The 72,089-nt window shown below is 41.5% G+C and overlaps 1 pseudogene; it reads right to left on the minus strand.

Moving 5' to 3' along the window:
• On the minus strand, positions 23,721-39,686 carry LOC109226357 (annotated as a pseudogene).

Below are 72,089 nucleotides of genomic sequence, written 5' to 3' on the forward strand. Positions count from 1 at the left end.
TTGATATGTCCTGCAATTATGTCCATGGGTTTGGAAAATTTGAGGAATTGGACAGGTCTGTCACTCTGACCCCTCTTAAGCCATCTATTGAAGAAGCTCCAAAGCTAGAACTTAAGCCCCTACCAGCGCATTTGCGCTATGCTTATTTGGGGAACTATGAGACATTACCCGTGATTATCTCATCCAGCTTGACTAACAGTCAAGAAGAAAAATTGCTCAGAGTACTCCGTGAGCATAAAAAGGCTATTGGGTGGACAATTGCTGACATCAAGGTAATCATCCCATCATTTTGCATGCATAAGATCTTATTGGAAGATGGACACCGCCCAAGTTTTGAGCAGCAAATGAGGTTAAATCCCATTATGAAAGAGGTCGTAAAGAAGGAAGTAATCAAGTTGCTCGATGCAGGCATCATCTTTCCTATTTCTGATAGCAACTGGGTAAGCCCAGTTCAATGTGTGCCCAAAAAGGGGGGGGGGGGATGACTGTGATGGAGAATGAGAAAAATGAGCTACTTCCTACTCGCACTGTGACGGGGTGGAGAGTCTGCATTGATTTTAGAAGGCTCAACAAATCAACCCGCAAGGACCACTTTTCACTTCCATTCATTAACCAAATATTGGACATATTAGCGGGGCATGAATATTATTGCTTCCTTGATGGTTATTCGGGATAAAATTAGATTGTCATATGCCCAGAGGACCAGGAGAAGACCATTTTTACCTGTCCTTATGGTACTTTCGCCTTCAAGAGAATGCCGTTTGGTCTTTGTAATGCACCGGCTACTTTTCAGAGATGCATGATGGCTATTTTCGTTGATATGGTGGAAAAATTTGAGGAAGTTTTTATGGATGATTTTTCAGTCTTTGGGTCTTCTTATGATGATTGTTTGAATAATTTGAGCAATGTGTTAGCCCGTTGTGAAGAAATAAATCTTGTATTGAATTGGGAAAAGTGTCACTTTATGGTGCAGGAAGGCATCGTTTTGGGTCACAGAGTGTCGAGGAGCAGCATTGAAGTTGATAAGGCAGAGGTGGAGGAAGTTGAAAAATTACCTCCACCTATTTCTGCGAAGGGTGTCCGGAGTTTCTTGGGACACGCGGGATTCTATCGGCGCTTTATTAAAGATTTTTCTAAAGTTGCTACTCCTTTGTGCAGGTTGCTTGAAAAAGATGGAACTTTCAATTTTGATGACGCCTGCCCCAAGGCATTTGAAGAACTCAAAAAGAAGTTGGTGGTTGCTCCCATTATTGTGGCACCAGATTGGTCCTTGCCATTTGAACTTATGTGTGATGCGAGTGACCACGCTATTAGGGAAGTGCTAGGCCAGAGGAAAGACAAGGTGTTTTATTCCATCTACTATGCGAGTAAGACTCTTGATGATGCACAACTGAATTACACCACCACTGAAAAGGAGTTGTTAGCTGTTGTGTGGGCCTTTGAGAAATTCCGGACATATTTGGTGGGAACAAAAGTCATAGTCCATATCGATCATGCAACAATCAGGTATTTGTTTACAAAAAAAAAAGATTCTAAGGTTAGATTGATGCGCTGGTTTTTGTTGTTGCAGGAATTTGATGTAGAAATACGAGATCGAAAAGGCACAGTGAACCAAGTAGTTGACCATCTATCAAGGCTAGAAAATCACGACCACGTGGAGGAGGATGGCCAAATTAAAGAAGTATTTCCTGATGAGCAACTTTTTCCTATCACCCAAGACCCTCCCCCATGGTACGCAGACTATGTGAATTGTCTTGTGAGTGGGGTACTTCCTCCTGAAATTGAATCTAAATCTAGAAAGAGGTTTCTACATGATGTGAACCTCTACTATTGGGATGAGCATAATTTGTACAAGCAATTTGCTGATAAGTTGATGAGGAGATGCATTCCAGAAAAGGAGGTAGAATTAGTGTTGTATGATTTTCATGCATCATTTTATGGGGGCCATCACGGAGGAGATAGAATAGCTGGAAAGGTATTAAAATCCGGTCTCTTTTGGCCAACTTTATTCAAGGATGCCCATGCATTTGTTAAGAAGTGTGACCAATGTCAGAGAACAGGAACAATCACAAGGAGGCATGAGATGCCTTTGAATAACATCCTGGAAGTTGAGATTTTTGATGTGTGGGGGACAGAATTTATGGGACCATTCCCATCATCCAGAGGAAACAAATACATTTTGCTAGCAGTTGACTATGTGTCAAAATGGGTAGAGGCAATTGCATTGCCAACAAATGATGCCATGGTGGCAGCTGCGTTTGTGAAAAAGAACATATTTTCGAGGTTTGGGACTCCACGTGCCTTAATTAGTGATGAGGGGACTCATTTTTGCAATCGGTTGTTGAATAATCTTCTAGCTAAATATGCAGTCCGCCATAGAGTTACTACAACATATCATCCTCAAACAAGTGGGCAAGTTGAGGTGTCGAACAGAGAAATAAAGCAAATCTTAGAGAAAACGGTGAGTGTGAATAGATAGGATTGGGCTGCAAAGTTAGATGATGCCTTGTGGGCATATAGAACTGCATACAAAACGCCAATTTGGACGTCACCTTATAAGTTTTTTTATGGGAAGGCATGTCACTTGCCTGGAACTTGAACACAAAGTGTATTGAGCCTTTAAGAAGTTGAATATGGACCTTGACGCCGCGGGTGAGAAAAGACTCTTGCAGTTGAATGAATTAGATGAGTTCAGGTTGCACTCTTATGAAACTGCTAAGCTATACAAAGAGAAGACGAAATGATGGCATGACAAGCGTATCAAGCCACATCACTTCGAGCCAGGAAAACAGGTATTATTGTTGAATTCTAGGCTAAAGTTATTTCCTTGGAAGTTAAAATCGAGATGGTCAGGCCCTTTTGAGGTGGTGAGAGCCACTCCTTATGGTGCAATTGAGCTGCGGGCTTTAAATGGTGAAAGAAAATTCTTGGTGAATGAACACAGAGTTAAGCACTATTGGGGATGAATAATTGATCGTGAGAAGACCAAAGTTGCACTAGCTAATGAGTAAGCGAGGCCCTGCGTCGTGCCGCGACGTTAAATCATAGCTTGTTGGGAGGCAACCCAATTTTTATTGCTTTCATAGTTTAGCTTCTTATTTTTTTTTAGTTAGAGTAGAATAAAGTTTGTATTTTCTTTGTAGGCATAGAAATTATAGGTAGAATAGTGTAGGACATGTAAATTGGGTATATAAAAGGCTCAGAGGATCAGGATGTATAAAAAAACATTATTGAAATCAGCGCCCAGGCCAGCGCCTAGCGCTGCCTGGGGTGCTGAAGGCAGTACGCAAAAAATCCCCCAGCGCCGACATAGCGCTGAGCTCTGGGCAGGGGTGGCCAGGTATTAATTAATTAATTAATTAATTTTTGTTTATTTAGTACGTTAATAACCCATACCCATTAACCCAACCCATCTACCCATTTACTCTCACATTAAAACCCATCTTATTACCCATACCCACCCACAACTTGAATTAACTCAAACACCTCCCTCCCAAAAATACCCAAACGCACTCTCTCTCTCCTTTGCTTCTGCTTCTGCCTAGTTTCTTCTTCTTCTCCTCTCTCAAATTTTCTCAAGTTTTCTCTTGCTCTCATCCTAAACTCTACAGGTATGTTCTTCTTTCTCTTCTTCTTCTTCTTCTTCTTCTTCTTCTTCTTCTTCTCTCTCTCTCTCTCTCTCTCTCTCTCTTTCTTCTTCTTCTTCTTCTTCTTCTTCTTCTTCTTCTTCTTCTTCTTCTTCTTCTTCTTCTTCTTCTTCTTCTTCTTCTTCTTCTTCTTCTTCTTCTTCTTCTTCTTCTTCTTCTTCTTCTTCTTCTTCTTCTTCTTCTTTTTAATTAGTAGATAACAATGTACCCATCTCCCAAGTGCCCTAATCCTCAAATTTTTCCCTATGTTGTTTCTTAAGAAATTTTTATGGTGGGTGGTCCACATTGGTCGAAAATTGTGTGGTTATTATGTATACGGAGTAGTAAACTAGAATTTCCTCTACTTCTTTGAAATTTGGGAGGGCCACCATGTTCCACCATTGATAAACTAGAATGCACACACTTTATGCCCACAAGGTGTTTGTTAAAATGCTTGAATGAAGATTTTCGTGTACCGGTGAAGTCTGAGTAACCGAGTATATTTGTGTATGAATTTGGGCTAAGTGTGGGGTATGTGGGGATGAGTTTACATGCTAGGGAGCTTGGCTTCGATGCAAACATGTTCCTACACCATCTATCTTATATAATGTATGTTGTAGATTATTGTAAATTTAGCTAATTTAGTGTAGTGTAGTAGTTGTAGAAAGGTGAGTAACATATGCCTCTTGCTTACGTTAAGGTGAATTCACTAAGCCATGATCACTCACTTGTGTGTGTGGCATTGATTGGTTCCTTTTAACTATTGTATGGCATGGGGAAGTCTTGAGTACCCATAGCTTCGGAGTGCAACACTTGAGCATTTTAGATCAAAGTTGTGAAGTATTGTACATTGTGCCTTCGGTTTTAAGTGTGGGGTCGTTTTTGACTTGCGCGACAACCTTAGGCATATTTCTTGATTAGTTATCACATTCATGCTTATTTGTGTTGCAGGATATTATGGCTTGTGATAGTTCTAGCAAAGGCAAGGGCATTGGAAACTCCTCCACCACTTCCCCCGTGCCCAAAAAGCGAAAGCAAGGAGAAGGATTCTTACGGCAAGCTAAAGGCAAACAAATTGCCGAGGGATCACAGCACGCGCCATTTAGACCGAGGCCTCGCTTGGATTTGGTCAATGATACGGCTATTTTATAGCACAAGGACTTCGTGCCATATGGACGGTACGTCTCCGAGATGGAAATTAATACCAAGGCTTTAGAAAGAAACTTCCCGGAGGTACTTGGCCGACTACGCTCACTAAATATGAACATGTTCCTAGAATGCCCCAGGCATGCAAATCTGAGCATGGTTCGGGAACTACATGCCAACTGGGATGCAGGATGGGGCACTGCATGTGTACAGGGGAAGAACGTGCCAATTGATAGAGAGTCCTTATGTGCATATTTGGGGGTTGAGAATGCTGACCAGAGGAGGCTCCAGAAATTTTTTCAGAAGCCCAAAATACACATTGATACGTCACACTCTTTGTGGCGTGGATTCAAATGCTAAGTGGACCAGGAAGCAAGGCGATATTCACCTTTCCATGGTTCGCTCTGATTTCAACAAGACTGCAAAAGTGTGGCATAATTTTGTGCAAGCCAGACTCATGCCAGTGGAGCACAGCAACGACTGCACTCGAGCTAGAGTGTGTGTCATATTCTTTTTGATGACTGGCAGACCCATTAATGTGGGTGAGATTATGCTCGGTGAGATGGACCGCACGAGATTTAGGCGGTAGATTAAAAAGTTCTTTTTCGGCAAGTTACTCACACAATATATGCTATTCTGAGGAGTGCCGGAGTACCCAAGATATGATGAGGTGGTGGAGGCTCCATCAGGGATTTTTGACATCACATCTCTGTTGGAGACGTCGTCAAAGCTCACTCCAGCCGCAAGGAACGAACGAGACGAGAACTTCAATAGGTACCTCTATAACTCTTTGAATTTACTCACGAGCAGGGCTGGTATTTCAGACGAGGAGCATATGCATTTACGCAGTGACTTGTCGAGCATGTCCAAGGAGATCTTGGGGATTGCACCTGGCAGCCTCGTTCACTCATCCGAGGATGCAAACTCTGTCAAGGGCTCAGACACGGAGGACGAGGTTGGTGAGATGTTACGGGGCCCATGGCTTTGGTGCCTCTAGGACCGGATGATGATGTGCCCAGAGTTGTTGATGGAGGGAACGCTGTGGAGGAGGACTCCGACTGACAGGGAGTTTTCTTTTCACCCTACTCTATTTTACATTTTTATATTCATCGAGGACTATGCATAGACTAAGTGTGGGGTGGGAGGTATACTACCTGTGATGTAGTTGTATATCTTGTATCATTTTGTTTCTGTCATTAGTTTTAAGATGTTTCTTTTATTATTTTTATTTAGTCTAGTTTAGTTTAGTTGCTTTAGAGAAGAGAAAAAAACAAATGAAAAAATATATAAAAACACAAAAAAGAAAAAAAAATTGAAAAAGCTCGGACTTTTGCCGACGATGGATCTTTTGAACAATTTTCTTGAGGGATAAAGTCCAATTAAAAATACCAAATTTTTTTTAGGATAGTTAGGTAGTATTCCTTGGTTTTTCTTTGGGTGCCGATTCTATTCCAAGGATGTAGCTCGAACCGGGTACTTTATTTTTGGTTTAGGAGTAGTTAAGGAAGAAACTGAGTTGCTCTGAGATACTGACATGGTTGACGCTGGCACATTAGGCTATGACATACATTCTATCTTCCCGTGTATTTGGTTTGAATTGTGACGTCTAAGTAAAGTAAATAGCCTATTTTGTGACGCTTTTTCTCAGTTGTTCGACTTGTATGCCACATAGTGCAATATTGCTTAATTTTTCTCAAATATGTGTGCTTGCTTGACTTGAGAGTTGAACAGAACCGTCGTGATTGAGTCATGTGCAATGTGTGTGGAAGGATTTGTGATCTTCTGTGCTATCATGTGTAGTCTAGAACTTGCCCTTTTTGTTAATCGAAGCGAATTGTAAGTTGTGCTAATATAGGAGATGACATAGGCGTTTATTGCTTGGTCATAGATGTGCTTGTCACATAAAAATAAAATTTTCCGTTGCTAGCCCCTTTGAGCCTATAGACCTTTCTTTTGGAACCCACATTACAAGCCATACCCCTGTTTTGTTCTTAATTTGATATTGTTGAACCTTTACCTCCTAAGGCACTTAATCACTAAAAGAAGTAAAGTGAGAGGTTTGGGGAGTAGTTTTTGAGTGGAACCATGGAAGGGCCCGTTGGTGCACTAAAGTTGAAATCAAAAGTCACTAGCCGATGAACTCTAATATAGGGAGTGTGTGAAGAAAAAAAAAAGAAAAAGAGAGAGAGATAAAGAAAAAAGAAAAATTGCAGGAAAGAAGAAGAAAAGAAAAAAATGATAGTGAAAGTACGTAGAAAAATACACACCTCCAATTCTTAATAATTTGTGCTAGTGGGAGTATAGAAGTGCTTAATGAAAGTAAGGGCTATGTTGCATATGGTTTGTGGCAAGTGAATTGGTTGAGAAGAATATGTGCTTGAATTGCGAGTGTAGTGTATTAAAGTGCTTAGGAGGGTTAGTCACTATTTCTGAATGTATCATACCCGTCCCTTAGCCTACATTACAACCTTAAAGTCCTTATTGATCCTAGATTTGGCTAGCTCAAATTAGTAGAGATATACACTACGGGAAAGCTTATGGTACGACCACGGGATGCATATAGATTCTTTGTGAGAGTGAGCCTATTTTTGTTTAATTGTGTGATGTCCTTAATTTATATTCAAAAGCATATTTGAGTGTGTGGACTAGTCTATATTCACTCTTTTGTTTGTTGGTGAGGGCACATGATCTCATGAATGATTGGTAATGTTGTAAACTTTCTTGTTGGGCGAGTACGTGAGTTAAGGGTACTTAGTGCTTAAAAGTCAGCTTTTATGGTTGGTTGGTGACAAATAGGTTATTGGAATTGATTGAATTGAAATGTTATACTTGGGCATGCTTAAACGAGAAGAATGTGAAATTTTGTATGTTCATGCTTGTGTGCCGGTATTGATCATAGTCAAGGGTAGAGGGTATGGTTAAAAGTTGAATTGTTCCTCTATAGTTGAGACTTGTATGTAGTTGGGCGTTTATTGGATAGTCCCATTGCCCGAGGACGAGCAAGAGTCTAAGTGTGGGATGTTGATGTTTAACTTAAAGTTTATATATTTACATGTATATCGCCTCATGTTTTACTTTTGTTTCGTGGATTTAGGATGTAAAATGTGTTGATTTATATTAATTTGAGGTGTTTTTATGTGTAGGAATGATCCGGGAGCGATTGGGGGCGAAAAGTGCGAGATTAGAGCCAAAACGGACGAAAAAGCAAAAAAGGGAATTTCCAGCGCCTAGCGCTACCTGTGGCGCCAGAAACAGTATGCTTCAATTAATAGCGCCAGGGACAGCGCCTGGCGCCGGGCTGGGCGCTGGTGGCGTGAATCCTGTCCAATTTTGCCCGGGACAAGGTTATTTCGGCTTTAGACCTACCCAACACGTATAAAAGCAAGACTACTTATTTTTAGAGGGGAGACGCCACTTTGAAGGGAGAATACACACGAGAAACGTTCGGGAGCGAAGAGATCTCAGTTTTGTTCATCTTTTCTTAGTATTTTCAATTATCCAACACTTATGAATTTGTTTGATACTATCATGAGTGGCTAAAACCCATAGTTCTGGGGTTGTGATTTAGCCATGAATATTGTTGTTTAACGTTGACTTAACCTTGATTACAATTCACTAATATATGGCTGTTTCTTCAATTCTGTGATTAATTGCTATATTGTCTGGCCAGTAGTTAGGTTCTATTTACTATCTATGCTATGCTTGGGAAAGTCATGTTTAGATTAGAGAAGAATTGAAGAGAGCATGATCTTAACTCTTAGGGTGGGGGGAGCGAATTTGTTGTTAGGATAGGAATATACCTAGTCACCGTGCTTAATAAAATATCGTAATCTTAATGCGTTCTTAATAGATTGATTTCATATGAATATATGCGTTAAGCTATTTTGAATAGGTGAGTAGTACCTCGGGAGAAGGCTATGAGAGAAATTATCGATTGATTAGCAACCATGAGTGAATTGTATGAAAGGGAGAGTTAACTAGAACACAATAGGATTGGTGAATCGATCACAACCCTGGAATATTTTTCTCTATTGAATACACAACAATCAATTTACTGCTTGATAAATTAGTTATTAATTAAAATTATTGTTAGTATAATCACATTCTTGAACTCGAATTTGGCTTAAATGAATAACAATCTTGGTGATTTTAGTGAGTAGTTGATACAATTCTTTGTGGGTTCCACACTTGACTTATCATTTTATTACTTGTATGACCACGTATACTTGCGTGTGCGTTTTGGAGCAACACCTATACTCCCCTTTTAGGATTCTTACAACGAGGACCTTAAAGGGTGGAAGCATCCGGCTCGCATTTTCATGATTTATTTCCTCAAGTTTTTACTCCTTGTTGTAACAGAAGTCACAACTCTGGAAATGGAACTACTTCGACTTACTTTTCATACTTATAGCACCAGCTTTATTGGCGTCTCTGGCACAACTCAGGGGCGGATATATGTTAACTGAAGCGGTGTCCGATGACACCGTTTCGTTGACAAATTTTAAGTTTATATATGGGACAATATGCAAAACGTAGAGTAAATAATAAAGACATGACGCTTCTTGACGCTATGGCTTCATTGGCGTGCTGGTAAAGCGCTGCAGTATATCCCTTTGGAAGTCGAAAGTTCGATTCCCTCTTAGTTGATGTATGTTCTAAAATTTTGAGTTTTTTTTTTAGAAAAATGTAGAAGCTATCAAGGCTTGATCCTTCGACTCCTTACATAGAAATGGAGTTACTGAACCTACATCCATTGGGGCACATATTGCTGCCAATAAAAATTCAAGTATTTTGGAACCTCTGTTTCCTTACCTTCTTTTAAGTCCAACTCATTACCTAATGAGTCTATTATAAATTAAAAAAGAAGTATTTAGTGTAATTTTTTTTGAGTCTATTATGGATAAATTTCAAAAACTGAAAACGTGTCGATGGAGATTTATAACAGTATACTTGAATTGTGTATAACTTTGTTAGAATAATTTATTCATTCGTTGCTTCTTTAAATATCGACATCGCTTACTAAAAATCTTGCGTATGCCCCTGGGCACAACTTAGGATCAAATTTTTTGTTATGGGCAGATAGTCTGCATATACTGTGACTTTTTTAGCATATAATTCATCTATGAGAAACTAGTAATGTAATTACTTTTGTCAAAAGGATAGCACCAAGCTTGTAGTAAAATATGAAAGACATTGAGATATATGCCAAATTTCTTGTTAATCCCTGAAATTAGAATTCTGAATGGGAGATAAGTTTGAAGGATGAGATTCGATCGGAAAGCCAGGACATGAGCTTTTCTAGTTAGTAGTGACTTAATTTACCTGATCATGTCCAACTCCAGCCCTAAAAATGATAAGTGGTTGCTACAAATATAATCCGGTCTAAACTGCAATGTCGAATCCCACAGAGAACTAAGATTTAGCTATAACTGTTCAATATCACTTAGAAAATAAGCTCGAACAATTCCTAAGTTATAAAGATTGCGATTCTTGTTTTAAACTAATTAACTAACAACTATTAAATACAATAAAAATTATTAACTAAGGAAACTAAAGATTGGAGATAAAATTAAGGAGGCCGAGGGTTACGATTTTCAATTGTCGGAATCCTTCTGCTACATTAGCTATAACTTTGCTGATTTATTATATACTGATTATGAGCATTCAACTTAGCACAATTCTCTCTCGAGCAATCACAATAATTTACTAGACATGTTCTCTCGAACTGCGCTAGATGACAATTTCTCATAGCGCACTACAACCACGCCAAAGTTTCGTTATCTCAAATTCCTCTTTTAAACCCGTACTGTTGATATCTCATATACCTAGGGAGTGATGTTGTTCAACAATTACCTAAATGCATATTCTCTTTCTAGAAATACATAATAAATAGGCACTGGTAATTGAGAGCTCTTCAATGAACTAAAATAAGCACGTAATTGAATAAATAGATAAATCTAAAGGCTCAATATAACAAAACATATCAAGAATTCATCCTACAAAAGATTTTATCAAAACCCACAAAAGAAATTTAGCTACTCAATAATGTATATAACATTATAATACTAAGAGTCATGACCAACATCAAAAATAGGAAGAAGAGAGTGAAAACCCGTAGAAGAATTCTCCGCCTTGCTTTTTGTGTGTTGTTGCCTCCAAAAGTATTATCTAACCCCGTCCATAATGAGTTTATAGATTTAAAGAGTAAGGTAGGAATGTCCAAGTCCAAAACTAATAGAAACTAAGAGTCCACCAAATAGTATAGAGAACCAGGTTCTCTATCGGTTCTCACAGTAAACAACCAGTATGTAAAGAACACGCGATATTTACGTAAAAAACTCACTGCTCAAGGGATTAAAAACTACGACCTACCCCAATAGGATTTCAACTCTACTAAACTTAGCGCAGATTACAACCTATTACTATCTAGGAATTAAACTATTAATCTCTCACCCTTACAATAACTCTATAGTAAGCCCTTTGCAATAATTTCCTTACAAAGAAACACTCTTGACTAACTATAGTCAAACAACCAAAACAATAATGGTTAAATAATTTCCTATAAAATACTTCTTGAAAGTCGTGTGGTTTTATAAGTAATGAACAAAATACAAAGACTCAACAAACATAAGGACTCAAGACATCTTTAGTGTTGGGACAAGGTCCTTGCTTTGTTACAACTTTGTTCTTGAGTGCACCTGGAGAAAATAATGGCAGCTAGCACTTGAGATGATAGACTTTTCAGATTATCAAGTGTTAGGTCAAACCTTGTATAATGTTGTTTATATATGAGAGAGCATGTGTGAAGAGATAGGGACATTAACACCTTTTGGTTTGGCCTCTAGCAGTAGCGGCTGTCCCGCTGCGCTGCTGCCAGTCGGTAAGTGAGACATCTGTTGCAACTGTAGAGTTGGCTGTATGACAGCTGGGGAAATGATAATATATGTTACCTTATATGTTTCCCTATCTAGTTTCTCAAGGACATTTGGCCAGACAACGAAGCATATCACAATAGGCGCAAAGGAACAGATCGCATCAGGTTCCTATCTAATTCCTTAATAAAGTTTGACAAATCATTAAAACTATAATAGCATAAGTTATAAATTTTTTCCCTTTTGATAATGACAAACCCATAATTAATATTTCCTTTGAGAACTATATTCCTAGCATGTTCCCCATAATAATCAGACGTCTTCCCCCTTGAGAACAAGATCCCAAAATTGATTGAATAATCGTTACCTGTTACCCCCGTCAATTATCTTCCCACTTTTGGCATCATTGAAAAGAACGACAAAATTAGCACAAGCATAAAGAAGTCCAGCAACATTAACTCATGCCAATTATGTGCATACAACATAGTCAAAAATAGAACATATGAGATTAATTTTGCACAAAATAGATAGTAATTGCTCGTTAAAGATAGGGAGAAAAATAGAGTAACAAGTGTACCAATCAACACAAATATTACAAATTTAACCAGGTAAACATGCCATAGTCACTAATTAAGAACACCAAAAAGAGGACATGAATTAAATAGGACTTGAAAGGGGTTAAAATGGGAAGCACCAGGCAGGAGACAAGAGATATTAAGGAGCCAAAGCCTTGAGGAGTCTGTCCACTCTTTCATTTACAGTTCTTTGATATGTGATTAACTACTCTTTCAGGTCCTCGACCTGTTTCCTCAACTGTGGATTCTCAGCCCTCAAGCGGGAAATCTCTGCTCCCTAGGAACCACTAGAACTAGGTTCTTTGCTATTTTGAGTGAGCTTGCATTGCAGGATAGCATTCTCAACCTGAAGTCACTTGATTTCTCCAGTGAATGACTCTTGAGCATCAATCATTTGGGATATGGTTGAGTTGTTGCCCACGCCTCCTTTCTTCATCACACACTTACATTCTTCTAGTGTGCTTATGGTGAACATTTGTTTCTTGGTCCCCACAAAAGCTTTTCCCAATGGGACATCAAAATGCTCAAAGATCTTTGTGCGGAGGAACTCATATGGAAGCCCATGCTTTACATCCTTAAAGCTTGCCACCTTCGGCATGTGCTCAATCATGAGGCCAAGAAGACTGATAGAAGTGTAAGAAGACAATGCCTCAATAAAAACCAGGCCCCTAATAGAGGCTATAGATCTCCTCTCAAACCGACGTAACAAGACTTTGTTCACCATCTCGAACAACAGCTGGTATTCTGGCTTAAGTGCTTTCTTGTACACCTTCTCCCCAGAACAGGTGCCCTCCCTTTTCAAAACTGACTTTTTAAAAGCACAAGAAGTAGTTCCCTCCACTGTTCTTAGCCCATCTGTAGGTACTTCAAGAATCTCTCCAAGTGTGTCCTCATCTAGGACAAAATCCTTCCCATTAACAGTCAGACACAATGTGCCCATCCACCACAAATAACCTAACATAAAAACTTTTCACTTCAGCATCATACACCTTTGGACTTTGGGGTGTAAAAAGGTGGATCCATTTTTGGAACTCTACAATTTCCACTAGATTTCTGATTCCTGCCTGTTCAATAATCTCATGGTCAAAACTTGACCCCACATCACTTTTGAGTTTTGAGATTGGCTTTTCTCTCCAACTCTGACAGCTTTACTCTTGCCTTTTGGAGGAACTAGGTTCCTCGCTTGTACTCTTCCTCTTTCCGAAAAGTTGCTTGTCTACTTTTTCTTTCACAACTTCTTTTTCCTTCTCCACTTCATCAGCATCATAACTCAAAATTTATTTCTTAGAGACTGGTCTCTTTCCCTTACTGGCAACACTTTTCTTTGAATTCTTTCTCACAAGAGGAGGTGCTTCCTTCATAGCCCCCTCATCATCAACATCCACCGCATCTGCTGGTGGCACCTCCTCCTCATTCACTAACTTGCTTTTCACTACTCTCCTTTTCTTCTTCTTTTCCTTACTTGCCTTTAGAGCATTATCAAGCTCAGCTTTGCTCTACTGCCTTGTGGTGGAGAGTTTGTAAGCAACATTCTTCTTAGTCTTGGCACCACCCCTGGCATCAATAAAGCTTATTACAGCTTGGTAATCAAAATCAACTTCCTCACTTCCATGAGAATAACAAACAGAATCAGGTCTCATTTCAAGATACACAATCTCTTAAGGTACAGTAATTGGTGAATCAAACATGGGTGTGTCAATATTATCCAGGTTAGGCCTTGTGGAACCTAGTGTCTCATCCCAAGTAGCATCCATAGACTCTCCCTGGGTAGAGGAATGAGGTCCCTTAGTTGGTTCCCCTGTAACGCACACAGTCACTTGTTCCCCTTGGTTCATCAGTTCCCCCTCACCCTGTAGTTCCCCCTGAGTCTCTTCACCAGTACCACTCGCCTTTGATCCCTCAACCAACCCTTCCACAATATCATATTCCCTTTCAAGAATATTAGATCCCTCACTTTCTTTTCCACTCAGATTTCTCTCAACCTCCTCACACATTATTCCTTTATCAATAGGAAGAGATGGAATCTTACCTGATATAGTGGGAGTACCTGGAACATCTCCTCAACAGCCTGTTCTTCATCCCTCTCAGAAGCATGTAATTCCATTGCAACACCAGAACCCGTCTGTTCCTCCAACCTTACTTTCTCTAACATAACAGACTGATTGGTCACTTCTACACCTTCATCGTCTTCTACGATTTCCTCTGTGTTTTGATGAAATTGAAAAGCAGACACTGTTTGCGCTGAGTCATCCTTTTCAGTAAGAACGGATGGAGAAGGAGATAAGATAAACTTTTTGGAAGTTTGACTTTTTCTGCATTGTTGGGGACTAGGACCAGAAGGTTTTTGAGGAGTGACAGTGGGGTTGGTTTTGATGGAAATTGGGGCTTCTGTGGTTGAAGTATTTGGCTCAGATCTAGTTGCACAATCGTTCATGTTTGAACGCATTAAGGCTCGCTAGTCTGATGATCCTCATTTTCTAGTGTTCAAGGGCACTGTTCAGCGAGGTTGTGATAAGAAGGTGGTAATTAGAGATGATGGCATTATGTGACTCTAGGGTCAATTTTTTCTTTCTAATGTGGATGTTTTGAGGGATTTGATCCTTGAGGAAGATCACAGCTCACAGTATTCTATTCCATGTACTACGAAGATGTATCGTGATTTGAAGTAACACTATTGGTGGAGAAGGATGAAGAAGGACATTGTTGGTCATATTTGTAAGAAAGTTAAGCATGAACATCATATACCAGGCAGTTTGATTCAGAATATGGTTATAGTAGCATGAATAGAGGAGCATATCACTATGGACTTTGTTTTAGGTTTACCACATACGTTGAGGAAGTTTGATACTATTTGGGTCATTTTGGATAGGTTGACCTATTCCAAACATTTCATACCGGTGTTGACTACTTATACTTCGGAGAAGTTGATCCAACTTTACATTTAGGAGATAATTTGGTTGCCCGGCAACCCTATTTCTATCATTTCAGACCGTGGTCTTTACTTCACATCTCACTTTAAGAGAGTTGTTTAGTAGGAGTTGGGTACGTAGGTTGGGCTTAGCATGGCTTTTCACCCACGACCAAATGGTTAGTCTGAGTGAACTATTCAGATTCTTGAGGATATGTTGTGAGTTTTTGTGATTGACTTTAGAGGTCAACGAGTTCAGTTCTTATCTTTGGTGGAGTTTCCTTACAATAACGATTATCAATCCAGCATTCAGATGGCTCCATAAGAGGCTTTGTATGGTAGACAATGCTGTTCTCCTATTGGTTAGTTTAAGCCTAACGAGGCTAGGTTGTTGGGTAAGGATGGTATGTGATGCTTTGGAGAAGTTGATTCAATAATGACATCGGACAGTACAGAGTAGGCAAAAGAGTTATACGGATAAGAAGGTTAGTGATGTGGCATTCATGGATGGTGAAAAGGTACTTTTGAAAGTCTTACCTATGAAAGGTGTGATGAGGTTTGGGAAGAAACAAGTTAAGTTCGAGGTTTATTGGCCCATTGAGGTGTTGGAGAGAGTTGGTGAGGTGTCGTATAGGCTTGCTTTGCCTCCTAGCCTATCGGGGGTACATCCGGCATTTTATGTTTCTATGCTTGAAGTATAATGATAATAAGTCATATATTATGGACTTTAGCATAGTCCATCCAGATAGGAATTTGGCCTATGAAGAAGAGCTGTTAGCTATCTTGGAGAGGCAAGTTCGGAAGTTGAGCTCAAAAGAGATCGCTTCGGTGAATGTGCTTTGGAAGGGGTAACCGAGCGAGGAGGCTACCTAGGAGTCTGAGTTAGATATGCATAGCAGATATCTATAGCAACCCAGGTACATTTCTAAACTCGTTCGAGGACGAATGTTTATTTAAGAGGTGGAGAATGCAACGATCCAATCGGTTGTTTTGAATTATAAAATCCCATTGTTTTATTTGATGCTTCAAGTAGGTTGCTATTTATGACTTGCAGGTATGAGTGGTTTGATTCCCGAGGGGTTCAGAGTTGATTTAAATCACCTAGTTACTAAAAAGAGGCTTGAAGTAAGAAGAATTGACCAAAGTCAATATTTTGGGTTAACGAGCACGAATTCATGATTTAAAAGTTACAATAGGTTCGTATGATAAATTTTGACTTGTACATATATTCGGTTCAGGTCTCTTGTAGACTGGGGTTGATTCGACACTTCTAATCAAAATTTGAAAATTTTAATTTAAGAAATTTTGAGATTTTTTAATTTGATGGTTGATTCCTGATTTTGATGTTGTTTTTAGTGTTTCAAGCCTTTGGGCTTGTTTGTATAGGAAATACTGACTTCTTAGGATGATTGGACGGGGTCTCAAGGGCTCGGGTGAGTTTTGAGGTGGTTTTTAGAGTCTTTTAGGATATGATTCAACTGCTAGATTTTTGATGCACAATAGTGAATCGCGGTCGAGTGGCCTAGGGTCGCTCGCACAGAAGCAATTTGGATCCAGGGATTTGTTCTTTGCAAACGCGTGCAGGGGTTCGCGATCGCGTAGGTGTGCGCATCTGTGTTCTTCGCTATCGTGTGGGATGCATCATAATCGTGGTAGCCTCAATCGCTTTTCTTCACGATCGCGTGAGCTACACATTGCAATCGCGATGTAAAATTTCGGCTTAGTGGTATATTTTGTCTAGATTTCGGGATTTAGCTTATTTTAATCATTTTTGAGCTTCGGAGAATAGGAGGATGTGATTTTGAAGAGGAATTTCATTCCAATCTTGAGGGTAAGTAATTCTTAATTTTATTTATTCTTAAATCTTGATTCCTCATGGATTGTTGCACCTAAAATATGGAATCAAATGGTGAAATTTGAAGTTTTATCTAAACTTAGGAACATGAATTTTGAGATTTCGAACACTGATTCAGATTCAGATATGAAAACTAATCATATATTTGAACTTATAGGATTTTTTGTCAACTGGATTTGACCTTGGGCTAGAGTTTTGACCATATGAGCATGGGTTACTTTTGAGAGTTCATCAAAGACTGAAGCTTTATTATTTAAAATTAATTTATATGACTTTATTTGACCTCGTTAAGTATTGTTTGGCGTTATTTGGAGCATTTGGGGGCACGAGATAGAGAAAAGGGTATTTTGGAAGGTTGAAACCTATTTCAGATAAGGTACTTAAGCTTGAATAACCTTGATTTGTGTAAATTTTTTATAAAAATGGACTTGTATGCAAAGTAGTACATGTTTGGGGGCGACGTATATGCGAGGTGATGAGCATATATGCGGGCACAACCATGTTTGGTGTAGAATTTAGGCTTTTTGTGCCTTGTTTGAAATATATTTTCTCTTGTCTATGCCTTTTTTGTTTGTATGACTACTTGAACAACTTTAGTTATGCTAAATAAATGTTTAGGCTTTTGATGCTTTATTTTGATATGAAGGGATATTCGATATGTTGGATTATATGTGATAGACATAGTCATACTTGCACCCATGCATATATCTCTACATAGTGATTTTCTCTGTCCATATGCATCATATACGCTTAGTTCTTATTCATATGCATACATTCATGTATATGGAACTCTGTTATAAACTAAGGTTGGTATGGTGGGGAATTCCGTACAGATATCATGATTGGGAACGATGGTATATTCCATGCGGTTTGATGAATGATTTATGAGATATTGAGGATTTTTTATGGAGCTTTGATGCTCGGCACATGGATTTGGATCCATCCCTCCGGAGTCGCATGACTTGGGCCTTGTGTGCGCAGTGGTATGGGCACCTAGGAGGTGTCAGGCACCTGGGAGGTATCAGTGAGGAAAGAATGTAGTCTTTCATATGCATTGATAGTGTAGAGTCATATAGAGACATGCATAAACATGCTACTTAGATGCATATCATCTATATATGCTGATGTTATACCTTATGTGTGCTCTTGATCAACTTACTTGAAAAGCATGCTTAATAGTTGATTCTTGATCGCGTACTTTACTATTTGTATTCCGTGATTTCTTGGTTGTTCTTTTGTTTATTGTATATTATTATGAGTTTATCATGTTATGAAAATATATCACTTTTATACAAACTTTGTTACTATTTCATCGGGGTTAGACTTGATACTTACTAGGCACATGTTGACTTTGTACTCATACTATACTTATGTATATTTTGCGCATATCCTGGTGTTGGTTCCAGCAACATTCAGGAGGGCGATTAGCAGCTTGATTTGGAGGTTTCGTCGTGAGCTGCTATACTCGATTCGCAACATATGGGGTCTCCTTCTTATCTATCATACTGTTGTTTTGTATCAGACGATATTCTTACATCTGAGACTTAATTATACTATATTTAGGTTCTCATGACTTCGTACTACCAGGTTTTAGAAAAAAGTTTTAGTATTTGTGTCACCACCCAAAATTAACCGTCATGATGGCACCTATCGTGGAACTAGGCCAGCCTCAACTTGATCACCCAGCACAGTAAAAATAACTTTTAAATAATGGCGGAAACACTTAACATTAAAGAAACCCTTTTGAAAACATAATAAATCCCAAAGTGCAATACAATCCACCCAAAATCCGGGGTGTCACTGAGTACAGAGCGTCTATTCGGAATACAATCCACTATAGTGTCTAAAGAAAACAACTTAAAATACGTCAAATGATAAAGAAGGAGAGTCAAGGCCTCAATCAGCAAAACGGAAACGCCTGGATCTGCATACGAGGTGCAGGGAGTAACGTGAGTACACCAACTCAGTAACTAACAAGTCCAAACTTTGGACTGAAAGATAGTGACAAACTCAACCGCAAAAGATATAATAGAAATAAATGTGCAAAAGTATAGGCATGCTTTCAAGTTAAATAGACAGCTCAAAGCAATAAATTAAATACAGATCTGAACAGTGCAAGGTATATAACGTAACTATCTCTACATGCTAATGCACATACTGTATGAAATGCACCATGTGCTCCCACTCTCAAGTGCTCAACCACTCAGTACTGTATTTGGCCACCCGGCCCAGGGAAGATCCATCTCAGAACATATACAACACTGACTATAAGTCACCCAGTACCAAGGAAAAGGGCTATCCAACCCTGTGGACTCCTGTTATCAAGTACTTCGGACAAGATTCATGTCCAAGAAAGATCCATCCGCGCTCATTGGGGTGTGTTACAGACTCCGGAGGGGCTCCTACAGCCCAAGCTCTATCACAAATCAATATAACCGCTGCGGCATGAAGCCCGATCCCATAAATGTCACTCATAATCAGGCTCTCGACCTCGCTTAGTCATCAGTCTCTCCAGTCTCACCCACGGGCTCACAATGTCATGAAAACTAACCCGGAACAATGATATGATGAATCAATAAATAAGTGAGACTGAGATATGATATAAAAATGCATGAACATGACTGAGTACGAAATATCATTGAAATTAGTGAGATGACAACATGAAACGACAACTAAGGGCCCCAACAATACCGGCATAAAGCCTAAATATGATATCTAGCATGATTTACAGCTCAATTACTTTATCACATGATGCAAACATGGATATCAACAGGATAGAGTCACTAAACGGTGCCATGGAATCACCCAGGTCACAATTCTCGCGGTGCACGCCCGCACGCCCATCACTTGGCATGTGCGTCACCCCAATACCAATCACATAACACATAATTTGGGGTTTCGAACCCTCGGAACCAAGTTTGAAAGCGTTACTTACCTCGAACCGAGCAACATCCTACTCCGCAAATGCCCTTGCCCCTCAAATCGGCCTCCAAACGTCCCGAATCTAGCCACAAGTAATACATTGCAATCAATATAGGCTAAAGGGATCAATTCACAAAGAAAACTACCAAATTAGAGCCAAAATCCCAAATTGACCCAAACCCGGCCCCTGGGCCCATGTCTTGAAATCCGACAAAAGTCACAAAACCCGAAAGCCCATTCACTCATGAGTCTAACCATACTAAATTCATCAAAATCCGACATCATTTGCCCCTCCTAATCCCCAAAATTCACTCTCCAATTCCCAAGCCCTAATCTCCCAAATTTCACCTCAAAAACTCACCAACTAAGTGTAAAATTAGTGGGGAAACACCATTATTAAAGATAAATAGGCACAATGAACTTACATTAGTGATTGCAAGGAAAACCCTCTCAAAATCCCCAAAATTCGAACTCAAAGATGATGAAAATGGTGAAAAATATCGAAGTCTTCTATTTATAGGTTCTGCCAGCAGAAACGGCACCTGCGAGCCTCCTGTCGCATCTGCGACACCGCACCTGCGGAAATTCCATCGCAGGTGTGGATTTCACTTAAAATCCCATACTCCGCTCCTGCAGCTCCAAGACCGCATCAGCGTCCATCGCAGGTGCGGGAATCCGTCGCACCTGCGGCCAACCATCGCACCTACGCTCAGCTTTTCGCTTCTGCGACCCTCGTAGGTGCGGGAGAGTCGTCGCACCTGCGGCTTCTGCCCAGCTTGCCCTTGGCCGCTTCTGCGGCTCCTTCTTCGCTTCTGCGGACTCGCACCCGTAGTTCCCACTCCGCAGGTGCGGTTACACCAGCAACATTAGCAGTTCAGCTGCTCGTTCAATTCCAAAACCATGTCTGAAACCTCCCGAATTCCACCCGAGGCCCCCGGGACCTCAACCAAACATGCCAACAAGTCATATGACCCCATGCAAACTTAGTCAAACCTTCAAATTACTCAAAACACCAAATTTCACCCGGATACAAGCCTAAAGAACTTCTAAACATCAAAATTCCACAAACGACGCCGAAACCTACCAAACCATGTCCGATTGACCTCAAATTTTGCACACACGTCATAAATGACACCAGGGACCTACTCCAATTCCCAAAATTCCAATCCGACCCGATATCAAAATTTCCACTGCCAGTCAAATTCGCCAAAATTCCAACATTCGCCAAGTCAAGCCTAATTCTACTATGGACCTCCAAATCACATTTCGGACGCGCTCCTAAGTCCAAAATCACCTAACGGAGCTAATGGAACCTTCAAAATCTAAATCTGAGGTCGTTTACACATAAGTCGACATCCAGTCAACTTTTTCAACTTAAGCTTTCAATTAAGAGACTATGTGTCTCAATTAACTCCAAAAATCACTCCGGACCCGAACCAACTAACCCGGTATATCATAATATAGCTGAAGAACACAAAAAAAAAGTAGGAAATGGGGGAACAGGGCTATAACACCCGAAACGACCGGCTGGGTCGTTACATCCTCCCTCTCTTAAACAAACGTTCGTCCTCGAATGGGTCTAGAAACATACCTGGAGACTCAAATAGGTGTGGATATCTGCTCCGCATCTCCCGCTCGGTCTCCCAAGTAGCCTCCTCCGCGGGCTGACCTCTCCACTGTACTTTCACTGAAGCTATATCCTTTGACCTCAACTTTCGAACCTGACGCCCCAAAATGGCCACCGGCTTCACATTATAAGTCAAATCACCATCCAACTGAACCGTGCAGAAATCCAAAACATGAGATGGATCGACGATATACTTCTGAAGCATAGAAACATGAAATACTGGATGCACACTCGATAAGCTAGGTGGCAAAGCAAGCTCATAGGCCACCTCCCCAATCCTCCAAAGCACCTCAAAGGACCCAATAAACTAAAGGCTCAACTTGCCCTTCTTCCCAAATCTCGCAACACCCTCCATGGGTGAAACCTTCAGCAAGACATTGTTCCCAACCATGTAAGACACATCACAGACCTTTCTGTCAGCATAACTCTTCTGTCTCGACTACGCCGTGCGAAGCCACTCCTGAATCAATTTCACCTTGTGCAATGCATCCTGAACCAAGTCTGTACCCAAAAGCCTAGCCTCACCCGGCTCAAACCAACCCACTGGAGATCTATACCGCCTCTCATATAAAGCCTTATACGGAGCCATCTGAATACTCGACTGATAACTGTTGTTGTAAGCAAACTCCGCGAGTGGCAGAAACTGGTCCCATGAACCCCCAAAATCAAAGACATAAGCGCTTAGCATGTCCTCCAATATCTGAATAGTGCGCTCGGACTGTCCGTCCGTCCAAGGGTGAAATGCTGAGCTCAACTCCACCTGAGTGCCCAACTCTCGCTGTATGGCCCTCCAAAACTGCGATGTAAGCTGTGTGCCTCGGTCTGAAATGATGGAAACTGGCACACCGTGCAAGTGAACAATCTATCTAATGTAAATCTCATCCAACCGGTCTGAAGAATAGGTAGTACTCACAGGAATGAAGTGCGCGGACTTGGTCAGCCGATCCACAATCACCCGAACAGCATCGATCTTCCTCGAAGTCTGTGGGAGCCCAACTATGAAATCCATGGTGATTCGCTCCCACTTCAACTCCGGGATCTCTAACCTCTGAAGCAAGCCACCCGGTCTCTGATGCTCATATTTGACCTGCTGACAGTTGAGACACCGAGCTACAAACCCAACTATGTCTTTCTTCATTCTCCTCCACCAATAGTGTTGTCTCAACCCCTGATACATCTTCGCGGCACCCGGATAGATGGAATATCGCTAGCTGTGGGCCTCTTCAAGAATCAACTCTCGTTGCCCATCCACATTGGGCACACATATCCGGCACTACATCCTTAATACCCCATCATCACCAATAGTCACGTCTCTGGAATCACCATGCTGAACCCCGTCCTTGAGGACAACCAAATGAGGATCATCATACTGGCGCTCTCTGATCCGATCGAATAAGGAAGACCGAGAAACCACAAACGCTAGGACCCGACTGGGCTCCGAAATATCCAATCTCACGAACTGGTTGACCAAAGCCTGAACAACAACTGCAAGGGGTCTCTCACTAATAGGAAGGAATGCAAGACTACCCATACTCACTGCCTTTCTACTCAAGGCATCGGCCACCACATTGGCCTTTCCCGGATGGTACAAAATGGTAATATCATAGCCCTTTAGCAGCTCGAACCATCTCCGCTGCCTCAAATTGAGATCCTTCTGCTTGAACAAGTGATGGAGGCTACGATGATCAATAAATACCTCACAAGACACACCACAGAGATAGTGCCTCCAAATCTTGCAGTTAGTTCCAAATCATGAACGGGGTAGTTTTTCTCATGGGGCTTCAGCTGACGCAAAGCATAAGCAATCACTCTACCCTCCTGCATCAAAACACACCCAATACCGACCCGAAAGCATCACAATATACTGTATAAGAACCAGAAGCTGATGGCAGAACTAACACTGGAGTTGTGGTCAAGGCAATCTTGAGCTTCTGAAAGCTCGCCTCACACTCATCCGACCACCTGAAAGGAGCACCCTTTTGGGTCAATTTGGTGAAGAGCGATGCAATAGAAGAGAAACCCTGAACGAACCGACGGTAATAACCAGCCAAACCAAGAAAGCTCCGAATCTCTGTGGCTGAGGACGGTTTGGGCCAACTCTGAACCGCCTCTATCTTCTTCGGATCTACCTGAATACCCTCACTGGACACCATGTGTCCCAAGAACGCCACTAAACTGAGCCAAAACTCGCACTTGGAGAACTTGGCATAAAGCTTCTCCTCCCTCAGCCGCTGCAATACAACCACTACTGAAAAATTGGTCTATGGTAACGCATGGAAAACCGTTCCAGTCGGTAGATAAACCGTTGCCGTAGAGATATTGGAACGGTTTACAGACCGTCACATCTGCTCGCGTGCCAATAGAGCTATAGGAACGGTTCTTGGAACGGTTTTCATATCCGTTGCTATAGAGACGTCTATCGCAACGATTTTCCTTTCTCTATTGGAACGATTATCCCTTCCAATTGGGACGGTTTAAAGCCGTTACTATAATGTGTATGCAACGGCTCACATCCGTTACCATATTATCTAATGCAACACTTCCGTAAGCTATTGTTACGGTTATTTATGGATATAACAACGGTGTCTTTAAGCTATTGTATCGGTTGTTTTTGTATCACTACGATTTTAAATACCTATTGGAACGGTTTAGAGGGCATTTTGGAACGGTTTACTGGATCTATTGGAACGGTTTACATTCTAATGGAACGCCATTTGTGTCCTATTGCAACAGTTATGGTAGGCTATTGTAACAGTTCATATAAAACAGAAATATAGCTCCTATTGTGTGTGTGTATATATATATATATATATATATATATATATATATATATATATATATATATATATATATATATATATATAGTAACACTAAAATTTTAATAAATCACAAAATAAAATTATTAATAATATAACTCGTCCAATAGACTAGTAATATCCATAAAAGTAAATGTTCTACCCCAAGTGCATAAGTTTAATACATTTCAAGATAGTAAGTTTCAAAATGTTGACAACGAAAGATTCCTAGAACATTCATCTATAGCAATTCAAAATTCATCTTAAGGTCTAGATCTTCATTGCCTTCATCTTATATTTCTTGATCTACTCCACCTACAAAAGAGGATAAATAAAGTCATTACCTTTCATCTAGAATGCCTAGACTAAATAAATTGATCAAAAAAGAAAAAAAATAATGGACATACAAGATGCTAGTCATGAGCCAAGCTCTTCTACAGAAACACATTACCTAGACCCAAATTTGGACATTAAATGTACATGCAAGCTACTAAAAAAGAACAACATATCAAATTAATCCCATTATAGGATTTAAAAGGAAAAAAAGTCAGTTTGCACAATTTTGGTTTTGTGACCACTAGCTAATTCTTGATTTCATATCACAACATATGCCAGATTAAGAAAATTATATAGGCAGGAAAAACTTAAAAGAATTTTACGAAAAGTTTCAGGAACAAAAAGGTCGTGGAACTGCATACATCATTGTTGACGGACTTCATTTGGGGGCAGAGGTGCTCAACTCTATGGTACTAGAGTTTGGATGTGTAAGAGAAGCCTCAATGTCTTTTCCTTCTGAAGAATTTATAAATTTAAGATATTGCTCATTATCATTGGCATCTGAGCTGCCAAATCTTCTGAGATGCCATAATCCAGTTATTTTTTGCCTTCTTTCACTAATTGCAATTGAAATATCATTTGGGAAGAGGTCTCTCAGAACAAAGGCATAGAAGATAGTTGTCACAAGCAGTGCTGTTACTGTTAGTGTAGCAAAAGAGCAAAGTATGACTGCCACAACTAGAATTCCTGCATAAAGCGACCAAAATTTAGCGACCAAAGTTGGTCTGCCAAGAAACGCGACCAAAGTTGGTCGCTAAACTGGTGAAAATAATAAAATAATAATTTTAAATAAATTAGCGACCAACGTTGGTCGCAACTTGGTCAAAAAGTTTGTCAAACTATTGACCGGACTGGTCAGACTTGCTTGGTCAAAGAATTACTCAGATTAGCGACCAATGTTGGTCGCTTCATGGGACCCACTTATTAAATTTTAATAATTATAATATTATTTTTAAAAAATAACAAAATATAAATAAATAAAATTTAAAATTAGCGACCAAAGTTGGTCGCCATATAAAGAGAAAACAGGTTGAGACCAACTTTGGTCGCTAATTTGGGACCTAGCTATAAAATTTTAATAATTATTATTTTGTTTAAAAAAATTATAAAATATAAATAAATATAATTCAACTTTAGCGACCAATGTTCGTCGCTCATAGAGTATTGACCAACTTTGATCGCTAATCTGGGACCCGGTTAATATTTTAAATATAATAAAAAAGATAAGTAAATCTGATTTAAGTTTAGCGTCCAACTTGGGTCGCTAATTTAAAATTATGTATGTTTAGCGATCAAAGTTGGTCGCTATTTAGGTCAACATTGGTCAAAATTGAAAATCACTTTTGTATTTACTAAATAAATAATATAAATGTTAGCCGTTAACACTTTTTTAATACAAGGGATGAATAGTACTACGAAGCGTACGTGTGTGTCTATATATATATTACTTACGCTATACTATGCACTAAGTATAAGTGTATTAGGTAATGTTATATCGAATATAGCTTATATATATATATATATATATATATATATATATATAATGTATATACTTACGTTATACTATGCGCTAAGTATAAATGTATTAGGTAATATTATATCGAATATGGCTTATATATATACTTACGCTGTACTATGCACTAAGTATAAGCGTATTAGGTAATATTATATCGAATATACTATATCTACATGTATATACTATACACTTAGTATATATATAGTATACACTATACACTTAGTGTGTATATATATATATATATACTATACACTTAGTTTAAAATGAATTAAAATCCTAAATTTATTTTTAAATTAAACTTAAAATAANTACTATGCACTTGGTTTATCTTTATAAATATAACTGACAATCTTATTTGTTTTGTTTCTATGACAGATATCGTGGATACATTGTCTATGATACACACAATTAAGTAAGCGCTCCACTTATGATGAGTACATCCGGGCTGTTATTTCCTTGTATCTGTTATCAACCTGTTCCTTTCTCTACGATCTTCAAGACTGGTACCATTTAATAAAATATTTTTTTAATTTCCTTGTATATATATATGTACACACACACACTTAGTTTAAAATGAATTAAAATCCTAAATTTTTTTTAAATAAATCCTTAAAATAATTTTTTTTGCTTTATATATGGCGACCAACTTTGGTCGCCATTTTGGTCAAACGGTCAAAAAATGGCGACCAAGTTTGGTCGCTATGTTGGTCAAATTAGTCAATACCTATTTGCTACCAAGAATAGCGACCAAAGTTGGTCGCTATGTTTTAATCCAGAGTCAAAATCGGGTTGCCCTACCAAAATGTTATTTTCTTACCAAAAAATTTTCCAAACTCTCTCTCCACATATTCCCTTACACAAATCAATCCCCCCACCCCTTGACACTGTCGCCGGAGCTGCTACCGCCGCTACCACTATCGCCGCTACCACTGTTGCCGCTACCAGTGTCGCCGGAGCCGCCGCTACCACTGTCGCCGGAGCTGCTGTCTCCCGCCCCTTTCCACCACTGTTTTAATCCTCCTTTTAATCTACCAAGGTTAGTAATCTACCTTCTTAGCTTTTTAATTTTTAATTTTTGCTATATAATTTTATGTAATTTTTCAGAATTTTTGTTTATTTAGTATTAGGGTTTTTGGTTTGAACTACATTAGATTTATGAAATTAAGGTAGAAATTATGATCTTTTAGTTCTTGTATTAATTTATATTGAGTTAAATTGTGAAAAGAAACATTTCGTACATTAGCAATACCTAAATAAGAGTACTTGTAAATACATTGTCCTAAATAAGAATACATTATATCTAAATTAATTTGTTCTTGCTTTATTTATATAGATGGAACATCGTACTTGGATGTACAACGAAAATCATCCTAATCGGCGGGGATTGCGGAAGGATTTTGTAGAAGGGGTTGATGAATTTATTAGACACGCAATGTCACTTCCGCCATGCATAAATGAAGGAGTAATTAGGTGCCCTTGTATTAGGTGCGACTGTATGAAGTTTGAAAAATCGGAGGAAGTTAAGGTTCATCTTTATAGTAAGGGGTTTATAGCGAATTACTTTGTGTGGACTTGTCATGGAGAGATCGATGGTAGCCATGGGATATTTCATACCATGGTTGTGGGTGAAAGTAGTAGGTCGGTGGAGAATACAAATCGTGATTCTAGAATTCATGATATGGTTGCGGATGCTTTTGGGATGCACTTTGGGTTTGAGTCCAACGAAAATGTTGAACAAACTCCTAATGATGACGCAAAACGTTTTTATGAAGCTTTAGAGGAAGCTAGTCGTCCACTACGTAACGGAAGTTCGCACTCTGAGTTGTCTGTTGCAGTTAGATTTAAGTATGAAATCTGATTGGAATATTTCTCAAGGAGCCATGGACTCCTTCATTGACCTTATGCGTGAACTAGTTGGCCCTGATATCGAATTACCTGGTGATTTCTACAAGGCAAAGAGATTAGTTTCTAAGTTAGGACTTTCGTCATTAAGAATTGATTGTTGTAAAGATGGTTGCATGTTATATTATAAAGATGATGCAGGTTTGGACAGTTGTAAATTTTGCGGAAAGCCTCGTTTCAAGAGGCTTTCCAGTGGGAATATGATCGCTATCAAGTCGATGCATTATTTACCTCTTATACCTAGGTTAAAGAGGTTATATGCGTCGATGAGTTCTACTCCTCATATGAGATGGCACTTTGAAAATAGAAGACCACCTGGTGCTATGTGTCATCCTTCAGATGGAGAAGCTTAGAAGCACTTTGATAGGACATATCCAGATTTTGCTAGTGAACCAAGGAATGTTCGATTAGGTCTGTGTGCGGATGGCTTCACGCCTTTTTCTGTATCTGCCACACCATATTCATGTTGGCCTGTCTTTCTTACACCTTATAATCTACCACCCGAGTTGTGCATGACTAGTCCATACATGTTCTTAAATTGTATTATCCCCAGTCCACGTAATCCGAAAAGTTTGATTGATGAGCTAAAACAATTGTGGTACGATGGTGTTGAAATATATGACATATCAACCAAGCAGAATTTCATTTTGCGTGCTAATTTAATGTGGACAATTAATGATTTTCCTACGTATGGAATGTTGTCTGGGTGGATGACTGCTGGTAAGCTAGCTTGTCCTTACTGCATGGAAAATAGTAAAGCGTTCACTTTGAAATATGGCCGAAAGCAATCATGGTTTGATTGTCATCGTCAATTCTTGCCTCCTGATCATGAGTTTAGAAGGATGAAAAATGCATTCAAAAGGAATAAATTCGAATGTGATTTCCCACCTCTGATACTTTCAGGTGAGGAAATTTGGGAGAGGGTCCAGAACTTCAGTAAAGTTACTGAAGTTCCACCTTATAGATTCCCCGGATACGGTGTTACTCATAATTGGACGAAACAGAGTATATTTTGGGAGTTGCCGTATTTGAAGGATAATCTTCTCCGTCACAACCTTGATGTCATGCATATTGAGAAAAACTATTTTGACAATTTGTTCAACACAGTGATGGATGTTAAAGATAAGACAAAGGATAATGTGAAGGCTAGAATGGACTTACAAGAATATTGCAGGCGGCCTGAATTATACTTGCAGACAGCAAACAATGGTAAGGTGTTCAAGCCCAAAGCAAGTTACACATTCACTTTGGAGGAAATACGGCAGATTTGTGATTGGGTAACGAAGTTGAAGATGCCTGAGGGTTATGCGTCGAATTTTGGGAAAAAAGTTGATATGGAGGTAGGGAAGTTGAGCCATTTGAAAAGTCATGATTGTCATGTTTTCATGGAGACCTTAGTGCCTATTGCATTTTCTGGTTTGCTTGAACGAATCTGGGAACCCATCACAGAGATTAGTTTGTTTTTCAAAGACTTGTGTTCTTCCACATTAAGGGAAGAAAACCTACAACGGATGGATCAAAACATTCGTGTAACTTCTACTAAGATGGAAAAGATATTTCCATCTGGGTTTTTTGATGTGATGGAACACCTTCCAATCCACTTTGTACACGAGGCACGACTTGGAGGGCCTGTTCAATACAGATGGATGTATCCCTTTGAGAGGTAATATTTTAGGTTTGATGTAATTTTCTGTTTTAATTTAAACAAATTTTCTTCGCTAACCTGAAATTATGTAGGACAATTGGCAAATGCAAACAATTTGTTAAGCAGAGGAATAGGATTGAAGGATCTATATGCGAAGCTTATCTTGCGAAGGAAACTGCCCATTTTTGTTCTTATTATTTTGAGAGTAATGTGGCATGTGCTAGGAATAGGCCCAACAGGCACACGGTCGACCTTAGGAATGATCCATTATATCCGCCTATGTCCATATTCAATCAACCAGGCCGATGTTCTAAGGATGTTACAAAGAGAAGTTTGAGTGATATGGAGTACAAGTCAGCTACACTTCACGTGTTGCTAAATTGTCCTGAAGTTGTACCATATCTAAAGTAAGTATTGATTTAGTAGTTATCAAAATCTAAAAATTACTGTGATTACATCTCAATGCAACTACTAGAAATATTTGATGTGTCACAGTCACTTTGTGGGTCAATTTGGCCATGATGCTGTATATACGAGATTTGATACGTGGTACAAACAATTTGTAAGTTTCTCCTTAAAATACTCTAACACTATGTAGGTAAACAATGTTGGAAGTTATGATAACTTATGAATTTATTTAACGATTTGTAGGTAAATGATCCAAATAATGGTGTAAATCAATTTTTGAAAGATGTATCTTGGGGACCTGGGGTTGAGGTCACAACCATGTCTAAGTACGTTGTGAATGGTTATAAGTTTCATACAGAGGATTGCTCTAAAAATAAAAATAGCAAAAACAGTGGGGTGTGGGTTCAAGGTGGTCATGGCAACCAAGATGGAGATATTGATTAGTATGGCGTGCTCAAAGAAATAATAGAACTAGAATATACAGGTTGGCCAAATAAGAAATTGATACTCTTTAGATGCAAGTGGTTTGACCCCACATCCAACAAGAGGTACAAGAGTACACAATCAATACAACATAATTGAGGTTAATCATACGAGGGAGTATGATCGCTATGATCCTTTCATAATTGCACATAATGTTAGGCAAGTGTATTATGCTCCTTATCCATTGCGGCGGAATAAGGCTGATTGGTGGGTTGTAATAAAAACTAAGCCTGTGGGTAGGGTAGAAGTCGAGAATGTGTTAGATGTTGCATATCAAAACGATATCTCTAGTGTTCACCAAATAGTGGACGAAGTTTTAGAAAATGATTTGGAACATCCTGAACACATATTGGAAGAAGTTGATATGGATGAAGTAAGAATTATAGAAAACGAGGAAGAAGAATCAACTGATGAAGCTCAAACTAGTGAGGAAGAAGAATTCTCGGACGAGGAACTATACGTCGATCAGCTTTAAAAAGTTGGTTTCTTTAATAACTCATGTTATAGCTAGTTTCTTTATATGTTTCAATCTAACTTTGTATTATGTCATGCAGATGTCAGGCAAGGGTCGAGGTAACAGTGATCCTACTGGTTCTCGGGGTAGAGAAAAGCCTAGGAAACAAAAGAGGAGAAGGTAAAAGGTACTCTCTTCATAGATGCATGTGCCTACCTGTGCCTGCGCCTCCACCCCAGGGCTATTATGAGCTGCCAGCGCATGTCCAGCCCTACACCTTCGTGTAGACGCCGGGTCTTTCTTCACAGGGTCATAGGACTGTACGACCTACATACAGTCCACCTGTCTCACATCCATATAGATTGCATCCATCAGCAGCTCATGGACACATCGATCCATGTTACATCCACATGGATCATAGCCATCCGTGTCACAGCCACTCGGGTCACAGCTATTTGTGTCTCATCCACTTGCGGCCCATACAGCTATGTCGCACTCACAGGGCTCGCATCCATCTTCATCTGGGACTCCATCTACTGTAGGCCTTCACCTGCGAGATACTAGCTCTGACCCCCCTACAACTTCCACACATGCCTCCGATGTACATGCTTCGGACAATGATGCTGCTCATGACGATAAGGTGCATTATGATGAATATGGCAGGATCATCATAGTCCCTGAGGGTGACGAGCAAGAATTATTTGTTATTTTAACTTTTTTTGTTTAGTACAGTTTTACTAAGATATTAATGTATTTTTTTAATAAAATTGCAGGTTCATCCCTAGTAATGTTACTACAAGGATCATCACCAAAGCCACTAGAAAGCTTTATGATGGTCCTTATGCGACTTGGAGTGAATTCCCATTCGCTCTCAAGGAGGCAATCTTCAATCAATTTAAGGTATAAATATTCTTTTAAGCAGTATAATCATTTATTAGCTTTTAGCTAATATTATATTATAAGCAGTTAATGCACTTAACTTTTGAATAATTATTAGCTAATAAAAGCTAAGTATAATATATCGAATATAGCTTTTATGATATTTCCATCTAAATATATATTTCTTGACTTTTTAAATACAGAGCAAGTGTGTATGGGAACACCGCTATAGCGCGGAAGTGGCTGCAAACTTCCATCTCAAAGCTCGAAAGCGGTTGTCCCATTGTTTCTCCAAAGCTAGGCAGTTGAACCAGAAGCCTGGCTGGATGCTTCAGGATTTATGGAATTATTTGCAAAGGCAATGGCTTACAGTAGAGTTCTTAGAGAAGAGCGAAAAAGGAAAGAAAGCCCGGGCATCTGAGAAGGGAGGATCCTTGCACACTGGAGGTGTGGTCAGCCTAGGGACTATAAAACGAAGAATGGTACGTAATTGCTTAATTTATTTTAATTTTCTTAGCATATGTATTCTGTTTATTAACTAAAATTTATGAGTTTTCAGGAAATAAAGTTGGGGCGTCCGATGAACCAAGATGAGCTCTTCAAGGAGACTCATATTGTGAAGAAGAAGAAAGAGACTGACCAAGAAAGGTGGGTCGAGGGCCGAGCCTCGACTGTACATGTAAGTTCACTTTTCATTAAGAATTTTGATTTACTTTTATATAAATTTGGAAATAGTAATTCACATATTATTTTTCTTATAGGGTCGCTTCACAGCTGAAGTGGAGCAATTCATACGCAGTCAGCCACCTAATGAGTCCGGCGCGCCAATCCAACTATCGGACGAGGACGCTGAGAGAATGTGGACGCAGGCTGCTGGCGGTCCAAAAGGGGGAAAGGTATACAGGCTTCCTAATAAGAAATTCCATCGCTATAAGTGTGGAATGCAAGGAATAGGGACTTCCTCCCAAGCCGAGCAACTTGATGGGGAGAGCCTCTCCTCTATGCGGGAGACTGTGACAAAGCTCACATCCGAGCTAGAAGCCGCCAAAAAGAGAAAGGCTTAGAGATATGCAGTACTCTGGCATGCAAGCTCAGTGCAAGGGCATGCAAGAGCAGATCAAAACTCTCCTAGCTTCTGGCAATTTTCCAATTCCCCGGTCTCGTGAGTCATCGCCAGAGGCTCGCCTTCCCCGTGCTCATTCCTCCCGTCCTCCCCGTGGTCATTCTTCCCATCATCGACAAATAGCCCATTCTAGATACCGTCTTGATGAAGAAAGTTCATCAGACGGTGATGATAATGATGTAGAGAACAATCTTTGAACTTATTAGTTTATGCTAGACAAATACAATTGGTTTTCGAATGGTTCTGTAATAACATTTAACTTATTAGTTTGCTAATTAGCTTAAAGTATAAAGTTCTATTGAACTTTATACTTTGTTCGTTATAATTATTGTTGTTGTTGTTGTTGTTGTTGTTGGCATATTTGCCTATTTAGGAATTCTGGTAAGCTGGCAGGTGGTGTAGCTTCTAAAAGAGGCAGTTCCTGCCAGCAATATACCAAGAAAAGCGACCAACTTTGGTTGCTATTTGGTCGCATTTCTATTAAAAAAACAATTTTCTGTGAAATAGCGACCAAGGTTGGTCGCTATTTAACCCAGATTTTTCAAAAAGCGACCAAGATTGGTCGCTATTTACGAGAAAATTAACAATTTCTGGAAATATGGCGACCAGGGTTGGTCGCTTATTAATAAATAAAAAAATTAATTCATGTATTTAGCGACCAACATTGGTCGCTTATTTAAAAAAATATTTAAAAAATTTATAGTATAGCGACCAACTTTGGTCGCAATTTTCCAGATTTTAAAAATAATATCGTATACAGACCAAAGTTGGTCGCTACTTTATAATTAATAATATATAAAAAAAACGAAATTTACACAAATGAGTTCGCAAAATTTATAATATTAAAATAATATAGCGACCAAAGTTGGTCGCCAGTGTCTTTACCGGAATATTTGGTCCTTTGACTTGAGAGACCAAAGTTGGTCGCTAATTAGCGACCAACTTTGGTCCCTAAGGTAAAGGGACCAGCTTAATATCGACCAGGCACGTTTGGTCGCTTTTTGGCCAATAAGCGACCAACACTGGTCGCTTTTTGTGGTCGTTTTTTTCCGGATTTCTAGTAGTATGCTAGACACTTTGTCGCTGTGTTGGTAACGGCAGTAGAGTACCTGACAGTGGCAATAGCAGCTCCTGTCATGGGGAAAGTATACGCCCACCACGCCAATGAAAACCTGAAGTTAACAAATGAGACAAGCATTTCACATTAAGCCAAAGGTGAAGAGGAATAAGAGAGCTTTTCAGGACAAAGGCAAATTTCTCATACCTGAAAATTAGAAAACTGATCCAAGAAAAAGACAAATTCATTCTGCTTTCTTAGGAAAATGGAACATACAGAAAAGGGACTTGTCAAATAAAGCTGATGCACTATGGTTCTTATTCTACTCAGGGTAGACGATAGATATATAAATCAGAAATAAGACTTACTGTGCCATTCCATTCTGCACGGTATACCTCGCCAAATGACCCTGAAAAGTCACCTCAGTGTTATTATGTTGAGCATTCCATCTTACAGATATTCAGTTTTTCACATTCATTTTAGTCAGAGACAAATAACTAATTTACATGGTAAACTGCAGAAACAAATAATCTGCTTCCAAAAAGTAAGAAAATAAAAGGACTTCAATCCTCATAGGTGAGGGAAGGGGGAAATCTGTAGCAAAGTACTAAAAGTCCCTACTCAAACAATATTACTGAAGGCACTCACCCAAAATTTTGCCCTGTCAATGAAGTTGTGATAGTTAAATGGGAGTGGCCAGTGACAACAAAGTATACTTATAGAATTGTTCATAATACAAAAAAAGGGATACTATGATAACTTTTGGTAATATGATATTGAAAAGGCATTGACATATATAACACCATTCTGTTTCCAGAAATTGGTCCAAATATGAACTGAATTTGGAATGACAGTAGTGTATTAATCATGTTAAGAAAGGTAATGCATTCAGCTCTAATCAATTAGATGAAGGAGATCCAAAGCCCCAAGAGTTGGCTAAGTAACTAATAGCACATACATAAAATAAAAGATCTTATCAACTGCCAATTCACCCTAACCCAACGTACAAGTTACAATTTGCCAAAAGAATAAAAGCAGTTAAACTAACACAGAAGACAGTTTTGACAAGTACCTAACCTAACAAAATCATCTAAATACGTCTATTTTACACCTTATTATTCATATAAATTCACATATGACCTATTAACATAAATACTCTCAATCTAGGAAATTCTAAAATGAATAAGCCTGAAAACACATAAACTAGGACAAAAGAAAATGACTGACTTTTTTGTTTATGAACAAGTTTAACAACATCAATAGAAATGGCTTTTTACAGAGCATAAAAATATGATGTTGCTCTATTATCTGAAAACATACTAAGTAGCTGAGCACACATTACTATGTACACAGTTTTATTTTTATTAAAGGTAATAAAGAATAACAGTAAACCTTGCATCATTTGGTAACTGCATATGAACTGTCAGCTACATAGTTTTAAGAATAACATACAAAACTATTCCGTCTGCCATTTTTCTTCAATCATTTTAAAACAATATAGCTGTTCATATGTCTACTACAGAAAGGCAAAAGGTGTAAGCTTAAATTTGATTTTAAGTATAGCCACAGAGACATTTTCCCAAGGTTGCACTGCCCCTCCATGTACAATCACAGAAAATGAACTTAAAGAACTTAGTCTTACCAATACCAATACGTTCACCCACATGGAGATCTTCCCATGGAATTTCCCACTCTGCCACCCCGCGTAGCATTGGAAGCTGGTCCTTCTGCACCGTGTAAGACTTGGACTGAATGCAAGTAACTATTTCCCTTGCTTTACTAGCTGATTCTTTGTCTTTGTATGTACAATTGTTATCTGAAATATTTCCAAGCTTACGTGGAGGAATTTTGTTGAGGGAGAAGTGGCCAGAGCTTTCCTCATAATAGCTTGGCTACTAACACCAAGACAGATACCAAAGGAAGAAATAGGGAATCGAAGAAGAAATGGCCATTTCTTGTCCTCTGGAAGAATACTTTGCTCAGAAGCCTGTACAGGAAAGAAACATGTGTTACCAACATTACCATCTCGATTCAGAATATTTGTGTTTTCGTACTAAAACGGAAAGAAAGAAAAGACATCTCATGTGTAGAAGTGCATAAATGTGTATCTCAAAAGCATCAGTGCAACAAAATTTAGTATCTTTTAAGCACTATGAACTCAAGTTCCATTTTAGGCATGTAACTTCTTGGCTTTAAAACCAAAAAAGACATAGAGATACATGGATTTGCTCTTACTTTAGATGAAGAAACATACCATGACAAAATAAACTATTTATAGCCGAGGATAAGCTCATCCTTTGCATTGGTTCAACCAAGTGATGAACGTTATATACTAACGGGTGCACAAAATCAATACGGCATGTAACAGACCCTCAAAATGCTTTTTATTTTTTTTCATTTTCTTTAGCAGTGGTTACATAAAAGATCAAAACTGCAAATGCATTGATACATTCATGATCTCACATGCTAGTAATCTTTAAAGATATCTACATCTGAAGCAAATTTCAGCAGACCACTAAAATGGGTGGGTGAAACCAAGGAGAAAAGCTTACCCGTAGAGTGTCCAATTCTGGTCCCTCCAACGCATCAAAGTATCGATGTACAGGGATATTTTCTCTCTCTGCAGTATTCGACTCTTGCTGTGCTTCCAGGTTCTTTCCACACAAATTTGTTAATTGTCTCTCAAGTTTACCAGACCATGTTTTGAAAGAGTTGAACCTTGGATCCCTTTGCTTAATACTCTTGGGATTCATTGATGGAAAGTCTGAATAGCTGGGAAGTTTCCCAATAGCAGGAGCCTCAGGAAATGCAGTATTTCTTGGCGTTGGCTGAGAATAAAACTTGATCTTTTTATTATGTCTAGTACCAGCATTAGTTGATGTAGCAGCAAAATCGGAAGTGTCAATATTGCATAACTGCTAAAATCAAATAATAACAACTTCACAAGAATCAAAGGAAAAGAGATTTGGCAAACACTAATAGAATTGAGAAGCTCAATGTTCTGTAACGACATAATACATAATCTGCTGCAAGAATTGCTGAATATATCACAATTCAAAACACAGGATTAGCTAATCACCAATAAAATAAATAAAAGAAAGATAGCTAGCATACAAAGATAAATGTAAAACGAACAAATAGACTACCTGATCTGCCGCATTTGTTCAAAAGACATCTATTGAGTATATGTTGGAATCATCTGCAAAGTAAGCAATCCCATCAAGACAGAAATTAAACTTAGACATACGACATCTTATTTGATTTCCTAAGCAAAATAAGATGGAGGAGTATCTTACTGGTCATTAGGTGCCAAAGATGAATTGCCCTTCTCACCCCTAATAGTCACATAACAAGCAATCTTCTAATTCCAGAGGATCACACATTAGTTATATAGCGACACAACCATGCAACATAATTCCATACCTTTAAAGAAGACTGGAGACTTGATCACTTATTTGTTCCAACACCTTCATTGAAGACCAAAGATATAGGCATCAGATTAAACAGAACGACACACAGTTATCTGGTGCAGGAAGAAAACGGTATTTATAATTCTAAAGACCTGGTTTCACACTTGAAGACTTGGACAACTGAACTAGAAGAGGACGTTGGAGAAGGGACGGGCCTCAACAACCGAACAAGCATACTTATATCAGAAAAGGTTTCACGATTGAAAGCCCTTACCATTTTCCAGTTAACACGACTTATTAGGACAGCATTGTAACTTATCATTAGCCTGCAACAGCTTCAATGAGAAACTATATCTTTTAGTTTCTGGCTTATGGTTGCTAACCATGAGAAAAATCATTAGCGTAGCAAAGTAAGGGACATGGATGTCTACTTGTAACAAGCAAGCATACTCAGGTTTTTGCTCACCTTTTGACTTTAGTATATAATGAAAAGATATTAAACTGTGCTAAGTAAGGTCACATATATGCTAAGAACTCATAGATATCAAGAATAAAAAGTGAGAAATTATAGTACAACAAAATCCTAATAGAACTCTAACTTAGATTAAAAGCTTCAGTAGAAAAAGCTCACAGCTTTAAAGCTGTAACAAAGACAACTGAATCAAACAGTGACATATCTAACAAAATATAGAATCAAAACCTATCAATTATACCAAAGTAAAGCATAATTTCAATGAAATTCACAATTTCAAGCACAATAAGAAGACATGCACCAGTGTGTTTAATCTCCATTTAATCACACTATGTCGCTCAAATACTCCCAAAAATAAAAATCAACTGAATCGGATAATAACGAACATTAATACTAAAATCTTTATTCAAAAACACAACTATCGAATGTGGTTATCTAAAATTTAAATTAAAAAGAGATTAAAAAAACTTACTGCGATTTATCCCGCAGCTATTAGTTGTAATTTCTTCCTCACTAGTGGAATCTGCAAATTATGGCTTAACTATTGAGAAATTACAAAATGAGGCGGTCGAGCTTAGTCGATAAAAAACCCTAAAATTTTGGGACTATTTGAAAATGTGGAGCTTGGATTAATAGAAGGAGGTGGTTGTTTCGGGTGGAGGAGATAAAGTTTACGGGTGAAGAAAAAAGAAAACCAAATCTCGAAACTAGTCGAAGAGCTGGAACGATTTTGTTGACGACAGGATGGTGGTTGTTGTTGACGGCCGTAGAAGGAGGTGGTTGTTGACGACCGTAGCTGTTACAGAGTCGGAGGTTCTACTGCGGAGGTTGACGGTGGGATGGTGGCAGAGTCGGCGGTTGATGGCTGCCTTTCGATGGTTGTCGTTCTAGGTGAAGTCCCTTTTGAGAGGGATGGCCTTTCGATAGCCTTTAGTTGTTTTTAATTTTATTAGGTATAGAAATTAAATAAGACAAAAAGAAATTTATGTAAAAATAGGGCTTCTAGCGCGAGTTTTACGAAAATTCAGGGGGGGCAAAATTTTCGGAGGGAAATAGCATCTGTTCCCATTGCACTTTTTTCAAGATCCGTGGCAACAGATATATTTATTGGCACGGTTAGCATAAGCGTTGCAAAAAAGAAAACCCTATGGGAACGGTTTCTAACTAATGGCAACGGTTTTGTAGCCAAAGTGTGCTAGTATCACCCATGTAATATTGCAACGGTTAGAACCGTTCCAATAACTGATCTGTAGGAACGGTTTCTGAACCGTTACAAAAACATTCATTCCAATAGGCCCATTTTTTGGTAGTGAACCCTCCAATGCTCGGCGTGCTCCTCCTGCCTAGGAGAGTACACCAAGATATCATCAATGAATACAATAACAAATGAATCGAGATAAGGCCGGAACACGCTGTTCATCAAATGCATGAACACTGCTGGGGCGTTGGTCAGTCCAAAAGACATCATAAGGAACTCATAATGACCATATCGGGTCCTGAAAGCTGTCTTAAGAATATCCGAGTCCCTAATCTTCAGCTGGTGATACCCCTACCGTAGATCAATCTTGGAGAACACCCTCGCTCCCTGAAGCTGGTCAAATAGATCATCAATACGAGGCAAAGGATACTTGTTCTTGATTGTGACTTTGTTCAATTGCTTGTAATCAATGCACATTCTCATAGTCCCATCCTTCTTCTTTATGAATAGAACTGGTGCACCCCAAGGTGACACACTAGGTAAACCCCTTATCAAGGAGTTCCTGAAGCAGCTCGTTCAGTTCCTTTAACTCCGTCGGTGCCATACGATACGGTGGAATAAAAATGGGCTAAGTGCCCGACACCAAATCAATACCGAAGTCAATATCCTTGTCCGGTGGCATGCCCGACAGGTCTGCAGGAAACACATCCGGAAAATCTACACCACCGGGACAAAATCAATGGTAGGAGTCTTTGCATAGACATCCCTCACAAAGGCCAAATAAGAAAGACAACCCTTTCCAACCATCCGCTGGGCCTTCAAGAATGAAATCACTCTACTGGGAATATAATCCAATGAACCTCGCCACTCAATCCGTGGCAACCCCGTCATAGCCAACGTTACCATCTTAGCATGACAGTCCAGAATAGCGTGACACGGAGAAAACCAATCCATGACCAATATCACATCAAAGTCAACCATACTAAGCAGCAACAAATCAACTCTAGTCTGTAATCCCCAATAGCCACTACACACGATCGGTATACACGGTCCATAACAATGGTATCGCCCACCGGCGTAGATACATGAACAGAGACTCACAGGGCATGTCCAGATAATGAGAAAAATATGACGACACATATGAATAGGTAGAACCGGGGTCAAATAATACAGAAGCATCTCGATGACATACGGAGATAATACCTGTGATCACTGTGTTTGAAGCAATGGCATCTAGTTTGGCAGGGAGTGCATAGAAATGGGCCTGACCCCCACCTGATCGACCTCCCCCTCTAGGGGGACCCCTAGCCGACTGAGCTCCACCCCAAGCTGGCTGGGCGGGCGGTGAAGTAACTGGTGCTGAAGTCGAAGGCTGACTCCTCTGCTGAGATGAACCTCCCATAAGGCGGGGACAGTACCTCTTGATATGACCCAAATCTCCAAACTCAAAGCAACCTCTACCGGCGAATGGCGGTGGGGACTGAAGGGAGCCCCGAGCACCGGGGTACCCGCTAGAAGGCCCCGATATAGATGAACCCTAAGCTAATGGTGCATGAGGCGAACTCTGAGCTGGAAGGTCACTGAGAGATGAGTGGCCTTGGTGAGAACTGTGAGAACCATGGCCACATGATGCACCACGATGAACCGGGCGGGCCGTCTGAGCATGCCTGTAAGGACGACCTCTGCCGTGGTGAAACTGACCTCCAGAAGGAACACCAACAAAGCTACCTGATCCACGAGACCTCTTGCCTCCCTCTCAACCCGCTCCTGACTGCGAACCGACTCTATCTCCCGAGCAATGTCAACAACCTCATCAAAGGTAGCACCAGACACCTTCTCTCTGGTCATAAGTACCCGCAACTGAAATGTGAGGCCATCAATGAACCTCTTGGTCCTCTCCCTATTTGTGGGAACCAACCAAGTAGCATGACGTGCTAACTCAGAAAATCTCATCTCGTACTGTGTCACAGTCATGTCATCGTGACGCAACCTCTCGAACTGCCCACGCAGCTCCTCTCTGCGAGACTGGGGCACATACTTCTCCATAAAGAGAATAGAGAACTCCTGCCATGTAGTGGCGCTGCACCAACCGGCCTACGCCTCTCATACGCCTCCCACCAGGTAAAGGCAGCTACAGTAAACTAAAAAGTAGTGAACGAGACCCCACTAGTCTCCAGAATACCCTCTGTACGGAGAATACTTTGACACTTATCAAAGAAATCATGTGCGTCCTCTCCCTCTACACCGCTGAAAGATGGGGTTGAAGTCTCCCAAACCTCTCCAATCTACACTGCTCATCATCAGGCATGGCAGGGACCACATAATCCTGAGCAGCTGCAACTGGCTGGGCTGGTGGTGCCCCAGGTGTCTGGAGTCCCTGCACCACCTGCTCTGGTGTGCGGGCGGCGGGAGTCTGAGTACTTCCCCCAGCCTGGGAAGTGGCTGCTGCAGTAGAAATAGAGACCGCCCAAGCAAGACTGGTGCACACGGTCAAAATCGGATCTAAGGCCTCCAGAAGGCCTGGGATCACGATGGACATAGCTGGTGCCTGAGCTGGTCCTGCTGGTGCATCTACAACTGGGATGTGATCTTGAACTGGGGCAACTGGTGGATCTGCAGGTGCTGCCCTAGCTGCTGTGTGGGCTACACCTCTGCCCCTACCACAGCCTCTATTGTGACCTCGGCCTCTCGCGGCCTCGACTAGTGGCACTGGTGGCTGTCTGTCCTGCCCAGTAGCACGTGTCTTCACCATCTGTGAGAGAATAAAATAACAGAAGTTTAGTTACCAGTATCAACAGATTCGCACGATAAGATTTAAAAAATGTGAAGTATCCTAAGAGTTCTGCAGCCTCTCGAAGATAAGTACAAACGTCTCTGTACCGATCCATAAGACTCTGCTAAACCTGCTCATGACTCATGGGACCTATGTAACCTAGGCTCTGGTACCACCTTGTCACGACCCAAAATCAACCATAGTGATGGCGCCTATCTTGGAACTAGGCCAACCTCAACTTGATAACCCAGCACAATAAAAATAACTTTAAAATAATGGCAAAAATAGTTAACATTAAAGAAACCCTTTTGAAAACATAATAAATCCCAAAGTGCAATACAATCCACCCCAAAACCGGGGTGTCACTGAGTACATGAGCATCTATTTAGAATACAATCCACTACAGTGTCTAAAGAAAACAACTGAAAATACATCAAATGATGAAGAAGGAGAGTCAATGCATGTGAACATTGTGCAGCTACCTTGATAGTCTCCAAACTTTGGAGCCTCAATCAGCAACCGCCGCCGTGAACAGAGTCGCCTAGATCTGCACACAAGGTGCTGGGAGTAAAGTGAGTACACCAACTCAGTAACTAACAAGTCTAAACTTTAAACTGAATGGTAGTGACGAACTCAACCGCAATAGATATAATAGAAATAGATGTGCAAAAATGTAGGCATGCTTTCAAGTTAAATAGACAACTCGAAGCAATAAAGTAATACAGATCTGAACATTGTAAGGTATATAACTCAACTATCTCTGCATGCCAATGCACATACTGTATGAAATGAACCATGTGCTCCCACTCTCAAGTGCTCAACCAATCGGTACTATATATGGCCATCCGGCCCAGGGAAGATCCATCCCGAAACATATACAACACTGACTATAAGTCACCCAATACCGAGGAAAAGGGCAATCCAACCCTGTGGAGAAGATCCATCTCCAGATATCAAGTACTTCAGACAAAATCCATGTCCGGGGAAGATCCATCCCTCAATAATATCATCTGCGCTCACTGGGGGTGTGTTACAGACTTCGGAGGGGCTCCTACAGCCCAAGCGCTATCACAAATGAATATAACCACTGCGACATGCAGCCCAATCCCATAACTAGTCACTCATAATCAGGCTCTCGGCCTCACTCAGTCATCAATCTCTCCAGTCTCACCCATGGGCTCATAATATCATGAAAACTAACCTGGAACAATTATATGATGAATAAATAAATAACTGAGACTGAGATATAATATAAAATGCATGAACATGATTGAGTACGGAACATAAAAATACGAACCAACGCACCTGCGCTCAGCTTTTCGCTTCTGCGACCCTCGCAGGTGCGGGAGAGTCGTCGCACCTGCGCCTTCTGCTCAGCTCGCCCTTGGCCTTCTTCGGCTCCTTCTTCGCTTCTGCGGACTTGCACTTGCGGTTCCCACTCCGCAGGTGCGATTACACCAGCAACAGCAGCACTTCAGCTGCTCATTCAATTCCAAAACCAAGTCCGAAACCTCCCGAGGCCCCCGGGACCTCAACCAAACATGCCAACAAGTCATATGACCCCATGCAAACGTAGTCGAACCTTTGAATCACTCAAAGCGACATAAAAAACACCAAATTACACCTGGATGCAAGCCTAAAGAACTTCTAAACTTTCAAATTCCACAAACGATGCCGAAACCTACCAAACCACGTCCGATTGACCTCAAATTTTGCACACACGTCATAAAATGGCACCACAGACCTACTCCAATTCCCGGAATTCCATTCCGGCCCCCCGATATCAAAATTTTCACTGCCGGTCAAATTCGCCAAAATTCCAACTTTCGCCAATTCAAGCCTAATTCTACTAGGGACCTCCAAATCACATTCTGGACGCGCTCCTAAGTCTAAAATCACCTTACGGAGCTAACGGAACCATCAAAATTCAAACCCGAGGTCGTTTACACATACGTCAACATCCGGTCAACTTTTTCAAATTAAGCTTTCAATTAAGAGAATATGTATCTCAATTCACTCGAAAAACCACCCGGGGCCCGAACCAACTAACCCGGTATATCATAATATAGCTGAAGAACACAAAAGAAGCAGAAAATGGGGGAACGGAGCTATAACTCGCGAAACGACCGGCCAGGTCGTTACAATTTGATTGGTGATGTGATACTTATTTATACTTTATCTATATCATGACACCAGATTATCCTTTATTTGTCCTGCTTTGGCTGATTATGAATGTTGGCTTACATAGCAGGTTGGGTTAGGTGTCATCCGATCATGATGAAATTTTTTTATCGTGACATTAATGATGAGGTTAAATATAATCAAACTATATAACTATACGATAATAGGTTAGGATATCGGGTTCAATTATATAATATTATTTGTATGAGTAATTAGCTATCTGTAGTTGTCATTTAACGAATCATATAATAAAAGTTAGCTAATGTTTGTCTCCATTATATATTTATTCTAATAATTTATGTCCTAGTTTATCACAATCAAATTAATTATTTTTATTATATAGTTAGTATGCATCTTATGCAATTATATACTAGTTAAATTATAGTTGTTATATGGTTAGCCAAATTTTAAAAATTGGTAACACTTTAAAAGCTTTTAAAGTTTTTTAAAGCTGGCTTATAGCTTTTGAAGCGGGTTTTAGAGTAGAATAAAAGTTTTAAATATAGCACTCATCAGAAAATTAGTCAAATACTAAACCATCATGTTGCAATTTGATTTTATCCATCCTTGTGTATACGGCGAAATCGGAGGGCCCAATTTCTCGACAGCAAGGCGTTTCCAGGAAATCATCTCGAGACCTCGAGGCTGTGGGGTTGCGGTCGGGTTCTCTCCCTCGAAGTCCACCGACGCCCGACCTAATGACGATGCCGGGGATGGGGAGTTCCCAAGGCGTACAACTAGCACTGGCAGAGCCTGGTGTCATCTAGTTGTCCCATCCCCCTTATCTTTGTAATTAATGCTTTTGTACTATGTCAGGTTTCCCTTTCTATATAAAGGGGATTCTTACCATTTTGTAAACAACTGTTGTTGCTCCAACTATTCTACACGAAATATATGATAACTCTCTCTCTCTTTTCTCTCTAACGTACTCTCTCAATATTGTTGCTCTTATTTACTATCTGCACACTTGTTCTTCATTTATTGCTTATCATTGGCCATAAAGAGCCTCCTTTAATTATATCACGACTGTTAGCCCTTCCCCGACTGCCCCTAATAGCTCGAGCCCGAGCCCGAAAATTGGCCTCGAGGCTCCAAACCGACTAGCTCGAGGCCCTGAACAGCTAACTCATCGGTTCGATTATAGCTCTATTTTAGCTCGCATTTCGTCCTTAAACCTCATACACACAACATCAACTGCTTAACAACTAGCATAAAAATAGATCACATATTTTTAGAGTCCCATCAACAAATTTAATTGTTATTACCATTTTTACGGTAAACAGTTTGGCGCCCACCATGGGGATAAAAATAATAGTGATTATTTTCTTGCTGGTTTCGTTACACAACGCAAGTTATCTTTCACACCTTTTCTTGTCCAAGATCTTCGATTTCAGGTTAATATGTCTGGCTCAGTAAATAGAGTTGAGAACGACGACCTCGAAAATCACAGAGAAAACGGTGTGGCTGTTCCAATTGTTGGTACGCCACCACGAAACCCCGAGAACGCACCTGGACCGATTCCAACGGACGCAGGCTCGCGCGACGCACAACAGATCGACGAAACCTCACGCGCCGACAAAAGCATACAACAAGGCGACCAACAGGAAGCCCAAAAAATCCCAGCTCGGGAAGATCGGGAAGTTAGTCTTCATGTTATTTTTGAAATGTTGCAGGCACAACAGCTGGCTATCGCTCAGCTTCAAAGCCACCCAAAAACTCCCAGCACCATAGCACCGGGAACAACTCCCCCGACCGAACAGGTACCGGAGAGATTGAGCAATAATGGTTCGATAGCCGACCCTGCTATCGTAAAAATGCTCGAGGATCTCACCAGAAGGATCGAGTCGGGCGAGAAAATGATAGCAGCCAACGACAAGAAGGTCAAAAATTACAACTCCAGGGTCAACCAAATCCCTGGCGCGCCCCCGGTCCTGAAAGGCGTAGACTCGAAGAAGTTCGTGCAGCGGCCGTTCCTGGAGGAAGCGGCTCCGAAACCCATTCCAAAGAAGTTCAGAATGCCGGAACTCCCAAAATACAACGGGACCTCAGACCCCAACGAGCATGTTACCACCTACACGTGCGCAGTAAAGGGCAACGACATAAAAGACGACGAGATCGAGTCCGTCTTGCTGAAGAAGTTTGGGGAAACGCTCTCGAAGGGGGCCATGATGTGGTACCATAACCTAGCTCCCAACTCCATAGACTCATTTGACATGATGGCTGACTCCTTCATAAAGGCACACGCCGGTGCCATCAAGGTAGCGACGAGGAAGTCTGACGTGTTCAAGATCAAGCAGAGGGAGAATGAAATGCTGCGAGAGTTCGTATCTCGCTTCCAAACAGAACGAATCGAACTACCCCCGGTCTCCGACGATTGGGCGGTGCAGGCCTTCACTCAAGGCTTGAACGAGCGGAGCTTAGTGGCCTCGAGGCAGCTGAAAGAGAATTTGATCGAGTATCCTGCCGTAACCTGGTCGGACGTCCACAACCGATATCAGTCAAAGATCAGGGTCGAGGATGATCAATTAGGAGCCCCTTCGGGCTCAGTATACCCAAGAAGGCTCTTAGCAAAGGAGCCAAAACCGAACAGAGAAAGGTATCAGCCATACCCCGGAGATAGGAGGAATGCCCCGAGACGCAACCTACCTCGTAACGATCGATTGGTGAACCGAGGATAAAACCCTCGGGTGCTCATCGATAGAACCGGATTCGATAGAAACGCGAGGCTAACTGAGGCACCTCGCTTATCAGAATACAACTTCAACGTTGACGTGTCAGACATCGTGTTCGCCATCAGCAAAATCCGGATGCCAAATGGCCCAGGCCTGTACAGTCGGATCCTTCACAAAGAAACTATAACTTAGTATGCGAGTTTCACAACACGCACGGACATAGGACCGAGGATTGCCGGCAACTCCGGGAGGAAGTGGCCCGGCTACTCGACAACGGTCACCTTCGGGAATTCCTCGGCAACCGAGCTAAAAACCAGTCCCGAGAAAGAGAAACAACCAGAAAGAACAAAGCGAACGAACCACAACATGTCATCCAGACGATCTTTTAAAGACACGTCCTCGGCTATATTCAAATAAAGGACCACATTGCATCCACCAAACAAACGCCCGAACCTAAAAGAGTCATCGCCACTGAGGTATAATCATCTCCCCTTTTCTATTTTTTATTTTATGATAACTTTTGCGCAGGCCACCGACCAAAGCCGTCGAGATGCCGATCCAGCTCGAAGCCCTTAAGGTTTCGAAGCGCCCGTTGCACTCTTTTCCTTCGGCCGAGTTTTTATCCCAAAGAGGGTTTTTTCAGCAAGGTTTTTAACGAGGCAACTTCCACGCGCTACCTAAGGAAGACTCAACAAGTATCCGACACTTCCTTTGCAGTCAACCCTGGATACTGGAGGGCATCCCCCCAGGGTCCCAATAGTAAAATGATGTATCGGGCCAAACGGTCGAATGAATCGTGCCTATATAGTTGGTCCCACAACCACAAAATGATATGAACTTGTGCCAAGTAATCAAAGAATATCTTTTTTCAAAGAATCTCATACTCCAAAGGAAACTCAAAATTTTCGCAATAAAAGTTCCTCCATCGAGAACGCCTTGAATACTCGGAGACTAGCGTCAATGATCCGGCACCCGCATGACCTCAGGGACGGAACTCCAAACTCATAAGCCCTCAACGAGGCAACACGGAAATCACGAAACATCTCCTAAAGAGAAAAATGTCCCGAACACTCGGAGACTGGCATCACAAGCTCAGAAAACGCATGACCTCAGGGTCGGAATCTCCAAAATCGTAAGCCTTCAATGAGGCAATGCCGAGCTCACGAGTAACGGCCCTCGAGCCAAAACAAACTCGATGACTCGGAGACTGTCGCCAATCGCCATTCAGTAAAAAACCCAAGGCCATAAGACCCCGAGCGGGCAGACTCGGTCTCGTAAGACCTGCATAAGGCAACAACAAAAACTGTATGACCTCAAGCATGGCATGAATCATACTTGTACCAAGTATCAATAAAACTGTAAGATCTCAAGCAAGGCATGAATCATACTTGTACCAAGTATCAACAAGCTGTAAGACGTCAAAGGCATGAAAATTTTGTAAGACCTTACTACAGGCATACACTGGATCCCGAAGTTTAGGCTATATATCGCATTTGTAAGATTCCTGAAAAGGCATACCCTCGATATAGACACCTAATCTACTACACTCGGGACCAAAAATGGCTCCGGCCAAACACAGATGACTACGGTCATACGGCTGTACCAGCCAAACTAACGCGACTCGGGGACACCTGATCGTCGCTACAAATCATAGGCCATTACTTCGAATATACTTCGAAAAGAACCGGTTAAACAAGCTACAATCGATAGGCAAAAGAGCTTCGACCATGTCAGCTCCAAATCACAAGGCTTCGAGCTACTCAGCGTACGAGCCGAACCTCTCGAGGTGCTCGAACATCGCCGCAAGCGACTTGAAATCGAGGTTCTTCCCGAACCGACGACGGGTCAGGCAAAACCATTTCAAAAGTCCTTAACGAGAGGAAAATAAAGCCTACATAAAAGGTCGCTTCGACCCAAAGCGTAAGAGCCATTGTCGCCAGCTTACATAAAAGGCCGCATCGGCCCAAAGCGTAAGAGCCATTGTCGCCAGCTTACATAAAAGGCCGCATCGGCCCAAAGCATAAGAGCCATTGTCAACAACTTACATAAAAGGCTGCATCGGCCCAAAGCGTAAGAGCCATTGTCGCAAGCTTACATAAAAGGCCGCATCGGCCCAAAGCGTAAGAGCCATTACCGCCAGCTTACATAAAAGGCCGCATCGGCCCAAAGCGTAAGAGCCATTGTCGCCAGCTTGCATAAAAGGCCGCATCGACCCAAAGCGTAAGAGCCGTTGTCGCCAGCTCATCTAAAAACATGAGGGTCGATTGAGCTCGAGTCGTAACCCGATTCGGAGACAGAACCCAAAACAGTTAAAAAAAACAAATGCCCAAGGGCAAAGCGTAAGAGCCATTGCCGCCAGCCTAACGAGCCTCAGGGCCGCATCACGAATCTAAAGGTTCCTACTAGCTCAAAGGCCGAATTGACCTGGTTAAAATCTTGACAAACAGGAACACAGAAGATATAAATTGCGGAGTTCCCCCCCCCCCCCCCAAATACATACAGGTGATAAAACACAAGCTCCGTTTACAATATACTGTGAAAGCTATATAAACAAGAACAAAGCAGGAAATAAACGTCCCCCCTCGGGGACTATGGCCCGGTGGCCCCTTCCTCGCCATCTTCAGCATCGGGCAGGAGGAACTTGGCATCATATTCCTCCCCCTTGGCTTGCTCGATCTCTTCCCAGAGATCAAAACCCCTGGCATGAATCTCCTCGAGAGTTTCCCTCAGAGATTTGCATTTCGCATACTCCTTGCTACTGCTCGCACGATCGAGGGCTCTCTTCAGTTCAGCTTTAGCAACACCTGCACTCTTCGAGTAAGCCGCCGCTTTCTGGTCCGCCCTGGTGCTGATCATCACGACCTCGGCCCGGACATTCACCACTTCGGCCTTCGCCTTCGAGAGCTCGGACGAGAGCCTCGAATTCATGTTCTCTCGTGCGGACTCATTCGCACGAACGTTCGGGATTTGCACCTCAAGAGCAGAAACCATGGCTAGGGCACCCTCTTTGGCCGCAACACGGGTATCTACATGCCCCTGCAGCTCGCTAAACTCACATTTGGCTCGACCAACATCGCCCCAAAGCTGTCCCAGCTCCTCCGTCTTGCTCTCCAACTGAAATATCGAAACATTAATACGCAAAGATGAAAAGGGGAGTGCAGGCCAGATTGAAATGCAGGATACCTATCTTTCGAGGCAGCTCTAGCGGCTCCGGCTCCGATCCACCTCACGCCGCAGGGAAACCAGCTCATTTTCTTTTTCCGCACAAATAAGCTTAAGGGATTTTTCCCTATCCAAAACCTCCCCGCAGCGGAGCCTCATAGCGAAGCAGCTCAAATTTGAGCCTGTCAAAGGCCTGCGAAAGAAAATTAAATGAAAGGGGAAGAGCACGGGACCGGAATAATCTTGCGACGGTCACCAAAACTTACCATGAGGCCGAGCCGCTGAGCCTCACCAAAGGCCGAGCAAATATCCGATGGCTTACTATCCTCCAAAGATAGCCGATCGGTCGGATCGCCTCTTTTTAACCGTTGAGAAGGAGTCGCCCCACTGTAAGCCCCTTCGCACCCCGGGGGCCCTTTCCGTTTTTCATCGATCCTCGATCTCAAGGTTGGAAACCTCTCCTCCTCTCCCGGAGGGCGCAGCCTCGTTTTAGAAAAATTCCGATACCTGCGGCAGCTGAGTTAGTACGCTGAAAAAAAAAGCACCATTTTCGAGAAACAAGCCACCAAACACCTACCATGATGCTTCGCCTCCCACCTCCCTTTGGACAAATCTCGCCGCCGACGCTTGTCATAAATCGAGCAAGCTTCCAGCTTACGAGACCACTCGGCCAAATCATGGACCTCGTTCGGCAACCAAATAGTTGCTACAAAAATGGAACGGAAAGATATCATTACGAAGCCCGCCTCCAGTCAAAACAATGAAAATTCAGGTGAGGCACTTACGCGTGAAGTTCCATTTCTCAGGAAAAGGCATAAACTCTCCAGGAATGATATCGGTCGTTCGAACTCGAACGAACCGATTCATCCATCCCTGATCCTCATCCTCTTCACTATTAATGGCAGGAGCTCGGGTGGATCGACGCTGCAGAGCAATCAAACCCCGATAGCGCAGTGGCCGATATAACCTCACAAGATGGCTGAGGGTAAACTCGATCCTAGCCTTTTCGGCAAAAAATCTTATCGTTTGCACTATTTTCCAAAGGAAGGGGTGAGCCTACGCCAAGGTAACCCGATATCCCCAACAGAAATCAAGCACGACCCGGTCCGGGGGACCCGACGCAAAAATATGCGTGTATACGCTCAAAAACCCCTCGACATAGGTCATGATGCGCTCCTCGGAAGAAGGTACTTGTAATACCACAGCTTCTCCCCATCCGCAATCCTTTCTGATCGTTTCGAGATTTTCCTCTCCCATTGATGAGATAATCCTCGACACATGCTCCCGGTGACCTGGAACATTGGGAGTCCTCCCCAACGTGATGGCTCTCCCCGAGGCAAGGCACCTCGAGGCGCGCTCATCGGGCATCGGCGGTGTGCCACCGATCGAACGAGGAGCGTAGAAGGGGTTCCCCTCTCTTTGGTGGTCGGACGTCGATGTAGCAGTCATGGTTACGATAGAATAAGAAAAGAAAGATAAAGATTTGGGCGAAGATTTTGAGTTGAAACAATGGAAGAACTAGGACAAAATGCCGGGTTATGTGGGATAAAGTCCCTCAAAGCAGCAGAATCGCTACTGGAGAGGCAAGTGAATGAATATATAGGTCTAAAGAAGCAACTGCATGCCTACCCAGAAGGCCAATTAATTCTGGCTGCGTTAACATCACCCTTTCCTAGGGAAATGTACTGGCAGGTTGCCCAGGGGTCCCTTTACCAGATTGTGCGAATGCTGCTACCTAAGTGAAATTCGAGAAGCAGTGAGGCCTCGGGGGCTCATCGATATCACCGGCACCGGCCCGGTAGAAGCCGTCGTTCTAACTTCGGGGGGGGGGGGGGGGACCCGATTTAGAAGTCCCGGTCGCTCCAAGTACGGTTTTCGGAAGGCTAACGTCGAAAGTCGAAGGTTAACTACGTGAGAGCGAAAGAACAGAAAAAACCCTTTTTTTGCATTTCCCAAAAACATATCTACAAAAGACATCTTTACAAAATTCATTCCCCCGGGATTGCATACAAAAGAGAAAAAATAAAGAAAGCAAGATGGAAAAGTGTAAAAGAAGATGGGTCTGGACTCGTGAATTTGAAGACGCTCTGAAAATAAGGATTATCAAACAGTCGATATATTTATAGGAACCGCTTGGGCAGCGGAAAGGACGAGCCGATAGCGGTTCGTGGGTTCCTCGATAATTGCATTTGATGGTGACCCTTGCACGGATTTCTGGGGCATGGCATTTAATGCTCTTATAGGTTGACGTCAGGGCAATGATGCCCTCGGAACGGCAGTTCGAAATCGTTTCCTATTACTTCATTCTAGGAAGCGCGGAGACTATCTGTATACGGCAAAATCGGAGGGCCCAATTTCTCGTCAGCAAGGCGTTTCCAGGAAATCATCTCGAGACCTCGAGATTGTGGGGTTGCGGTTGGGTTCTCTCCCTCGAAGTCCATTGATGCCCGACCTAATGACGATGCCGGGGATGGGGAGTTCCCAAGGCGTACAACTAGCACTGGCAGAGCCTGGTAACATCTAGTTGTCCCATTCCCCTTATCTTTGTAATTAATGTTTTTGTACTATGTCAGGTTTCCCCTTCTATATAAAGGGGATTCTTACCATTTTGTGTACAACTGTTGTTGCTCAACTATTCTACACGAAATATATGATAACTCTCTCTCTGTTTTCTCTCTAACGTACTCTCTCGATATTGTTGCTCTTATTTACTATCTTCATATGTGTTCTTCATTTATTGCTTATCATTGGCCATAAAGAGCCTCCTTTAATTATATCACGACTGTTAGCCCTTCCCCGACTGCCCCTAATAGCTCGAGCCCGAGCCCAGAAATCGGCCTCCAGGCCCCAAACCGACTAGCTCGAGGCCCTGAACAACTAACTCATCGGTTCGATTATAGCTCTATTTTAGCTCGCATTTCGTCCTTAAACCTCATACACATAGCATCAACTGCTTAACAACTAGCATAAAAATAGATCACGTATTTTTAGAGTCCCATCAACAAATTTAATTGTTATTACCATTTTCACGGTAAATACCTTGTCTTCGATGAATTGATGATGATATTACACAAATGCCTAAGCAAGCCAAATGCAGAATTAGTCTGATGAAATTACATTCTTCCACTCATTTCTCGTTTTCTCATTGTGACTGAAACTTCACAAAGTAAATCAAATGATTCATATTCTGCAGCCCTTAAGAAAAAAAAAAACCATGTGACTGGATCCCCCACTGTGTCATGCATAAGACATGCTCAAACAAAAGGATAATAGAGGTAAATTACCTCAATTCTCAATCATATGGCTCTTTGTCAGTTTAAAAACATTTAGTTTCTCAACCTTCGCTAAGATTGGCATGACCGAGATAGTATCTTAACTGCACATACATTATGCATAAATGGGTGTGGTGTAACTATTAGTTAAAGATAAATGACATAATTAGAAGCATCTCGTCCTCAACTCCTTTTAGCGCAGAAGATGGATGAACCTGCGACCAATTAGGTACTTGAGACTTAAGAACTGAAATACACAAGTTCAAGCATAAAATCATAATAATAGCACATCTACAACACCAGTAGGTATAGGTGTCATGCAAAATATAATAACAGACAATGGAGCTCGTACACCACATTAAAGTTTATTTTCAAACTACAAATAAAACTTGATGTCACGATCCGAAATTCCCACCCTCGGGACTGTGATAGCGCCTAACATTTCACTTGCTAAGCAAGCCAATGTTAGAACAATCTACTCCTTTTTAACAGTTTAAATCAGATATTAAAGAAGAACTGAGATAGCTGAATAAATTTAAAGTAACAATGCGGAAGTTGAACTAGCGAAATATCTATTACCTGAACCTGGTGTCACGAGTGCACAAGCTACTAGAGTAATACACATAAGGGTATGAAATAAGTAATAAGTTGTTCGAATGAAAGTACACAGCTAAATAGACAGAGGATGGGGACTCCAGGAGCTGTGGGCTCTGAACAACCTTACCTCAAGTCTTCGCGAATGTCCGATCCGAGCTCGCTAATAACCGGCTGTGGGACCGTCTCTAAAATTTGCACAGTGTGCAGAGTGCAGTATCAGTACAACCGACCCCATGTACTGGAAAGTGCCGAGCCTAACCTCGACGAAGTAGTGACGAGGCTAAGGCGGGTCACCTGCACTGAAACCTGTATGCAATCTATAATAATGATAGAATAATTGAAATACAGTACCGAATTAAATAGCCAACACGAAGTGATAACCACAACCTCGAGAATAAACCAGTGTCGTCCAAAATTACGAATCTCTACCAGCTCAAATAGAAATACCGGAAAAATAATGCAACTCAAGAAATATAAACATATAGGTTGTTGCAGCGCGCAACCCGATCCCACCAGACAACACAAAATCCTCCCTTATTCCACCATAACAATATCAATAACAGAAATAATACATACATTTGTTGCGGCGCGACACCCGATCCCACCATATATCAATACCAATATCGTAATTTCACCCTTATTTCACCATATCAATCCACCCTTATTCCACCTGTTGCGGCGTGCAACCCGATCCCAACGTATACATACATATTCACCCTTATTCCACCATATCAATCCTCCCTTACTACATCTGCTGTGGCGTGCAGCCAGATCCCACCATGTCAGTGTCAAACAGTCAATGTACACAATCAACCAATAGGCTAAATCACAAGGCCTTTACAATAAATAAATGCCAAACTGAACCAAGAAAAGGAAACTTGTTCAATATAGAATCTACATCAATAATGCTACACAACAAGACCAAACCAGCAATTTACAGTTAGAAGGTACAAACAAGTCAAATTAAGCAAATAGCAGGGATTACGGGAACTATGGAAAGAGCTAACATGGTTAATAGAAGAAAATATTGATTAACACGTAGCAATTAAGCATGGAAAGCATTTAGAGAATATAACAATTAAGACAGGAAAGGAAACAGTTAAGGTAAAGCAGTAAATCAGGGAAGACAGATAATTCAGCGGCGTATAATCACTCGTCACCTTGCATATACACCGCTCACATGAAATTCACATAACACATAGTTTGAGGGTTCCTAATTCTCTCAAGTCAAGGTTAGACACAACACTTACCTCGCTCCAAAGGACACTCAAATCTCAATCACACCTTTGCCTGTCAAACTAGCCTCCGAACCAACATTATCTAGCAAATTACTGACCAAACGTTTCAAAATATGCCTTAGGAATCACCCACGATCAATAAGAATTCAATTTAGGCCATTATTGAAAATGTCAACAAAAGTCAACAGGCGGGCCCCCATGGTCCAAACCCGAAATTCGGGCCAAAACCCGATTATCCATTCACCCTTGAGCCCGGATATGTAATTGGTTTTGAAATCCGACCTCAATTTGAGGTCTAAATCCCCAATTTATTAAATCCCTAGTTTCTACCCAAAAATCCCCAATTTCACCATGAAAAAACATAGATTCTAGGTTGAAATCTTGTAAAATAAAGTGAAAGATTGAAAGAAACTAGTTAAGAATCACTTACTTATGATTTGGGGAAGAAATGATCTTTGGAAAATCGCCTCTTGTGTTTTAGGTTTTGAAAATTTGATGACTGAATGAAAAATCCCGTCCAAAAGTCATTTTGATCTGTTGCAGGTGTGTCACATTTGCGACCTGGGGTTCACAAATACGAGCCCCGCAGATGCGAAGAACCTATTGCAAATGCGAAGGTCTCCCCATTCCTTCTTTCATCGCAAATGTGAAGATAGTCTCGCAAATGCGAGCCTTACCTTTCACAATTGCGACCAATTGATCACAATTGCGATCCCTGCCATTCCCAGACTCCCTTCACAAATGCGAAGGAAAGTTCGCAATTGCGAACACTGCTGGCCCAGCTTCTCCTCTCAAATGCGAGAATTAGTTCGCAAATGCGGACCCCTCAAAGGTCGCAATAGCGATGCCTGATCTCGGAAATGCGAGATCAGAGGCCTGCAACCTGCTCAGTTACACCAGCAAATTTTTCCAAGTTCAAATCACTCTGTAGCCTATCCGAAACTCACCCGAGCCCTCGGGGCTCCAAACCAAACATGAACACAAGTCTTAAAACATCACATGAACTTGCACGCGTGATCAAATCGCCAATATAATACCTAGAACTATAAATTTAGCACCAAATCAAATGAAATTCTCAAGAACACTTTGAAATGTCTATTTTCTCAACCGGACGTCCGAATCACGTCAAACCAACTCCGTTTCTCACCAAATTTCACAAACATGTCTTACATATTATATTGAACCTGTACCGGGCTCCGGAATCAAAATACTGACCTGATACCAACAAGATCAAACATCAATACTTTTCTTAAAAACCAATAACTTTTCAGATTTCAATTTTTAACAAAAATTCATAATTTGGGCTAGGGACCTCCGAATTCGATTCTGGGCATACGCCCAGGTCCCATATTTCGATACCGACCCACCGGGACTGTCAAAACATGAATCTGGGTCCGTTTACCAAAAATATTGACCGAAGTCAACTCAAATGAAGTTTTTGTGAAAAAATCCTTATTTTTATCAACTTTCAACACAAAAGCTTTTCGGAAACAAGCCCGGACTGCGCACGCAAATCGAGGAGGGATAAAATGAGGTTTTAAAGGCCTCAGAACACAGAATTTGGCTTTAAATCATGAGATGACCTATCGGGTCATTACATTCTCCACCTCTAAAATAACTGTTCGTCCTCGAACGGACATAGAAAAGTACCTGAGCTGGGAAAAAGGTGGGGATATCAACTCTGCATTTCAGACTCAGACTCCCAGGTAGCTGCCTCAACAGGCTAACCTCTCCACTTCACTCAAATTGAAGGATAACTCTTTGATCTCAACTGGCGAACCTGTCGGTCAAGAATAGCTACCAGCTCCTCCTCGTAGGTCAAATCCTTGTCCAGCTAGACTATGTTGAACTCTAACACGTAGGATGGATTGTTGTGATACTTCCAAAGCATGGACACATGGAATACCGGATTGACCGCTGATAAACCAAGTGGCAACGCAAGTCTGTAAGCCACTTCTCCCACTCGTTCAAGAATCTCAAAAGGCCTGATGTATCTAGGGCTCAACTTTCCCTTCTTTCCAAACCTCATTACACCCTTCATGGGTGACACACGGAGCAACACTCTCTCTCCGACCATGAATGCAACATCACGGACCTTTCGGTCGGCATAACTCTCCTGCCTGGACTGAGCTGCACGAAGTCTATCTTGAATGATCTTAACCTTATCCAAGGTATGCTGTGCCACATTTGTACCTAATAACCGAGCTTCCCCCGGGTCAAACCATCCAACCAGCAATCGACACTGTCTACCATATAATGCCTCATAGGGGGGCATCTGAATGCTCGACTGGTAGCTGTTGTTATAGGAAATCTCTGCAAGTGGCAAGAACCGATCCTAAGAGCCTCCAAAGTCAATAACACACGCGCGAAGCATATCCTCCAATATCTGAATAGTGCACTTGGATTTCCTGTCTATCTGAGGATGAAATGTTGTGCTCAGCTCAACCTGCGTGCCCAACTCACACTGCACTGCCCTCCAGAAATGCGAAGTAAATTGCGTACCTTGATCAGAAATGATAGACACGGGCACACCGTAAAGACAAACGATCTCGTGGATATAAATCTCAGCCAACCGCTCTGAAGAATAGGTAACTGCCACAGGAATAAAATGCGCTGACTTGGTTGGTCTATCCACAATAAACAAAACTGCATCAAACTTCCTCTGAGTCCATGGGAGTCCAACAATGAAATCCATAGTGATACGCTCCCACTTCCACTCAGGAATCTCTATCTTCTAGAGCAAACCACCAGGTCTTTGATGCTCGTACTTTACTTGCTGACAAGTTAGACACCGAGCCACATATGCCACTATATCTTTCTTCATTCTCCTCCACCAATAATGCTGTCGCAAGTCCTGATACATCTTGGTGGCGCCCGGATGCCGAGAATTGTGGGCCTCTTCTAGAATCAACTCATGAAGTCCATCTACATTAGGCACACAAACACTACCCTGCATCCTCAAAACACCATCATCTCCAACCGTAACCTGCTTGGCATCTCCGTGCCGCACTGTGTCCCTAAGGACAAGAAAATGAGGGTCATCATATTGTCGCTCCCTGATGCTCTCAAACAATGAAGACCGAGCAACCGTACAAGCTAGGACATGATTGGGCTTAGAAACATCCAACCTCATGAACTAATTGTCCAAGGACTGAACATCTAATGCAAGCGGTCTCTCACCGGCTGGAATGTACGCAAGGCTGCCCATACTAGATAACTTTTTACTAAAAGCATCGGCCACCAGATTGGCCATCCCGGGATGATACAAGATGGTGATATCATAGTCTTTCAATAGTTATAATCACATCCTCTTCCTCAAATTGAGCTCCTTTTGCTTGAACAAATACTACAAACTCCGATGATCCGTGAGCACCTCACACGACACGCCATAAAGATAGTGCCTCCAAATCTTCAGCGCATGAACAATGGCTGCCAACTCTAAGTCGTGAACAGGGTAATTCTTCTCGTGAACCTTCAGCTGCCGCGAAGCATATGCAATAACCTTGCCACCCTGTATCAGTACCGCACCAAGTCCAATATGAGATGCATCACAATATACCGTATAAGATCCTGATCCTGTGGACAACACCAACACTGGCGCCGTAGCCAAAGCAGTCTTGAGCTTCTGAAAGCTCACCTCACACTCGTCCGACCATCTAAATGGGGCACCCTTTTGGGTCAACCTGGTCAATGGGGTAGCTATAGATGAGAACCCCTCCACAAACGGACAGTAATAGCCCGCCATTCCCAAGAAGCTCCAGATCTCCGTAGCTGATGTGGGTCTAGGCGAGTTCTTGATTGCCTCAATCTTCTTAGGATCCACCTGAATACTCTCTGCTGATACAACGTGACCCAAGAAAGCAACTGAACTCAGCCAAAACTCGCATTTTGAAAACTTAGCATATAACTAGCTGTCTCTTAGAGTCTAAAGAACGAACTGAAGATGCTGCTCATTCTCCTCTCAACTGTAGGAGTAGATCAAGATATCATCGACAAAAACAATCACAAAGGAATCCAGATAGGGCTTGAACACCCGGTTCATCAAATTGATGAATGGTGCTAGGGCATTTGTTAGCCCAAATGACATCACTAGAAACTCATAATGCCCATACCGAGTCCGGAAAGCTGTCTTAGGGACATCGGAGGCCCTAATCCTCAACTGATGGTAGCCAAACATCGAATCGATCTTCAAAAATACTTTGGCACCCGGAAGCTGATCAAATAATTCGTCAATCCTCGGCAATGGATACTTGTTCTTGATGGTGACTTTGTTCAACTGCCGATAATCTATGCACATCCTCATTGATCCATCCTTCTTCTTCACAAACAACACAGGTGCACCCCAGGGCAAGACACTAGGTCTAATAAAGCCCTTATCAAGCAAGTCTTGCAACTACTCCTTCAATTCTTTCAACTCTGGCGGGGCCATGTGGTATGGCGGAATAGAAATAGGTCGAGTGCCCGGAGCCAAATCGATACAGAAGTCAGTATCTCTATTTGGTGGCATCCCTGATAGGTCTGCAAGAAACACCACTAGAAGCTCACGAACAACTGGCATAGAATCCATTAGAAGGAACCTCCGCACTAGAATCGCAGACATAAGCCAAATAAGCTAAACACCCCTTCTCGACCACATGCCGAGCCTTCACGTACGAGATAACCTTGGTAGAATGGCTTGGAGTCCCTCTTCACTCCAATCGAGGCAACCCCGACAAGGCTAAGGTCACCATCTTGGCGTGACAATCCAATATAGCATGATAAGGTGACAACCAATTCATACCCAAAATGACATCAAAATCAACCATATCAAGAAGCAGAAGACCTATGCTAGTCTCAAGACCTCCAATAGTACCCACACACGAATGATAGACACGATCTACAACAATAGAATCTCCCACAGAGGTGGACACAGATAAAGGAGCACTCAAAGAATCACGAGGCATAACCAAATATGAAGCAAAATAGGATGACACATATATGTAGAACCCGGATCAAATAGAACTGAGGCATCCCTACTGCAAACTGAAACCGTACCTGTGATAATAGCGTCAGAAGACTCAGCCTCGGGCCTGGCTGGAATAGCATAGCATTGGGGTTGGGCCCCACCACGCTGAACTATATCTCTAGAACGACCTCTTGCTGTCTGGCCTCCACCTCTGGCAGCCTGGCCTCCACCTCTAACGGCCTGACGTCCACCTCTAGCGGCTTAACCTCTACCTCTGGCTCCCTGACCCCTACCTCTAGCTGGCTGAGCGGGCGGTGATGCAACCAGTGCCGGAATCATGGCACGAGAACTCTACTGTGGTGCACTGCCCAACAATCTCGGACAAGTCCTCCTGATATGCCCAAAACTACCATACTCAAAATATCCATCTTGGTGTTGTGGCTGCTGAAACTGTGACTAACCTAGATGGGTCAGATGACCACGTTAATAACTCTAAATAGGATGTGCACTGATAGGAGTTGGCGGTGCACTATAGGTTGGCTGCCCAGAATAAGGCACATAAGGACCACGACTCCCTGAAGCACTGTGGGATACTTGAAGCGCTGACTGATATGGCCTGGGAGGATGACATCTACCAAAAGTACCCGTGCCTCCAGATGAGGCACCACTGAACCCAACAGAATGACGAGGTCTCTTGTCAGACCCCTGACCTCCTCCCTGGGTAGAACCATCTCGACTCTCCTGGCGACATTGGTAGCTTTCTGAAAAGAAATCTCACTCCCGGTCTCCTTAGCCATCTGTAATCTGATAGGCTGGGCAAGTCCCTCAATAAACCTCCTCACCCTCTCTCTCTCTCGGTATGAAGCAGAAGAATAGCATGACGGGCCAGATCTAGAAATCGAGTTTCGTACTGAGTGACAGTCATAGAGCCCTATGGAAGACGTTCGAACTGCCTTCGATAGCCCTCCCTCTAAGTGATAGGAAGGAACTTCTCAAGAAATAACTGAGAGAACTGGTCCCAAGTAAGAGCAGGAGACCCAAATGGTCTGATCAACATATAATCCCTCCACCATCTCTTGGCAGAACCCTACAAATAAAATGCAGCAAAGTCGACCCAATTGTTCTCCACTATCCCCATGTTTCGTAGTACCTCATGACAGCTGTCCAAATAGTCATAGGGATCCTCTGAAGATGCACCGCTGAAGTGAACTGGGAAAAGCTTGGTAAAACTATCCAATCTCCACAAAGACTCAGAATAAATAGCTGATCCGTCACCGGTCTGTGTTGCAACACCCGGCGGAACTACCCCAACTGGCTGAGCCACTGGAATCTGAAACTGAGGAGCCATCTGCTTGGGAGTGTGAGTACCAGGAGTCTGTGCTCCTCCCCAGCCTGAGAGATGGCTGGTGCTATAGGAAATGTACCGGTCTGAGCAACACTCTCCATAAGGCCCACTAGACGAACCAAAGCATCCTAAAGAACTGGGGTGGCGATGAACCCCTCCGGGACCTGAGCTGGTCCGATAGGAACAATCTGGGCTGGAACCTCCTCATCAAACTCTACCTGAGGCTCTACCACTGGTGCTGCTGCTTGAGCTCGGAGTTGAGCTCTGCCCTTGCCTCGGCCTCTGGTATGACCTCGGCCTCGACCCCTGCCCCTCGTAGGAGCTGCTGCTGGGGGCTCTGGCTGCTACTCAGCTAAATATGCGGTACGCGTTCTCGCCATCTACGAAAGAACAGAATAGAAGAGTTCAATCAGCAATGATAGAATAAAATCGCACAAAACAGAAGAATAGAAGTGAAACTGTTCCTAACTCCATAGCCTCTAGAAGATAAGTACACACGTCTACCAATCCGCCAGACTCTAATAAGTTTGCTCGTGACTCGTGAGACCTATGTAACCTAGTGCTCTAATACCAACTTGTCACGACCCGAAATTCCCACCCTCGGGACCGTAATGGCGCCTAACATTTCTACTTGCTAGGCAAGCCAACATTAGAACAATCTACTCCTTTTAACAGTTTAAATCAGATATTAAAGAAGAACTAAGATAACTGAATAAATCTAAAGTAACAACACGGAAGTTGAACTAGCCTAATATCTATTACAATTCCTTGAACCTGGTGTCACAAGTGCACGAACTACTAGAGCAATACACATAAGGGTCTGAAATAAGTAACAAGTTGTTCAAATGAAAGTACACAGCTAAATAGACAGAGGATGGGGACTCCAAGAGCTACGGGCGCTGAACAGCCATACCTCAATCACAGCTTTGCCTTTAAAACTAGCCTCTGAACCAACAATATCTAGCAAATTACCAACAAAAAGTTTCAAAATAAGCCTTAGGAATCACCCACGATCAATAAGAATTCAAGCCATTATTGAAAAAGTCAACAAAAGTCAGCACCCGGGCCCACTTGGTCCAAACCCGAAATTCGAACCAAAACCCGATTATCCATTCACCCCCGAGCCTTGATATGTAATTAGTTTTGGGATCCGACCTCAATTTGAGGTCTAAATCCCCAATTTATAGAATCCCTAGTTTCTACCCAAAAATCCCCAAATCCACCATGAAAACCTTAGATTCTAGGTTGAAATCTTGTAAAATGAAGTGAAAGATTGAAAGAAACTAGTTAAGAATCACTTACCTATGATTTGGGGAAGAAATGGCCTTTGGAAAATCGCCTCTTGTGTTTTAGGTTTTGAAAATTTGAAGAATGAATGAAAAATCCCGTCCAAAAGTCATTTTGATCAGTTGCAGGTGTCGCATTTGTGACCTAGGGTTTGCAAATGCGAGCCCCGCAAATGTGAAGAACCTATCGCAAATGCGAAGGTCTCCCCATTCTTGCTTTCATCGCAAATGCGAAGAAAATCTCTCAAATGCGAGCCTTACCTTCTGTAATTGCAACCAATTGATCGCAATTGCGATCCCTACCATTCCCAGACTCCCTTCGCAAATGCGAATGAAAATTCGCAATTGCGAACACTGCTGGCCCAGCTTCTCCTCGCAAATGCGAGAATTAGCTCACAAATGCGTACCCCTCAGAGGTTGCAATTGCGATGCCTGATCTCGAAAATGTGAATCCAGAGGCCTCCAACCTGCTCAGTTATACCAGCAAATTTTTCCAAGTTCAATTCACTCTGTAGCCTATCCGAAACTCACCCGAGCCCTCGGGATTACAAGCCAAACATGCACACAAGTCTTAAACATCATACAAACTTGCTAGCGCGATCAAATCGCCAAAATAATACCTAGAACTACGAATTTAGCACCAAATCAAATGAAATTCTCAAGAACACTTTGAAATTTTATATTATCTCAACCGGACGTCTGAATCACGTCAAACTAACTCCGTTTATCACCAAATCTCACAGACATGTATTACATATTATATTCAACTTGTACTGGGCTCCAGAACCAAATTACGGACCCGATACCAACAAGATCAAACATCAATACTTTTCTTAAAAACCAATAATTTTTCAAATTTCAATTTTTAACAAAAATTCAAAATTCGGGCTAGGGACCTCCGAATTCGATTTCGGGCAAACGTTCAGCTCCCATATTTCGATACGAACCCAACGGGACTGTCAAAATATGAATCAGGATCCATTTACCAAAAATGTTGACAGAAGTCAACTCAAATGAAGTTTTAAAGCAAAAATCCTTATTTTCATCAACTTTCAACACAAAATCTTTCCAGAAACACGCGCGGACTGCGCATGCAAATCAAGGAGGAATAAAATAAGATTTTAAAGGCCTCAGAATACAGAATTTGCTTTTAAATCATAAGATGACCTATCGGGTCATCACACTTGAGCCCATGGCCTCCACATAAAAGGACCAACATGACAAAGTATCACTATGAAAGAGTAATTAGTTGTATGAGATCAGATTAGAAACCAAGAGTTCTATACCCATTATATCGAATCTTTTGTTCAGCAAGTTGGTTTGCATAGTAAATGTACATTACTTTCCTTATTTCTTTAAGAATATAAAAATATTCTTATAAATGAAGCAACATTAAGAGTTGTGTGAGAACTTTATAGCCTGCAAAAATAATTTAGCAAAGGTATATCCCTTCCACACTTGTAGGAACTCTAACATCTCTAGATTTATTCAGCCTAATTTATATGTTCAAGTTTGTAATGACCCGACCGGTGATTTTATGTATTTGAGACCCGTTTCTTCCTGTGAAGCTTTCCGTATGTGTATTTGTGGTTTTATAACTTTCGGGGATGGCTAGTTTTAATTTGGGGAAGTTTTAGAATGCTTTGGAACATTTGGTTCTTGGTTTAGAAGCTTAAGTTAGAAATATTGACTGAAGTTTGACTTTTGTGAAAATGACCCCGGAATGGTATTCTGATGGATCCGATAGGTTCGTATCATGATTTTTCAGTTGGGCGCATGCCCGGAATAAAATTCGGAGGTCCCTAGGTTGATTTGACTTGTTTTGCCGAAAGTTCGTAATTTAAGGTTTAGAAGTTTCCTTAAGTTTGACCGTAGTTTGACTTTATGGCTATCGGGGTCAGATTTTGATTTTGCGACTTGGAATAGGTTTGTTTTACTGTTTAAAATTTGCCTGCAAAATTTGGTGTAATTCGGAGTTGGTTTGATAGGATTCGGACGCTTGGTTGTGATTCTAGAGGTTCTTGAGTTTTTTTTAATCGCGTGTGCGAGCTCATATGATATTATTATACTTCTATGAATGTTTTAAGCTCCGAGGGATCAGGTGAATTTCATACATGTTTCGAATTGGATTGAACTCATTTTAGGTTGCTGGTGTGCTGGTGCTCCAGTGATCGCAATTCCGAGCAACAACATCACAATTGCGAAGTGAACAATAGGGGCAGGTATCAAATTTGTGATGCCTTACTCGCATTGGGAAGCAAGTCTTGGACTGTGTAGGTTTGCATTTGTGACAAATTGGTCGCATTTGCGAGAGGACAGACTTCGAAAATGCGAAGTTAGTGTTGCATTTGCGACATTCCTCTAGGTTGTCATGTCACGACCCAAAATCCACTAAGGGTCGTGATGGCGCCGGACACTGCTGTCAGGCATGCCAACCAATTTACTTAATCAAATTCTCGTTTTATTACTTTTGAAAATCTAGGATTTTTCCTTCAACTTTAGCAATTTAAAAGATAATTGTCTCAAATCTAATTAAATAATAATCAATCGATACAAAATATGTCAAAACCATCCCAGAACCCGGTGTCACAAGTGCATGAGCATCTACTGATAAGGACATAAAATACAATACAACATCCGTCCGGAATACAGTGGACAGAAAGGAAATACAATTTACTAGAAGGGACTTTACTAGCTGCGGGCCGCCTCGAATAATGCAACTCACCTAGTCCCTGAATCATCCGTGTTGCTATGGCCAGTAGGCCGCAAGAGTAACATATACTTGTGCAACAAAAATGCACAGAAGTGTAGTATGAGTACGTAAACAACGTGTACTCAATGAGTATCCCGCCCAATCTCGAAGAAGTAGAGACGAGATGGTCGACTTCGACACATACTAAGGGTCCAATAATGTGATATCAATAAAATATTAAATCGCGGATTTCTATAAACATGATTTTTAATCCAATAGAAGGAAACACCTAAACAATTAATTCTTTTATATGCAATTTCCAAAATTCTTTTTCGTAATTATCCAAATGTTTTGAAGCCATGAAGAGGCAATAATAACTTAATCAAGTTCAAGGCAGCAACACAAGCATGCGCATATAATGCCGAGGCAACGACCCGATCCAACAGAATTAAACTGTGCACTTGCTGAGGGTCGACGGCGCGCCTATAGATGCATCTATTTAATCTGCCGAGGCGTTCGGCCCGTTCCAAAATAAACACGTGGAGACATTCAATCAAGAAGCCAACATGGGGCAATTATTCAAAGAAAAGCTAATTCTCTTTCAACAATTTACCAAAATGAGGTTTAGATCTTGTTAGAAATTCATTTACTATTTTGATGTGGTTTAAGCGATTCAACTATCCATAAGATTACAAATATTCAAAGTATAGCATGCTTTTGGGTCCTAGACTACCCGGACAATAGCATAATAGTAGCTACGCACGGACACTCGTCACCTCGTGCGTACGTAGCCCCCGCAATTAGGAGCACATAATCAATTATTTCACCTATGGGGACAATTCCCTCTTACAAGGTTAGAAAGGAGACTCACCTCGCTCCATAGCCTATATTCCGATCCAAGAACGTGCTCAAACCTCCAATTCGGAGCCGAACGATCCGAAACTATTCAAATAGGGTAAGAACTAGTCAATACATGCTTAAAGTTCATATTCTAACTATTAACCAAATTTCCCAACCTTAAATTCAAGGTTTCTATAATCTGACCCCAGGCCCACGTACCCGGATTCCGAAATTTTTCGAAGGAAGTTGTTCTTTATAACCTAAGGATAAAGATATATGATTTCTACTCCATCCTATAACCAATTTCGGGGTTAAATCTTGTTTTTTTTTTAACAAAACCCTAGGTTTTACTCTATTCCCATGATTTTCCATAATTTTTGCATGTTAATCTACCCATAATCTATGTATTTAACTTAAGATGTGTAGAAATTACTTACCTCTTTGATGATGACGGAATCCCTCCTCAAATGCTCTCAAAAATCGCCTAAGGCCAAGTGGGAAATGAGGGAAATGGGCTAAGTTTCGAATTAAATAACTGGACACAGCCCTCAGATGTCGCATTTGCGACAGGGGTTTCGCAAATGCGAACCCTTCAGGCCACGCAAAAGTGACACAAAACGTCGCAAATGCGAATTATGCCCCAGCCTCCCAGGTTCGCAAATGCGAACAAGACCTCGAAGTCCAAACCAAACATCTGCACAAGTCCAAAGTCATTACACGGACTTGCTCGAAGCCTCAAAGCATCTCAAACAACGCTAAAATCACGAGTCGACCTCCAATCCAAGCTTAATGAACCTTAAGATTTCGAACTTCTATTTCGATGTTTAAACCTATCAAATCACGTCCGATTGACCTCAAATTTTGCGCACAAGTCATATTCAACATTACGGACCTATTCCAACTTCCGGAACCAGATTTCGACCCCGATATCAAAAAGTCAACTTCCGGACAAACTTCTCAAAACCTTCAAATTTCCATCTTTAGCCAAATGACTCCATAATGACCTACGGACCTTCGAATTCACTTCCGATCGCGCTCCCAACTCCAGAATCACCATACAGAGCTATTCACAGACACGGAATCCCAAACGGACATCGATAACACTGAAAGCCAAACTTATGAAATTTCTTCAAAAATGCTAACTTCCACAATAGGCGCCAAAACGCTCCCGGGTTATCCAAAACCCGATCCGGGCATACGCCCAAGTCCGAAATCATCATACGAACCTGCTGGAACCTTCAGATCCCGATTCCGAGGTCGTTTACTCAAAATTCCAATCCTAGTTTATTCCTTCAACTTTAAGCTTTCGAAATGAGAATTCTCTTTCCAAATCAACTCTGGACTTCCCAAAATTCAATTCCGACCACGCGCACAAGTCACAATACCTGAAATGAAGCTGCTCACGACCTCAGGCTGCTGAACGGAGCGCTAGAACTCAAAACGATCGGTCGGGTCGTTACATGTCAGGCGCTGCATTTGCGATTCCTGTTTTTTGCAATTGCGAAACCAGGGTCGCAGTTGCGACTTCTGCACCTGAACAAAAGGGCTGGGATGACGGGATTTGGCTTTATTTTTCATATTTTAGAACCCTAGACTCGGTAGGAGGCGATTTTGAGGATAGATTTTCATCAAAAACTATTGAGTAAGTGATTTTGATCAATTTTTAATTATATTACATGATTATTTATGAGATTTAACATCAAATTCATGAGAATCTAAGACAAATTTTGGGAAAATATTTTCTATGTTTTGAAAAATGAAAACTGATTTGAGAGTCGAATTGGACTCGAATTTGAAAACAAAACACATATATGGGCTCGTGGGGTTATGGGTAGTCGAGAGCTACCCTTGGACTCGGGTTTTGACCGTGCGGGCCCAGGATTAACTTTTGTTTACTTTTGGGATTTGTGTAAAGATCGTAGCTTTATTGATCGTAATTGGTTTCTCTTGCATTGTTTGATGATATTAAGTCATTTTTTGTTAGATCTGAGCCGTGTGGAGGCAAATTTTGAGGGAAAAGCTATTTTTAGTGTTGATTTGGGCTAGTTAAGCTAAGTATCTTGCATAACTTTGTGTGTGGGAACCACCCCTTAGGATTGGGTTGATTGTACTATTTGAACTATGTGAAAAACGGGTACATGAGATGACGAGTGTGTACACGGGCATATATCTGAAAATTGACCGGTTTAGACTTTTAAGTTACCTATAAACACTTAATTGAAGTATTATTTGTTCTAGCTTTCATTGTCAAGTTTATTCTTACATGCTTTCATCGAAGTTGTTATTACATGTTCTTGTTTTCAGTGTCGAGATTACTCTTACATGCATTTATTAGTAGTTGTTGTTATATGCTATTCTTTCCATTGTTGACTTATTCTTATGCAATTATTCGTAGTTGCTATTTCGTGCAATCTCTTTCACTGTCAAGCCTATGTTATGCACTAGAGTTTGAAGTTGTCATTTCATGAAAATACCTTCAGTGTTGAGTTATTGAGGCTATAGTTGTTGAGAGCTAATAACACGTTTGTGGTTGAAATTGTTGGTTATTGGAATACCTTTCCTTGTTGAGTTATTTCCCATTCATTTTGTTGTTATTGAGATTCTTGTATACATTGTGGTTGAGCCGTTGGCTATGTTTTGTGGTGACATTGGTATTATTGATTTTTGGCAATGTTGTGGCATATGGGCACGTGTGGTGCAAGTTGATTATAATGTTGTGATATTGATGCGCATGCAGCGGTATAAGGGTGTGTATTGATGCACATGCGGCGAGATAAGGTGGGATTTATACGCAATACGCGAATTATTATCTTTCTTTCATTCGTGTTACTTGTATTGTTTTTGTACTTGATTACTTGTTGTTCTTATCATATGTTCACTCCTTGTTATTATTTATTGCCTTCTGCTATTCTCTCTACTATTGTTTGTCTTCATATCAAATAGTGTTGTATTTAGAGATTTCTAGTGTACCTCTTTAGAGCTTATGATTATGTACCGCCGATTTTGGGGATTAATTGATTGTTGTTCCATTTTAATTTAACTATGATAGTTATCGGTTTAATTTAATATCGTAGTCCTTATTTCTGTTAAATTCTCATGTGTTAGGCTACCTAGTCTTAGAAACTAGGTGCCATCACGACTACCTAAGGTGGGATTTTGGAGTTGTGACAAGTTGGTATCACAGCCAGGTTCATAGGTGCTATGAGTAATAAGCAAGTTTTGTAGAGTCTTGTGAATCAGTATGGAGACGTCTGTACTTATCTTCGGGAGATACAGAACTTTAGGAAAATCCCAATTCTTTGATTCTTTATCATGCAGATTTGTTAATTTCAAAATATGAGCTTTTGTCTTTCTATTCTCTCACAGATGGTGAGGACACGCACATGGATTGGATAAGCAGACACCGTGCCCCCTGCTAGAGCTGTGAGAGGTCGGGGCCGAGGTAGAGGCTGAGGAAGGGCACGTGCTGTAGCCAGAGCACCTTCCCGAGCAGCGACTGAGGAGCCACCAGTAGCTTCAATTGGGGATAGGCACCCGAGGCACCTGTTGCTACCCCTAGACTCCAGGAGACCCTAGAATACTTCCTGAGTATGTTCGGTACTTTAGCTCAGGCGAGATTGATCCCGCTTGCAGCAGCTACATCTCAAGTTGGGGGAGGGGCTCAGACTCTCATGGCACGTACTCCAGAGTAGTGGATCCATGTTGATCAGGTTCTGGGAGTTATGCCAGCACAACCCGTTATTCCGGTTCAACCTGAGATTAGGCTAGAGGCATTTGAGGAGTAGCAGAGAAGACTTGAGAGGTTCAATAAGTATGATCCTCCTACTTACAATGGTGTAGTTACTGAGGATGCACAAGGGTTTCTAGAAAAATTCCACTGTATTCTCCGCTCCATGGGCATTGTAGAGCTGAGCAAAATTACCTTTACAATATTTTAGCTGTACGAAGCAACATATAGGTGGTGGTAGGATTATGAGAAAGGTAGGCCAGTAGATGAAGCACCACTCCTTTGGCTCAGCTTTAAGATATGTTTCTGAGGGAGTCTGTTCCCTAGACCCTCTAGGATGAGTGGCATACATAGTTTGAGCAGCTGCGCCAGGGGACTATGACAGTGTCGGAGTATGCCATCAAATTCAATGAGTTTTCCCGTCATGCACCCGCTTAGGTTTCTACAGTCAGAGAGCGAGTCCGCAGATTCATCGACGGGCTCAGTTATGATCTTAGATTCAGCATGGCTTGGAAGTTGGATACGGATACTTCGGTTTAGTAAGTTATAGATATCGCTCATAGGATGGAGCATATGCAGGGCCATGAGACGGAGGATAGGGCGGCTAAGAGGCCTCGAGATTATGGAGGATTTAGTGGTGCTCGCACTGTAGTTTCAACTTGTCATGGCAGAGGTCATGTGAGTCGACCAATTCATTCAGCACTTCCAGTTGTTCGCAATGCTCCAGCTATTCATAGGTCTCAAGTCGCCTTTTATGCACAACCACTTTCCAGTGCACCTCCTACACGGGGTGCCTTCAGCGATCAGTCTAGTCGACCGGGTCAGACTTTGTTTCAACATCCACGCCCGCTGAGAGGTTGTTTCGAGTATGGTGATACCAGGCATATGGTGAGGGACTGTCTCAGACTCAGTAGGGGTGCACCTCCATAAGCTCCTCAGGCTCCATGGAATCCACATGGTCCACAGGCTATATTTGTTGCTCCAATTGTCGCTCCACCTGCACCGCCAGCTAGGGGTGGAGGTCTCACAGGTAGAGGTCACCCTAGAGCGGGAGGCTAGGCTCGTTTCTATGCTTTTATAGGCTGGACTGAGGCTGTTGCATTAGATGCTATCATCACAGGTATTGTTCCGGTCTGTCATAGGGATGTATCGGTTTTATTTGATCCGGGTTCTACTTATTCGTATGTGTCATCTTACATTGATCAATATTTGGATATATCTCATGATTTTTTTAGTACTCCTATATATGTGTCTGGGAAATTCTATTATTGTAGACCGTGTTTATCGATCCTGTTTAGTCACTATCGGGGTTCATGAGACCAGAGTTGACCTTCAGCTACTCAGTATAGTGGACTTTGACGTGATATTGGGAATGAATAGTTGTCGCCCTATCATGTTATTCTCGACTTTCACACCAAGACCGTGACATTGGCTATGCCAGGGTTGCCGCGGTTGAAGTTGAGGGGTATATTGGATTATATTCCTAGTAGGGTGGTGTCATTTCTAAAGGCACAACGAATGCTTCAGAAGGGGTGTGAAGCGTATCTAACCTCTGTGAGGGATGTTAGCGTTGATACTCCTATTGTTGAGTCAGTTTCGGTAGTGAGATATTTTCCAAATGTGTTCCCAGTAGACCTATCGAGCATGTCACCTAAAAGGGATATCGATTTTCTTATTGACCTGGTGCTAGGCACTCAGCCCATTTCTATTCCACCATATCATATGTCACCAGTTGAGTTGAAGGAATTAAAGGAACAAATTCAGGAGTTGCTTGGTAAGGGTTTCATTTGACCGAGTGTCTCGCCTTGGGGTGCTCCAATTCTATTTGTGAAGAAGAAAGATGGATCTATGAGGATGTGTTTTGAATATAGGTAGCTGAACAAGGTTACAATCAAAATCAAGTACCCCTTACTACGTATTGATGATCTGTTCGGAAAGCTTCAGGGTACTCAGGTATTCTCGAAGAATTATTTGAGATTGGGCTACCATCAGTTGAAGATTCGGTATTCAGATATTTCGAAGACTACTTTTAGGACTCACTATGTTCACTATGAGTTTTTGGTGATGTTATTTGGTCTGACCAACGCCCCAGCAACATTTATGCACTTGATGAAAAGTGCACCCATATCTTGATTCTTTCGTCATCATAT

This window comes from Nicotiana attenuata, chromosome 5 (assembly GCF_001879085.1).
Source record: "Nicotiana attenuata strain UT chromosome 5, NIATTr2, whole genome shotgun sequence".
Classification (NCBI taxonomy): Eukaryota; Viridiplantae; Streptophyta; class Magnoliopsida; order Solanales; family Solanaceae; genus Nicotiana; species Nicotiana attenuata.